Source organism: Aquarana catesbeiana, linkage group LG13 (assembly GCF_042186555.1).
Source record: "Aquarana catesbeiana isolate 2022-GZ linkage group LG13, ASM4218655v1, whole genome shotgun sequence".
NCBI lineage: Eukaryota > Metazoa > Chordata > Amphibia > Anura > Ranidae > Aquarana > Aquarana catesbeiana.
Window position 1 is genome coordinate 184,804,460 of NC_133336.1, and position 72,089 is coordinate 184,876,548.

The 72,089-nt window shown below is 42.0% G+C and overlaps 1 protein-coding gene across 1 annotated transcript; it reads right to left on the bottom strand.

The window, feature by feature from the left end:
- Positions 1-15,836: 15,836 nt before the first annotated feature.
- Positions 15,837-44,102, bottom strand: LOC141117621 (hepatocyte nuclear factor 6-like). Its single transcript, XM_073610559.1, has 3 exons — positions 43,814-44,102; positions 42,518-43,516; positions 15,837-22,347 (listed from the first exon to the last, which is right to left on the bottom strand). Exons 2-3 carry the CDS (start codon positions 43,449-43,451, stop codon positions 22,031-22,033), a joined length of 1,251 nt encoding a protein of 416 aa, XP_073466660.1. The 5' UTR covers positions 43,452-43,516; positions 43,814-44,102; the 3' UTR covers positions 15,837-22,030.
- Between the last annotated feature and the right edge of the window lie 27,987 nt (positions 44,103-72,089).

Consider the following 72,089-nt stretch of genomic DNA (forward strand, 5'->3'; position numbering starts at 1 on the left):
CTTACATCAGAGTTCCCCTTTACACCAGAGGCCACAGTGTTCCCCCTTACATCAGAGTCCTCTCCATACATCAGTGTTCCCCCTTAAATCAGGGTTCCCAGAGCATCCCTTATGTTAGAGTCCCCGGAGTTCCCCCTTACAGAGTATGCAGAGTCCCCCCTTACAGTGAAAGGGAACTGTTCATTTTCAGTTCAGATGAAAATGGGGAACTCTGTGGACTCTGATGTAAAGGGGGACTCTTGTTCTTAACTTCATATGATTAGAAATGTTATTTATTAGCAAAATATATGTATAAAAAAAATTGCTGTGCACCGCAAAAGTGTTCGGGTTTGACTTGAACAAAAGGTGGGCAACCCTAGCCCAGAGATCCTCTCTCTTTTGATTGCCTTTTGGGGACAGTATGTGTTTTTGACAAGGGGAACCGCGTGATCCCTTCTCTGGCTCGTTTTCTGTGATCTATAATTGTTAAATTGTCTGTTATTGCCCTCTATGCTACTTCCTTCAATAAAATGGTGGCCGCCAACTGCTGCTGGTGACGTCAGCGGCGCGCGACGGTGGACGCACAGGAAATGACGTTTGGCCCGCACTTCCGGTTGCTTGGAACGCAAACAACATGGCATGCGTTCCAGACACGAGGAACAGAACACGAGGAGAGCTGCTGAATGGCGACATGGAGGAGAGATCCTCCAGATTCAGGTGGGGTTTGGAGCTGGCAACCAGAATCGTGGTGGGATGGTGTGTCTGGTCCCCCCCTGGTGGTGGTGTGTGGTGGGGACCGGCAATATATAATGACAGGGTGATCCTCATGCAATATGAATCAGGAAACTACTGTGATCATCTGGACCCTTACCTTTCAATAAACCCTTAAACTACATAGAGGGTTCTTTACTGTAAGAGCAGCAAGGATGTGGAATTCCCTTCCACAGGCGGTGGTCTCAGCAGGGAGCATCAATAGTTTAAAAAAACTATTAGATAAGCACCTGAACAACCGCAACATACAGGGATATACAATGTAATACTGACATATCACACACATAGGTTGGACTTGATGGACTTGTGTCTTTTTTCAACCTCACCTACTATGTAACTATGTAACAATATTGCTCCACACTACCGGCATCATTTTGAGCACGTGTGTATTTTATATATGATTGTCATTTCTTATACCATTCTTTGTAATTAACATTTATTAACATTAGTCTATAGACACAGATTGTTGCTAATCTATTACATGATGTCAAACACATTGCCCCCTGTCTATGAATTGAATCAACTGTTTAAATCCATTGTTTACTTATGAAGGTTTTACTACTATTACCATTAATTGGTGGGTGTTACCCTTTGTCCGCGGGCCACTCACTAATATGGGCGGTGTTTCTGGATCCCTTTGGGAGGTGCCTTCTTGGATGCATATTGGAGCATATGTGTATATATATGGTAAGTTGAAGGATGCAACACTGCTGGGTTCTGAGGAAGAAGGTAATCCTTCGAAACGCGTCAGCCGGCAGTAGCCCCTGAAAATCTCCTCTGTTACCATCTGGAGTCTGTTGTCACTTAGACCAATTGCTGTTGTCTGGAGACTATTTGTATCACGGGTTTTTTTCCATACTTTTTTGAGTAGTTTTTTATTTAACTTTTAATAAAATATATATAAGGATAATGCACAAGGTTGGTGCGTCCTTCTTTTCTTTTTTTCTTTCTTTCCTTTTTGATTGCATTTCCTGATCCCGGGGAATAGGTTTCCTGTTGGAGAGGTGTGGCTGTGCTGGTTTATAGACCAGTTTTAGAGATTCATGGACTGTCTGTGTGACTGATGGTAGGTTTCCTTATTGGTTATCTTTGGTTGACTGCCCATACCATAACCAATGGTTTTTGAGTAGGATTTATAATGCAGTGTATGGTTAGCGGTTTTCAAGTGGGTATGATTTTCCTAGCTGATCACTCTTGATTTTTCCTGAAAGAGGCTTGTAAAGCCTTTCTCAACCTTTTCAACACAGAGGAACCCTTGAAATTGCTTTCCCGTCTCAGGGAACCTCTGCTAATAATTACTATATCTACAACTCATGATACATTAGTGTGATGGTCAGTGAGAAGAATGCTCCTTACACTTGTGGTCATTTGGAAAAAATCACTCCCTTACAGATAGCTAAAAAGATCAATGGTGTCAGTGGGAACTTATCGCAGAGGTAGAAATTGCTCATTACTCGAAGGATCCCCTAGAAACCTCTGGAGGAACCTTAGGGGTCCATGAAACCCCGGTTGAGAAACTCTGAGCTAGTATATGTAGAGTACTCTTTCTACTTTACTAATATAGACAGATGGCATTGGGTTACTTATACCACCCGCCCCGGACTGTTTTCAGTTTATGACCCCCCTTCCTCCCAATCTGTTCAATTGGATAAATCATGAGGTTCAATGTACATAGGGATTTGTAGTATGCTATTGACATGGTGTATGAAACATGCCTAAAGGATTTGGAGCATAGTGCTGAATTATGAATCAGATCTTATGAAGTAATGTATGCTTTACAAATGACTCATATGTTGGTGATCGATAATATGGAAAATATGCTCCCAGATACAGTGAGAGTACATACATGTTGTGTCTGATCATTTGATTTTCCTAAAGGCAATGTACACATTCATAATGTTTTTGTTGTTTTAATTAGATATTAGTGTAGTTATTATCCCTGTGTTTATTTGTGTTACCTTGTAATGATGGGCCCACAACAGTGGCTGCTGGTGTTTTTTTTCTTCTTTTTTGGGGGGCGGCAAACAAAAAAAACCCGCAAGATTCACCTGCACCGCCGGTTGGTCAATCAGTCAAAATACCCCACCGTCGCTCGCCCGTCCATCTGTCCATCAGCCCTGCACATACCCCATCCAGGCCGCATCTCCTCCTCGGCGCCTCCCCCCCAGCTCCCGGCGAATACGATCGCTTCTCCTCTTGGCCAATCGGGTCTTAAGACCCGCTTTCTGATTGGCCAGGAGGAAAAGCAGGAAGACAATACCGAATATTAATTTGTTATTGTCACACAACTCGGTGGGCTCAGGGTGCAGTGCTCTGTGCCCTGAGCCCATCCTTTTTTTGAAGCCAATTAGAGCCTCAGGCTAAAAAAAAAACAAAAAAGAAAAACACATTGAAATCCATGCATTCAGCACCCTGCATGGAGATTAGGGGCCGGGTGCATGGATTAGAGGGGCGTCACCCCTGCGCTCCTAATGGAGCAGCCAACATGTTGTGGGCGATGATTGTAGTGCCATTAATTCCATGTCCATGTATTCATTCCCCTAGCTTGTCCCTATTCACCAAAGGGACAAGACAACTTTTTGTCCCAGGCCACATGTCATCCAATGCATGCTTTTCCATTTCCTCTTTGGTAAATCACAAAAGTGCTAATGTGATGGAAGACTGCATGGTGATCTCTCAATGAATTGATAAGACTGTTTGTGTTTGTGTCATATCTAAATACTGGTTAGCTCTCTCCTGCAGAGCACTAGACTGTGAGACCCAGGGACTGTGGGACATGTAGTTTCTTCACAGGAAGTGTCAGGTCTCACACTACAGACCGAGGTCATGCCATAACCCATGCAGTACCATGCCACATGCCTCATGTTTGAACACAAAGAGAAACAGATGACAAGAATGTGAAGATCTTATCTAGATTCTCTACCTCTATAGATTCTCTAGATGCGCTATAGTAGATTCTCTACTATAGATAACATTAAAGCAAACCTTTAATGAGAGAAAGAAAGAGTCTGCCATCGCTGCCCCCCCCCCCCCCCCCCCAAAAAAAAAAAGTCCAAAGCCGAAGCTGACTTTTTATGAAGAGTATGAGGAGCATCCTGAAGGGTCCCTTTGGAGTCTAGGCCCCAGACAGCTGGATTTCTGGCTTTAAAGCTGAACTAGAAGTCCTCCGAAGGGTTTTTTTTTTAATATAAATATAAATTCTGCACATCCTTATCTATTTATTATTATTTTTTCTCTTTTTTTTTTCTTTTTCATTGCTTTACCTCTTTCTGCATTCAGGCAAGTTCTTTGCTATACTCCTCACTCCTTACTTGAATCTGAGTTTCTTCTTTTAGCTATACATATACTGTGTGTATATATATATATATATATATATATATATATATATATATATTGGACACAGGCACAATATTTATACTGTTGGCTCTGTATGCCACCAGAATAAAATTAAAATTAAACAATCAAAATTAATTTGAAGTGCAGACTTTCAGCTTTAATTCAAGGGGTTGAACATAAATATCAAGTAGAACATTTTAGGAACTGCAACCATTTTGGTACACAGTCCCCCCATTTTCAGGGGCTCAAATGTAATTGGACAAATGAATATAATCATAAATGAAATGTTCATTTTTAATATTTTGTTTAGAAACCTTTACTGGCAATGACTGTCTGAAGTCTGGAACCCATGGACATTACCAAAGACTGTGTTTCCTCCTTTCTGATACTTTTCCAGGCTTAAACTGTAGCTTCAGTTGTTCTTTGTTTGTGGGTCTTCCTGCCTTTAGTTTTGCCTTCAGCAAGAATAATGCTCAACTGGGTTGAGATCAGGTGATTGGCTCGGCCATTGCATAATATTCCACTTCTTTTCCTTCAAAAGCTCCTGGGTTGCATTTGCAGTGTGTTTTGGATCATTGTCTATCTGTACTGTGAAGTGCCGTCCAATCAACTTTGCTGCATTTGGCTGAATCTGGGCTGACAGTATATCTCTAAACACTGCAGAATTCATCGAGCTGCTTCTGTCTTCTGTCACATCATCAATAAACACCAATGACCCAGTGCCCCTGGAAGCCATGCATGCCCATGCCATCATACTGCAAGCTCCACCATGTTTTACAGATAACGTTTTGTGCTTTGGATCATGAGCTGTTCCAAGCCCTCTCCACACTTTTTTCTTCCTGTCATTCTGGTACAGAATGTCTTAGTTTAATCAGTCCAAAGAATGCTTTTCCAGAACTGGTCTGGCTTTTTTTTTAATTTTTTGGCAAAGTCTAATATGGCTTTTCAATTCTTCAGGCTTATGAATGGTTTGCACCTTGTGGTGGACCCTCTGTATTTGCTCTTGTGAAGTTGATTGTAGACTTTGACAATGATATGCCCACCTTCCGAAGAGTGTCCTTCACTTGTCTGGATATTGTGAATGGGTTTTTCTTTACCATAGAGAGAATCCTGCAATCATCCACCACTGTTGTCTTCTGTGGATGTCCAGGCCTTTTTATGTTGCTGAGCTCACCAGTGCATTCTTCTTTCCTCAGAATGTACCAAACTGTTGATTTGACCACTCTTAATGTTGCTACCTGCTATCTCTCTGATGAATTTGTTTAATTTTTGAAGCCTTGCAATGGCCTGTTTCATTTGCATGGACAGCTCCGCATGATGTAAGTTCACAGCAATAGATACCAAATGCAAATACCACACTTAGAATCAACTCCAAACCTTTTACCTGCTTAATCAATGAAGGAATAACAAAGGTGTAGCCCACACCTGGCCATGAAACAACTTTTGATTCAATTGTCCAATTACTTTTGGGCCCCTGAAAAAGGGGGATGGCTATTCTTAAGAGCTGTAATTCCTAAACCCTTCCTCCGATTTGGATGTACATACGCTCAAATTAAACCTGAGAGTGTGCACTTTCAGCCCATACCCATTATAACTATAGCTTGAATATGTTTTGGTAAATACATAAAAAAACTAAAATTGTCCCTGTGTCTAAATATGTATGGACCTAACTGTATATATTTTTTGTAGCTTAAACCTTCGATGACCTTTCTGGAAGGAAACTTTTTCACTCTACACATGACACATCCACCCTCCCGTTGGTTCCCCCTGGGTCTTCCTGGTCCCTGGGCCAGACGTTTCTCAGCCGCCACCAGATGGGAATGCCACCTTAGTATTCTATCGCAGCTGATTAGTAAGTACAGGGCTCCACACGGATAGATAGTACTCATTATCACCATGCTATATTCTATAAAACTGTTGTTTGCCTTTATAGACATGTTTTTATGTGCATCCACTCCTGAGGAAGTGAACGGTAGCTCACGAAACACGTTGAGCATTTTAGATGCCCTTTTTTCAAACATGTATTTACATATATAACCTTCTAACTATGTATTATATATATTGGAACCATTATTAATCGGCTTGATATCATTGTGCTTGAATTTGACCTAATATAATAACAATTGTATTGATTCTTAATAAACGTACGCATTATGTTTACCTTGTATGCAGTGGCGTTGTGTGTTACACCTCATTTAAAGTCCCAGGGTGCAATTCTTGTTGTTTTTCATGCACTGCAAGGGTTAAAGTGGTTGTAACCGTAAAAAAAAGGGACCCTGTTCCTTTAAAGCAGAGTTCCAGGCCAACATTGTAGCAGAATCTCTGACCTCTTCCAGTCTAATGGGAAACGTAAGGCCAAAGATAGCTGACATCCTTCAATAAGTGGTGGGTTGTGAGGCATAGTGGGTGCAAAGGTGGTAAAAGTCACTGGACGCCAGACACTTCTTGGATGTAAAAGAGGTTTTATTTCTTTGACAGTTCTTTCTATATTCTGTATGGGAAAGAGGGTTAGGTCCAGGACACCCTTAAGTAGTTGCAATTTCAAATGGCAGACTCTGAGACTTCAATAGGAGAATAGCCGTACAGAGAAAGGCCCCAGCAAGGTGCCACTTCTGCACGTGCAGGATTGCTGTCTCCTATGGCAACAATACTTAAACAGTTCCTAACTCAAAGTAACAGTTCCCTCAGCTATACTACAACTTCTTTTTTGTAGTTCTTCAGCCCCTTGAGCTACTGGTCTCTCACTGGACCCTCTGATTCACTAACTCTGAATCCCGTGAGCTCTTCAAGGCTTTTGCGGTGGTATCTCCCTCAAGCGTCACCCACGCTTCCCTGCTGGGTCCCTAGCTTGGCACTTCAGATACCTTCAAGCTTCACCCCTGCTGACTGTCTCGGTCCCTGGCTTGACACACAAGGCTGCACTGCAAGCGTCACCTCTGCTGGTTGGGTCCCTGACTTGATCACCGCCTGAAGTTTCCCAATTCTCCACCGTGCCCATTTGGTGAGAATACTGCTCCGGTACTTGCTTCAGTTACACACTGTGGTCCCTGGTAAAGGTGATTGGTCCCTTCGTGGTGACAGCTTCCCTTCTACCTCCGACCACAGACAGGTTCTCCGGACGGCAGAACCGTCACTTTTGGTTGGACCGCAACCCGCAGTCCAAACCCTGCGCTGCCCTCTTACTTCTGGATAGTGATTACTAACTGTGGGGGGATGTGCACAGAATCAGTACATTCCCCTCTCACAAAACAGCGGTCTGCTTTGTTTACAAAGGCAGACAGCCTTTCTGCCTTTCTCCCAAACGATCAGCGGGTCCTGGCAGACATCGCTCACAACCACCGGACCCGCTGATTGGCTCCCGCTGTGTCCAATAACAGCGGGAGCGGGCCGCCGGCAGCACACGTGCGCGTCCCAGACCCAGAAGTGTCAGATCATGTACTAGGCATGTGATCTGGCACAGAGCGGCCACCCTGTCACAGTATATATGCATGGGGCGGTCGCTAAGTGGTTAAGTTTGCCATACACAGATTTTGACTGGGTCCTGCTGAATTGGCTCAAATTCAAGCCATGTTTGGCCCTCCCTGCTCCAGGAGCCAGGTGGAAAATTGTCTGATGAACAGTGATTGTGTACTGCCAGATGCAATCACTGTTCAGGTATTCAGACAGCCATGGGTGTCCACCCTACTGCTAAACATATGCATGGGGTAGCTGGCAAGTGCATAGCTCCCAACTGTCCCTGATTTTGAGGGACTGTCCCTGATTTGGAGCAAAGTCCCTCTGTCCCTCATTCCTCCTCATCTGTCCCTCATTTTGGTCTGTTCTATATAATTGTATACAAAATGAACTTTTTATCTTTCAAAAAGTGTTTCCCAGTGCTAAACCTTTCATCTAAATTCTAAATTATTGAATTTTTTCATTTTAAGAGTCAGTATAAAGGAATAATAGTGGTAAAAAAAAGCACTTGTGGATTTACTTAACCTTTTTTTTGGTTAATTCTCCTTTAAGGGGGTGCGGCAGGGGGTGTGTCCTATACCCACATACATTTGCTAGTAGGTGTTCCTCATTCCTATCTCCAAAATGTTGGGAGGTATGCAAGTGGTTAATAAAAACAGGAGTGATTCCTTTTAGTAACTGATCTTTGACAACCCAAGCTCACTCATAGGAATTGTTCAGTCTGAAAAGCACCGTGCTGACCAGGCATTTGGCAGGCTTCAGCAGGCGTACAGAAAGCATTTGTAAGCATCTGAATAAGTTCTGTCAATAGTCTTCCTGAATTTGCTCAAAGCTGAACTCCAGGCAAATATAAAAGGCGAGTGCGAATGCCGATCTGTAATCATTAATTCATCGCTAAATGTACTTTCAAATGCAAGCAGTATAAGATCCAGAATGTGCCCTGGTATCAGCCTCTTGCAGTCCCTGTACAGCAGAAGAGGCAGCACTAGGAGCCAATCAGCTAATGCACTGATGAGAAGCATGCTGATAGAAGGAGAGAGAAAAGTGTCAGGGAGGTGAGCTCATCACTGTGCTGCTTTACCTTTTGACTTTTTGGGTTGGGTCCAGAATAACCTGGGTTGAATGATGCTGGCCCTCAGATTTAGGACATCTAGTGACAGAAACAAAGTACTGCGGGGAAATATGCATTGAAGTTGAATATTAAAGCAAAAGCTGGCTTTGTTATTGAACCTCTTTCCATCTGCGCTATAGCCAAAAGATGGCTACATTGCAGGCTTACATTGCCGGGAGGGCGTCCATGGATGTTCTCCTGTGATCACGCTGCACGCTCAGTGATTACTGTGTCCTAGGACGCAGCTGATCACAGATCAGGGTAAAGGGACGATCACAGTGGCCCTTTACCACGTGATCAACTATGTCCAATGACATCTGATCAAGATGTAAGCACAAGCCAGTTATTGGCATTTCTTTCCTCATGCTGATAGTGTGAGGAGGGGAGAAGAGAGCCAATAAATGGCTTGTGGGAAAGGGACATCTACACTACGTCTTGTCAGTGTCCTGATTATCAGTGCCCACCAGCGCTGCCAATCAGTGCTCATCGGTGCTGTCAATCGGTGCCCATCAGTTCCTCCTCATCAGTGTCACCCATCAGTGCCGCCTACCAGTGCCCATCAGTGCTGCCTGTAAGTGCTGCCTATCCATGCATATCCATGCCACCCATCAGTGCTCATTAGTGCCACCTATCATTGCAGCCTCATCAGTGCCCACCAGTGTCGCCTCATCAGTGCCGATTAGTGCAGCCTATCAGTGACCATTAGTGCCACCTCATTAATGCCACCTCATCAGTGCAGCCTAACATTGACCATCAGTGCTACCTCATCAGTGCACATCAGTGAAGGAGAAAAATTACCTGTTTGCAAAACTTGATAAAAAACTATGTTGGCCCTTTGCTTGATAAAACAAATTGTTTTTTATCGACCTAATACTCATACAATCGCTTGTGTAGCCGGGTGCACTGCCGGCTATGTGCAAAACCTGTTTGCAAAACTTGATAAACTATGAAAAACGTTTTTTTTTCTTTTAATAATTTTCAGTCTTTTTACGTTTATTTAGCAAAGAATAAAAAATCAGTGGTGATTAACCACTTGCCGACCAGCGCGCGACGACGTACGTTGGCACAATGGCACGGCTGGGCAAATGGGTGTACAGGTACGTCCCCTTTAAATTGCGACATTGTGGGCACACGCGCGCCGCGTACTCCGAGACCATGCCCGCGGGTCCCGCGGCCTCGTGTCATGGAGCAGAAGAACGGGGAGATGCCTATGTAAACACTACTTTTGCAAACTAGTTCTGCCTAGCGACATGACAGGGATCTACTGCTCCCTGTCATCGGGAGCAGTGATCACTGTCATGTCAGTGGTAGCCCATCCCCCTACAGTTAGAACACCTCCCTAGGACACACTTAACCCCTTGATCGCCCCCTAGTGTTTAACCCCTTCCCTGCCAGTGTCATTTACACAGTAATCAGTGCATTTTTATAGCACTGATCGCTGTATAAATGACAATGGTCCCAAAACGGTGTCAAAAGTGTCCATAATGTTGCACTAGTTGCAGTCATGATAAAAATCGCAGATCGCCGCCATTACTAATAAAAAAAAAAATTATAATAATAAAAATGTTATAAATCTATTCCCTATTTTGTAGACGCTATAACTTTTGCGCAAACCAATCAATATACGCTTATTGTGATTTTGTTTTTACCAAAAGTATGTAGAAGAATACATATCGGCCTAAACTGAGAAATTTTTTTTTTTATATATATTTTTTTGAGGATATTTATTATAGCAAAAAGTAAAAAATATTGCTTTTTTTTCAAAATTGTCACTCTTTTTTTGTTTATAGCGCAAAAAATAAAAACCGCAGAGGTGATCAAATACCACCAAAAGAAAGCTCTATTTGTGGGAAAAAAAGGACGTCAATTTTGTTTGGGCGCAACGTCGCACAACCGCACAATTGTCAGTTAAAGAGGCGCAGTGCCGTATTGCAAAAAGTGCTCTGGTCAGGAAGGGGGTAAATCCTTCCGGGGCTGAAGTGCTTAAATACCACCAAAAGAAAGCTCTATTTGTGTGAAAAAAATGATATAATATTCATATGGGTACAGTGTAGCATGACCGCGCAATTGTCATTCAAAGTGTAGCAGTGCTGAAAGCTGAAAATTGGCCCGGGCAGGAAGAGAGTAAAAGTGCCCAGTAGGCAAGTGGTTAATATTTAAATGACTTTTCATTTTTATCTAATTACTTTTAGCTGGAGTTCTGCTTTAAAGTGAATCCCGAAACATGCACAGTTGTGGTAGCAGTTGATCGGAATGGTATTGGTGGATCAGCATGGTAAAGCGTGGGAAAAATATACTCAGTTAATGCTTATTTTTTCCAGGCTGCTTCTGCCTGTTAAATTGTTGACCTGTTCCTTGTTTAGTTGGCTGATCAGGCACCCAGTGCTGTCAGATATGGTGGGGAGCAAGCCTTCTGCCTAGGGTAAGCTCAAAGATGCCATTCAAGATCTCAGGGTTTTGTAACGTATGAGGAGTTTGAGATGATGAGGGTGGCCTCTTGCACAATTCCCATCTGAGCACCTCTAAGCACAGGTGCCAGGCAACTGCAACCACAGACTTGAACTTGGGAGCACTGGTGTTAGGGGCGGGAGCACAGCAATGAGGGCACCCAGACTTCACACAGACCAGTAGAGAGCAGAGTCGAGTCATTGGCCAAGTTTGGTTACAGTCAAGCAAAAAGACACCAAATCAAAAACAGGATCAAGATCAGAGATCAAGATCAGAGATGAGCAGTGGTTGGCAACGTGCAGGCAACTTCATCTAGTGGCCAAAATGTGGTATTTGCTTCATATGCAATTAATCCAAATATATCCTGAATATGTGAGGAATAGGCGAATACATAGACCGTTTTAGGTACCTCCTACTGTCAATTTTTATTCTGACCAGAGTTCACCTTTAAGGAATAGGTGATTTTAATATGTAAAGAGATATGGAGTTGGATGGACTAGCATTTTTTTGCCTGCTGCAGGGAATGATCTTGGCAGGGGGTTCAGTATAACAAATTTGTATAAGCCAATTGTCACCTCTAGCGGCACTTCTGGCTCACAGGGCCCATAACCTGTATCATGCCCAGGGATTAATATCTTGCTGGCGAGTCATTACCAATTCCAAACAGTTATTAAAGTATTCAATCAGCAATCACATGGACCCATTGAAAATGGTTATGTTCTGGTGTTAGGTCTCTAAAGCTAATTGTGTCTGGTTTATTCTACTCTAATTGGTGCCCGAGGCTAGATGAGCAGTATTGTTATTATGGAAGGTATAGGACATCTCAATATTACTCCTTGTATTCAGTCACCAGTGATATGAGTATTGTCTGTGTGTGTATTAAGCTGGCTGTAGACAGTAGAGAAAAGCCAGACATGCAAGGTTGCATAAATACATTTCTGACATGTTACAATAAACAGCAGCAAGATAATTTTTCAAGAAAGCTGTGCCTTTTATTAATACAAAGCAGTCGGTGAGCTCTAGTCTAGTGATTTTGCCTAGGCCAAGATGATGTCATCAGTCTGCTGCAAGAAAGAGAAAGCATTGCCCTTGTCTCCTCTCCCTCAGGCTTGGTTTACACCCAAAGGGGGTCAAAAAGGGCAGTCGATCCTCGTTTTTGCCGACCACCTACCTAAAACTTCATTGGGGTTCAGAGTTGGCACATAGCTTTAGTGATGTTCGCTGAACCTGCCCCAAACCAAACCCAGGTGCATTCGGTTCATCACCTTTTAACACTTCCAATAATGTTTGATGCCTGGGTCCCATGACACAAACACAGTGATTCCATTTGTGCGACCGTGTGTATGCAAGACAAGTTTGAGCCAACATCCGTCGGAAATAAATCCAGGATTTTGTTGTCAGAATGTCAGATCGTCTGTACGCGGCATAAGGATGGCTATCTGGTTGCTTTTTCTCTACCACAAGAGAAGTTTAGAATTCTCCATACAGCTTACTTTGATTATCTCCAATTATCACTTGCAGTAAGAGTTCAGTTTAAGTCCTCCAGGATAACCCTAATCAGCCAACCCAGGAAGAGCTTTTCCAACAGGAGAGCTCGACCAAACATATCTCCACATATTATACTACTCTTATAACCACCAAAATCTCTAATTTTACAAAGTCAAAGATAAATGGCAACTACTGATACCTCCAATTATCAGAGGATGGCAGGATGGAGTTTGAGGATAACTATATGAGCTCCCTACTTTCTTCTACAAGCAAAATTATTCAAGAGAACGGCACATTCCAGAGATAAAATGATTATCCTGCCACTTTATAAATCTCTGGTCTGGCCACATCTGGAGTATTCTGTCCAGTTCTGATCACCAATCCTCTGGAGGGACGTGGTGGAGCTGGAGGGAGTCCAGAGAAGGCAACTAAATTGGTAGGTGGATTGGAGGACCTCAATTACGAGGAACGACTGCAAGCACTGAATTTGTTCTCCCTGGAGAAGAGACGCTTGAGGGGCAATATGATAGCAGTATACAAATACCTTGATGATGCCAGGAAACTTTTCAGTCTCAGGGAGTGTAAGAAAACATGGGGCCAAACAATTAGATTGGAGGAGAAGCAGTTTAACCTTAAGGTGCTTAGGGAATTCCTTGCTGTCAGGGCGATAAGGATATGGAACGCTCTTCCACAATTGGTGGTGTCAGCGTGGAGTACTGATATTTTTAAAGACTCTTGCATCTTAGTAAACACAATATACAGGGATATGGGAAATGATTATCAACAGTGACACATGTACACCTACACAGGTTGAACTGGATGGACTATTGTCTTTATTCAACCTTACCTACTATAAGAATTTTTTACACCCCATTTATTACACACCTGCAGTACTCCATATACTGGGGTTTAGACCTTTACCACTCAGCTGTAAGAACTATTGTATGAGGGCTGGTTTCTTCTACTCCTTCTAGGCCTGTATATGGGGATTTCAGTCTGATATAACCAGATTTTTGGAGACAGCTGTGAGCTTTCCAAACATATATATATATATAAATAACTCTACGTGGGGCTTACAAGCTTACTAATCAACTATTGCAAATTCTCCTCTTTTATGTCAAGAAGGCTATTCTCCTAGCCTGGAGGAACCCCAACCATGAGTACATGGAATACTTTGACCAAATTCTACCCCTGTATAGCATTACTTGTGAAAATAGAGATTTTCCACAGCTCTTTGATTGTATTTGGGGAACTTGGTTAGCATCTACCACCACGATTCTTCATGTAACTTAAAATACTTATAATCCCTGGTATAAGTCTGTCTTATAGTTTTCCACTAATAGGTCATAAAAGACTTATTAGAGGACACAGACCCTACCCACCCTCCCATTGTAGTCATTGTTCTGCACAGGCACAAAGCCTACCCATCCTCCTATTGCAGTACCTGATCGGCAGAGGCACAGACCTTCCCCATCCACCCAATTTCAGATCCAACAAATCTGAATATATACTTCAGATCAAATAAATGGCACACCGACATTTAATCTTTCAACAAAGGACATTTAATTTCTGCGTAACATCACCAAGGACAAATCACACGATGAGGTATCAGAGAGAAAACTTTGGTATAAAATGTACGTGTTTTAAAATGTGTACAGGCAAAAAGACTTTGGTTAATTAGCACAAATAACAAAGTTTAAACATTCAAGTTTCTTTTTCTTCTCTATATATGTCATATATATATATTTATATATTAAAATGCACGGCTGATTTTTTTTTAACACTGTGTGTATGAACACAAAATAAATTAATAAATTAAAATTGAAATACATTGATTTTTTTACACAATTTTCTGACATTACCAGTGATGTAAGTTCGCAGTGCGGTCTTGATAAGATTAGACAGGAAAGGATTTTACAGGGTAACAGAATTTTATACCATTTTATGGCAATTAAACACAATGATGGGCTCTATTATTTGATTTAGGAAAAAATGGGGGTGTAATAGGGTCGATTTACTAAAGGAAGACAAGCTGTTCAGCTAGCAACATGTATGTTCACTATGCAAAGTGAATGTTAGTGGAAAACGTGAAGCTGCGTTCACTTCAATCACACAATCATGCAAGGGAAATTTATTAAAAAAATGTTTTTTTTTCTAGTACATAACTGTATATTCAGAGTAATCACAGCTTCACCCTATTTACTTTACTTCCATTAGTAAAATAACCCCATAACATCATAACCTATAGCAAACCAATTAGGAATAAAAAATGAAACCTAATCGGCTGCTATAGGTTACTTTGCGTTACTGCTCTTTGAGTTGTCTTTTTTAGGAGATTACTTAGTTACGTTCCCTATACCACTAATAAACAACAAGGGGTTGTATCCTTTCAGTACCAAGGACAGATAAGGCAGCTGTATTGCAATTCAGATCAGTTTTTCTATTACTCAAGTTGCTTTCTTAATGGGACATGGCAAATAATACATTTTGTAGAGTTCTTGTATAAAATGAAATTAATTCCAATACTGTCATATGTCATATTTCAAAATGTTGGCCATTTTTATTGTATATTGAACTTTATTCTTTCATTTAGGCCTATAAACCTCTCTAAAGGTGAAGGTAGCAACAGTGACACCTAAAAGTAGGATGAGCCTGGTCATGAATTTCTCTCAATGATTGACAGATTGAGAGGCATCCACTCATCCTTCAACATAATGTATGGCCAAACCAATAGAACATTTACAGCCTTCTGTTCTCATACAGATGATGGGTAAGTAGAAGTATAGAAAATAATACATTCCTTTTTTTCTCCATAGAGAAGGGAGCAATTATCACCTTGCTGCACTGAGATTTTCTAAAAAAAAAATGGTTAAAGATCAGTGTGCAAAAATGAGTGCTTCTGCTGGACAGAACTGCTCAATTCCGTCCCCTAGGACCCTATACAGGCCTTTCTCAACCTCCTTACCCCAGAGGAACCCTTACATAATTTTCAGGTATCTTCTAAAATCAAGAGAGTGTGAAAAAAAAGATTAAAGATCAGTGTGCAAAAATTAGTACTTCTGCTGGACAGAACTGCTCACTTCCCTCCCCTAGGACCCTATACAGGCCTTTCTCAACCTTTTTACCCCAGAGGAACCCTTACATAATTTTCAGGTATCTGCTAAAATCAAGGGAGTGTGAAAAATGCCCCTTACATCAGCGATCAGTTGGAAGAATGCCCCCCCCCCCCCCCACGGCCTGATTACCCCCCTTACAGTGGCAGTCTGTTGTCATGTCACTGGCTCTACCAAGTGGCATAGGTACTATTACATGGAAGGCCAATCAGCCACAACTCAAGGAACCCCTAATAGCCCCTGGAGGAACCCTAGGATTCCATGTAACCCTAGTTGAAAATGGCTTCCCTACATAGTCCAGTCTTTTTTTTAACAAGTAATAGCTTGCAAAGTCCAGACTATGTATGCTGCCCCCCAAGAAATACATGACCCTTTTCCTTCACCTTGGGATGAGTTGGGACCTGTTTTTTTCCCACAACAGCCAACATTCCAAGTATTTATGTAAAGGTATTAGATAAAAGAAGAACTGAAGGCAGTTGCAATCTGAGGAAGAGGCCTTTTCCCACATGCACCCGACATTGTGTCCAGTTATTCCACTGTAGTAGAAATCCATCTAAGCTTTTTTTCCAATAGTGAACAGAGCAGGAAAGGCTTTTTTTTTTTTTTTTGCTGACTGTCACGTTTGAGAGATTTTCTCACTTCCATTCCCAGGATACAAGAGAAGATGAGAGAAAATCTCCCCAAATTGAGGAAATATCCCACCTTTTACAGCTCTTACAGGAACAGGTGATCCTATTGGGATATAGCCCTCCTATTCCTGTTCTGGTAACAAATGTAAATTTTTGTCTCTGAAACAATGGACACCATGGCAGAACGGGAGGGTAAATCTCCCTAGTGGGGGCACAGACCGCATTAAAAAATTTACCAAGTTTATAACCCTTCCCTACACTTTACAAAACTTGAAAAAAAAAGATTTGGGGAGTTTTCTTAAAAGGACTTTTTGTAGGCTTGTTGTAAACCTCCTGTAGCCTAAAATTACCCATTACATAGAGAAACAAGCTCTGCTGATAGAGTGTCCATTATCTCAACATCTGAAAATAAACTGGACTTTTTACTTATTTTGCAGAATGGAATTATGGACTTTTTTTTCTTGTCTTGTTTTGTCTTCTTGTCTTTGGATCTGAAAGGCAATTTGATGAATTTTACATATCCAATGGTGGGTTATACTGTAACTCAAGAGTAAGAGGAAGCCATAAAATGGAATTCTGCTTAATTGCATGTCAACCATGACGTGTTACATGTAACCAACCCCAATAAGTTACCATCTAAATCGTTAAGTGGCTGAAGTGGATCATTTAAAACATATAAAGATGTAGTAGCAGGAAATGGTTTAGATTACATATCTAGCTTGAAGCTAATTTTAGAAAGGATTGCACATTGTGAATTAACACTGGTAATATACAAAACACCTCAAACATTGAATTGTCATCCAGCAATCCTGATTGTTCCATTTTTAGTTTACCTTCATTGTCATTCACACCTTAATTCTTTAAAAATTCACCAATTAATTCTTAGCTTATTTTAAATGCGTTGGGTTTCGGCAAGTCTATGACAATATTTTCTGTTAACCCCCAATAAGGAAGATTTTTTTGGCATCGCTTATCCTTAACCCTGTTGATTTTGTGTTTGGACAAAAAAAAAAGCTGAACAAATTCACAAAAGCAATTTTGTGGCGTAGAAAACAATTGTCACACGCAAATTCTTCTTTGGTATACTTTATACAAATGGTGGATTGTTTATTCTTCAATAAAGACATAATATCTAACCATTTTAAATTTGCAGAACAGCCATTTTGAATCTCAACATTTTTTTTTTTTTTTTTTTAGTGCGACAGCCATTTTAAGTGACATGAACTTAGAAAAAAATGGTTCTTCATCAAAGTAAGCACATTACAATGAATTTGTCAAACCCCAAGCAACATCAATTACACTATCCTAACACCTTAGGAAGAACCAAAATAAGCATTGCCTACCGGTAACATGCTAGATCCAAGATGGCTGCCAAGGAAATGACATTTTATGAAATGTTTGAATACATAACTAACAATATTTCAGAGACAGTAGCCTTCAGCTTGTACCTCAAAGTAGGTCCACAGCTGTATTATTAATACCCGTCAAGACTATTTTGTTCTAACCCCCAAGAATGAGGTAGAGTTATACTGATATGCCAGTTTAGCCGTGCCGATGGATAATGGAGTAGGGCTTGATGAAGTCTATTATAAAACGATAGAATATCAGGTTATAATGGTAGTGCAAAATTTGATGTCTCCTTAATATCCATGCATGCTTGGGTGGGTAACAATCTATCAAAGTCACTATGACTGACTGAGGTGGTGCTAAGGCCTAGTATTGTGACAGAGTTGTGTATATTGATCGGCTGAATTTAAGAAAGCTATCTAGTCAACATCTAAACACTGATGAGTGAAGGTCACAGGCAGGCAAATTGTCCAGAGTTCACCAACACAACGTTGTGCTCTCCACATAAAAATAAAATGGAAATTCCAGGAACTCAACAATTTTATGCAGTTATCTATATTATTAGTAGACTTATGCCCCGTACACACGGCCGGACTTTGTTTGGACATTCCGACAACAAAATCCTAGGATTTTTTCCGACGGATGTTGGCTCAAACTTGTCTTGCATACACACGGTCACACAAAGTTGCCGGAAAATCCGATCATTCTAAACGCGGTGACGTAAAATACGTACGTCGGGACTATAAACGGGGCAGTGGCCAATAGCTTTCATCCCTTTATTTATTCTGAGCATGCGTGGCACTTTGTCCGTCGGATTTGTGTACACACGATCGGAATTTCCGACAATGGATTTTGTTGTCGGGAAATTTTATATCATGCTCTCAAACTTTGTGGGTCGGAAAATCCGATGGAAAATGTGTGATGGAGCCTACACACGGTCGGAATTTCCGACAACAAGGTCCTATCACACATTTTCCGTTGGAAAATCCAACCGTGTGTACGGGGTATAAGGCTTTGAATTCACAATTATTTTTGGACTACTGCTCTTTGGTAGCCCCAAAATGTTGGGTGATCTGGGCTATGGCACATTGTTCCGTGGGTTAGTCATCCAAGAAGAGTTGGACCCCTGGCTTTTTGCTCATTAAGCTAGCTATTGGTTCTCATGGTGATCCTTTACATATTCAGGATTGAATGTGTTTAATGTCAATCCCCTTTTTCAGTCTGCCTGTGCATTTGGACTTTGTAGAGGCTTCTGCAGATACTTACTTATTGGACAAGTCCATCCAAAACTGATATTATGATTAAAGGTGCGGACTGGTAAGTTGAATCAGCCCCTGGCTTTTTATATGCATTAGACACTCCAACTGTGAGATCTCGCCATATTTCCTGGAATGTCTGGATTTGCTGCCCACCTTTGTATGTTCCAGCTATGATATACAATTAATAAAATCCAACAGGGACAATGAGAAACCACAGCAGGTGTGCAACCCAGAGTTCTCACTAACAGAGATTCCAAGAGATATAGCTAGTATCCAGTGGTTTAACTCTCTTTGGGTGTACTGACCCTCTAAGGTACTGATAAACATAAGACTTTGTAAACTGAAAATTGAAATTATCATTAAATAAATAATGAACAGGGTTAAAATAACTCATCCACCCATCCATCTCTTTGTGAATTGAGCCCAGGTCAGGACAATGTATTGGAGATGTCTCCGGAGTAAGAAGGGTTAGTTACCCCCACAGAGGATGTGATCAGTGGACTCTGGAGAATGGATACTGCCTTGACCTTCCAACCTCCGCCTCCTCTCATCTCCTACTGTTCCATTGAACTCACTAATTCCCCGTCAGCTGGTCAGGAATGAAATGAAAAGAGCCCGGGGTGGGTCCGGCTGTACATCCAGACTGCAGTCCACAGCTTCTGAAGGCGAAAAGGTCACCGTCTCTTCAAAGTTGCGCAGCGAGGCTTTGAATTTTCACCAGTGGGGTTGGGGTCAGCTCTCCTCAAGCGGGTGGCCAGGGATCTGTTACTGTTAGGGCTAGGAATTATTAATCATTACATCTTCTGTTTCTTTGCAAAGGCCACTGCGGGTGGTGAAGTACTCTTAGAACAAATTAAGAGTTAATTATTTGGGCCTTGTACATCAATATGTTAGGCTGCAGTGTCCAAAAAATGTGGCTTGGCATCTAATGCTGATTGTAATTTTCACAAGTGATGCAAAAGACTTGGGTATCGATTGATAAGAAGCATTTAATGTGTCGAAGCTGTTGCAGAAACCTCCCAACACGCTGGATAATTTCTGCCATGGGATGTTTGATCTAGCAGAAAAGACCTAGCTTTAACTTTGTTCCTAGGATATTATAGGTGTTTAGTCATTAGAAGACCTGCCTTTGTATAATCAGTTTACAGTGAACCTATACTCTACCCAGCTCTGCTTTATAGTGAGCACCATAGAAAAGCTATGCTTACATTCCCCACTGCCTGATATACTAATAGAGCACTCAAGAGTCCCTGTTTAAGGATGGCCATGCAACAGTAGATTTTCATTCGTACGGGAGTGAATAAAGGCATTCAGAGCATTTGATCTTGCAATCAATGAGTCAACTAATTTGATTCAAAAGACCTTAGATCTGCTACTTGAATGGAATCCCAGGTATATTGAACAGGTTTCTATTGTGTCTATTACATTTGTAAATTTTTCCCGAACAAAAACTACATTCACAGTTAGAATTTTGTTTGAGATATATTATCCATCCTGCTCCTAAGATTTTTCTCATTACTATTGTTGAAAACAATCATCTATTTGACCCCATTAACCATGGGAAAATTGAACAAACATTGAGAAAGCAAAATTCTAGTGATATATGGCCAGCTTAAGTCAAATCGTACCTGCGGCTTATTCTTCCCCCATGTGGACACAGCAAAAAAAAAATGTTTTTAGTTCAGAGGTTTCAACACCCCTTTGGTAGACAACCTTTGTAGAATGATCCCACCTGAAAGTGGCTCAAAGTGGACCTTGCCTAAAAATGAAGTGTTTAGGTTGTAGCCACACAAATAAAAAACTCTCAGAGAACGCTCTAAAAAATAAACATTCAATGAAAAAAAAAAAAATACTTATCTGACAATCAACTTTCTGTAGGTGCAGGTGATATTACTGGACCTCACCATGGGATTCTGGGAGAGCTTGTGAATCTCTCAGTTGCTCCACCACTGCACAGGAGGTCATACTCAACGGTGAGAAGTTGAAGTGCAAGATAATTTTTTTTTTTTACATTTTTCTTCAAATATTTTATTTTCTATAGCTTTCACTGAGCATTTTTTTTTAAAATCTGGGGCTCGGGAGCTACAACATAGGTGAGCCTAGAATTTTCATGCAAGGTCTGATTTAAAAGGGCTGCATAAGTATGTGAAGAAATATTTGTTCCCTGCACAATCAACCAGATTGGTCTATTTCTTCTTAAAAGCTTAAGCTTGCCTAACACATATAAATGTAAAAAAAAAAAAAAAAAAAAAGAATTTTATGCCCCCCTTTTTTAACAGGAAAAAAAAATGGTAAGCATTTGGACTCCAAGGGGAATATAAAGCTCTTCAACAACCCACCTTTGCCAAGTAAAAAAGAGAGGTAGAGGATATATTGTGTTTCTTGTCTTCTTATTTTTTGTAGTGTCATAGAGAAATTGCTAGCCGAGATGCATGATAGGAGTGTGACATCAAACAGAAATGGACGTGTGTGAAACTAACCCCATTGTAGGCCATCCTGTCAATCAGAATTGCCAGTGTGCATGACTGACAGGAGGCATCCTTATGTCTTCTTACAGCTCCACCCAACATCTATCAAGGATGCACGGCCTGAAAAGGTCTAGGTAAGTCATGAGTCAGGCTGTTGTGTCCTAAAAAACCTGTTATTGGCCATAAAGAACAACCTATATAGCGTTCCTTAGCCTAGTGACTCAAGCAAAGGAACTACTACAAAAATCCTTGGATGGCGGCCAACCAATCCCCTTGTCTTATGTCTTCCAAGTCGTTGCTGAAAGCATTTTAAAACATGATACCTGTATTTTCTGTAGTGCGCGCTGTGTGCTGACAGTGCCATAGAAAATAAATACATAAATAAATAACGTGTACAAACCATTCTGTACCCACATATCTCCATGGAAAAGGAGGTTTCAGCCGCAAAGACTGAAATGAACGACTTTCGAGTACAGAACGGACAGTCAGTCACTCGTAACCTTTACAAGTCCTCTTAAGACACCTCAAGGTCAATGTTTTTGGAGACGGTGTCCCGAAGAATGGAGAAGGGATGACTATGGAGGCTGAGCGGGTACTATCTTTGGTTGATAGCGTAGTAGGCATCTTTTCATGCTTTGGTGCAAGCAATGGCTGAGCCGCCTTTGGAGGTTAAGGAGTTGGAGGAGGAAGGTGGGCGCCCATGACCTTCATCCATCCACTTGTCTAAGCTCCTTCTTCGTGCGTTCATGAAGAAGTTGCTCACAGTGGAGAGTTCTAGACCCAGCTGCTGTGCAATGGTGATCTGCAGCTCCTTGGAGGGCCGCTGGTTCTCGTGAAAAATGGCATGCAGTGTGCGTCGTTGAATGTCGGTAAAGACCAGGCGGTGCCGCTTAGGCACGTGGTTTCTTTCGGCTTTGCTTTGCTCTTGCTCTTTCCTTTTGCATGCTGCAGACAGAAGTACAATAGAAAATAGAGTGAATTTAAAAGTAATTTCAAATGTAAGATCACATCTTTTTTTTTAGCAAGCATGTATAAGGGTAAAGCTAATCTGAGAGCAATATTTGATGTGAATTTTACAACTTTCCATGCTTTCCATGCCAGTAATAAATAACCCTCTTTCATATACTGTACAGAGTTTCAGGGGCTTCCTCTACTGGCTGTATACATGTCAGCCACTGCAGCCAGCATCTGTGCTGACTGCTGCAAGGAAATCAATTTCAGGAGAAGCCACTTAGGCAGTGAATTGATTTCAGGGAATGTCTGTTGACAGTTCTCTGCCCATGGATGTGCACTGAGAAAAAAAGGAGCAACACATATGTAATGAGCTAATGTGGCTGCTCTAAATACATATCCCATTATAAATATAAGCAAGGTTATCTTTCATCTGCAAAAATACGGTCTTATGGAGCTTTGGTTCTTGGCCTTGTGACCTTGTGTTAGGTCATGTGACCCACAGCGGCTCTGCATTTTGGACACTGATATCAATAGAGTCTACATTTACTTTTCCTGAAGCCTCTGTAGGCACCCCAGTGCACTGACCTGGAGGACTATGGGACTGACTTTAGAAATAAGGCTATACTCACCTTATGGCACCTAGATTGGTTTCTTGACACCTGCTTTAATGGGTGAGGTTGACCTAAGTTTAGAGTGTAGGTACTATTTACCGATTCTTATTTTAGGATACACGTACGCTTTAAGAACCCATTGACACATAAGGCCCTCAGTATGCATGTATTCTCTAAACTGTACCACACAGCTGGGATCTGATTGGTTGCTACCCATACAGACACATCGGCTTTGGTACATACAGTATAACGCTTAATGTAAATAATAGGCATAAAAGTTAAACGGGTGGCTGGAGGGGGTTGTACAAATGCCGTGGCAATACCGCTGCCAAACGCTACCCATTCAAGGGGTCACACCGCAAACCGCATGTACCGCGCATGGTTGCGGCGCAAGTGCTGCGGCCTATAAAGAGCTAACACAGGATCCAGGAGGTGACATGTTGCCTCTCAGCCACCTGCCAACTGCCCGCTAAAAAGCATTTCACGGTGGTTCACTTTTTCAGTGGCAATGCAAGAATAAATGAGCCCTAAGGGCGATATTAAATCGCGGATTTACAATGGATTCAAGGTAGATCAACTGACTACTTAATGCCATAGCTTGCAAACACCTAAAGGCCTCATTCACATGGGGCAACTTCATCTATGCCCCTTGCAGGGTTGTGTTTTACCAGCAAGGGGATGCACAGATGTTGCATGCATCCCAAGCTGCACACCTGCACCCTCACAGATGTCACATTGGGAGCAGTGGCTGTGTCCATGCAGTTGCTAATCCCAATAGACAGTAATAGGATTGCTGGCACAGGGATGCATGCAACACCAGTGTATCCCCATGCCGGCAAAACACAGCCCTGCATGGGCACAGATTAAATTGCCTCAATGTGAACGAGGCTTAATACTAGGGATGCACCGATATATCGGGTGTTATCAGCCGAAAACAGGGTTATCAGTATTTCGATGATAGAAAAAAAGGTACTGATAATGGGCACTGAAAAACGTGCATGATTTTGCTGCGATTTTACAGCATTTACGGTGTGTTTTTCATAGGTCATGTGACTCAATAAACAAGTTTTTGCTGCTTTTTTAATGTATTTCAATGGGGAGGTGTGTTTTTTTTAACTAACCAAATATGAACTAAAAATGGGGCAAGCAGGATTTTTAACACCACAACTGAAGCGAAAAGGATCAGTGTGAAGACTTGTGTAATAGAATTTAAAGGGATGAATGAAGGGAAAGCACATCAAAAATTGCTCAGTGTGAAAGCAGCCTATCAGCCGAAAAAAAGGTGCCAATAATGGGCAAAAATAATTTTATATTAATTTAAATTCATAATATTAAATAAAAAGTCGAATGTAATTATAATTATTATTATTATTATTATTATACAGGATTTATATAGCGCCAACAGTTTGCACAGCGCTTTACAACACGGGGGAAGACAGTACAGTCATACAATTCGATACAGGAGGGATATATAAAAAAGATATATATATATATATATATATATATATATATATATATATATATATATATATATATTTTTTTTTTTTTTTTTTTAAACTGTGCTTTTCGGTTTTGGTTTTTGGCCAAATGCATCCTGAGTTTTTCCAGAATTTTAATTTTCGGTGCACCACTACCAAAAACATTCCAACAAAGGTATGGGGCTTTGTAGGGGTAAATGGGGCTTGTTTATTGTGTCTATGTTGCAAACCATCCAGCCTTGGTTTTTAGTGGCGGCTGGTGTTTTTTTTTGTTGGGGGGGGGGGGGGGGGGCAAATATGCATGAATCTATCCATTAACCATATAGGGGGGTGGCGTGGATAGAAGGGGCTTCGCCCTTGCGCCCTTAGTGGATGGGCCGCCCCTGCCATGTTTGACTTTTAACCCAATCCTAAAATAAGACAGGAAAAAAATATTAGGAAACACACACCATGTAGATGTAAAAGACACAAATCAATCCAGGGTTGTATTCGTAAAAAAGTCCTTAATTTTTTTTTTTTATAGGCAAACATTGTAAGTACCTGAATTTGACTTGGTGTCAGTCCTGCAGTCTTTGTACAACAGAGCCCAGACTGGGGAAGAAGGAGAAGCAGCATAAGGAGTTCAGAACACGCATGGCATGCTGATGGAAGGAGAGAGCAGAGAAATTAGCTACTTCTCCTTTCACTGTACAGTCACAAGGAAAGGAGAATGTACATAGCTGGACGTGTTAACCACTTGCCGACCGCCGCACGCCGATATACGTTGGCACAATGGCAACAGTGGGCAAATGGGCGTACCTGTACGCCCCCTTTAATTTGCGGGGCTTGATGTCCGCCGGGGGGCCCGCGATTGTGTCACGGAGCGGAAGAACGGGGAAATCCCTTTGGAAACAAGGCATTTCCCCGTTCTGCCAAGTGACATGACAGGGATCTACTGCTCCCTGTCATCGGGAGAAGTGATCGCTGTCATGTCAGTGACAGTTAGAATCACTCCCTAGGACACACTTAACCCCTTGATCGCCTCCTAGTGTTTAACCCCTTCCCTGCCAGTGTCATTTATACAGTAATCAGTGCATTTTTATCGCACTGATTGCTGTATAAATGACAATGGTCCCAAAATGGTGTCAAAAATGTCCGATGTGTCCGCCATAATGTCGCAGTCACGATAAAAATTGCAGATCACCGCCATTACTACTAAAAAAAAAAAAATTAATAATAAAAATCCCATAAATCTATCCCCTATTTTGTACACGCTATAACTTTTGCTCAAACCAATCAATATACGCTTATTGCGATTTTTTTTTTTTTTTTACCAAAAATATGTAGAAGAATACATATCAGCCTGAACTGATGAAAAAAATATTTTTGGGGGATATTTATTATAGCAAAAAGTTAAAAATATTGCTTTTTTTTCAAAATTGTCGCTCTTTTTTCGTTTATAGTGCAAAAAATAAAAACCGCAGAGGTAATCAAATACCACCAAAAGAAAGCTTTATTTGTTTTGGGTTTAACGTCACACGATCGCGCAATTGTCAGTTAAAGCGACGCAGTGCCGAATCGCAAAAAGTGCTCTGGTCAGGAAGGGGGTAAATCCTGAAATTTTTAAACTGCAGCAAAGAAGACTCGGGTTTCCTGCTCAGCTAGACACAGCTGTATGGCGTGGCAGGACTAGTGGTCATCACATCAATACAGCTGCATTTAAATAATGCAACTGTACCGGATTTCATGCCAATGTCCATTACGACATTCGATATAAAAATGATGGCGTTCGATCTCTGCTATAACGAACGTAAGCCTTGCTAGATATTTTTTTATTTAGTGATTCACTTGTAGCATAAGGATGATGTTACATTATTAATGCCTAATCCCAGGTAATGTTATATTAATGTGTGTATCTTGTTGTGCGGCTAATTATCAATAAAGCTGTATTGCCGCGGTTGATTGTGTTATAGATTTCACAAGGTACAGCGGCTGATATCCCCCCATTGCTTGTTTTCCCGTCTACTGTCCCCATCTGGTCAGTCCACCATCCGTGCCCTTCCCCCCGCTCCTGTCTGGGACATTGCACACTGATAGAAAAATATTGATCACAGCCCAGCTGTGCGGCCTGCACAGCTCACTGTATACGCGCCGGTTAACCCCAAAGGGGCCGTCGCCACGTAAGCCATCAAATTCCAAATCTGGACAAGGGGGGGAGCGGCTTTCGCTTCTTCGTTAGCTGTTAACGAAGGAAAACGCCGGCGGTTTTGGCGAGGGATGTGTTAAAAGAAAGACCTTGGAGATAAAAAAAAAAAAAAATCCATACCGCAACGTTCAACTAGACCTGCTTTCATGAAGTCGTGCCTCGGCAAAACACGTCTCCCTCTGGGGAAAGGGTTAAACTAACCTTCCGCCGTAATGATTCGGTTAAAAAAACGAAATGCAACGGGCCGTAATGTAATAACGCCGGTAATTGAATACGAAATGACAATAATGAGTTGATTTGTTTGGCGGAATGAGAGGACGGGGCTGGTTATGAAGCACCTTCTTGATGAAAGGTTGAATAAAAGATTTCCTGCGCGAGGGAAACGAGGGCAGTTAGGGACAATTGATAGGGTAAACCTTCTGTTATAAGGCCATCAGGCCTTGAGTGATACCTGCCTACAGGAGGACGAGGAGGTGTCACCGCACCAGCGGCAAGCACTGAATAAGCATTGCAGGGAGCGAAGCCCGTGACAATTTTATTGGAATAGTGATTTGTAAGTAGTGGAGAAGCAATTAATGGACAGAGGCTGAGAGCTCGGCACACGTTAGAACTATATAAAGGTTAATGTGATCGCAATCAGCTCAGCTTAACGACACTGCGACGCATGCAAAATCCGGCCCCCGCCGCCGTTTTATATATGACGCCAGGAAGTCGCTGACATTTGCATCCCTGACATGCGTATAACGTGCAATGGACTTGCACGGGGCTTCATAAATCATTCGCCATAGAATGTCCTCAACCCATAATGTTTTAGAAATGGCAGAGGAAGGCCGTTAAAAGACGTCTATAATGAAACCTGGAAGTTGCCATTGCTGACTTCCCTTCTGAAAATGCTAGTTGCTTGGCTGTTATGCTGATTTAAAGAGACACTGGGGTTGATTTACTAAAACTGGAGAGTACAATATCTGGTGCAGCTGTGAATGGTAGCCAATCAGCTTCTAGCTTTAGCTTGTTCAAGCTGAAAGTTGATTGGTCACTATATAGAGCTGCAACAGATGTTGCACTCTCCAGTTTTAGTAAATCAATCCCTCTGACACCTTACCCATTCAGGGCTCCTGCAAAGGTTGCCCCAACCCCAGAAATACAAACCTTGTTACTCTTGGCACTAATATTCGGGCCGTCTTTAACACAGGGCAAAAGGGGCAGCTGCCCTGGGCCCAGTCATTGTTGTGGGGCCCAATGCAGTTACCCCTTGAGCTCACACTACCCAGGAATAGTTGATAAGTGGATTCGGGAGAACCCAAGAAAATGGTTGCTCGGGTCCAATTATTGTTAAAGAGGGCCCTACTAACATTCCCAGTGTTGGCTGGTGTTAGACGCTAAAGGTGAGTGACCCCAATCCCTTGATCATGTAACCAGCATTTGCATTCTAGACAGAAGAAATAGTATGTGAAAGGAGGTCACATGCTCCCCCATACCTAGAAACACCATGTGGGAGAGGCTGTTAGCACATTCTAATGGTGGATTTAATGAAAGGTACAGCTGCCCTTTAACATCTTCAGTTCTTTCTGAGTCACAGACCTGGAACAGGCATGTGGATCAGGAGTTGTGGACACACTTGGTATTTAATGCTGCAAGCATGTTACAGGTCAGTGGTTCAAAATGCTCGGCATCCAGAGAATAAGTGTCCAGCAGCTGATATTTCAAACAGAGGACAAAAAATGTCAGCTTTCAGGGTTATCTCAGCATGCTTCCTTCAAGAAATTGGCAGGCTTTAGCATCAGTGTATACTTGATCTGGTTTTCATGGATGGGCAACTTTTGAGGTACCTGTAGAGAATGCTCCTTGGCTGTCTCCATTCAAACACAATCATAGTACCCAAGCATTGGCCTGTGGGCTTCTGCTTCTCCTCAAATATCAGAACCTTGTTTTCTTCCAAGGGACTATATGTGGAAGACTGCATGAAAAATTATCCAGATACCAAAATGGGGCTTGTAGCCAATAAGATACCTCCCAACTTTCAGAGATAAGAAAGCAGGACACCTTTTAGGATACAGTAGACAAAAGACACCCCACGTCATGCCCCCTAAGTACGAAGACCACAAGGAATTAATATATTAAAGCCTCACATTTTTTTCCTCAAGATCAGATCTATTAAGGCCAGTTCAGCAGAGTATGTTTACTCTGAGAAATCACTTTGAAAACACCCCCTAGCATTTCTAGCCATGGCCATTTTGAGTCAGGGCAGATGATTCATGTAGCATTTACTTCCTGAAATCCATCTGCCCTTAGTTTGGGCATTCAGCCAGGAGGGTGTGCTTAGCTAAGAAAGCCCCTCCTCTCCTCCAGAAGAAGAAAGAAAAAAAAAATGCCCATGAAGACTCCTGGGATATGTAACATCCTTTTGGCCTCAGCCAGAAACCAGGAAGTAACTGAAGAAATGTAAAAAAAAAATTAAAACAAGTAAATATAATTTAACTTCCAACCTATAGACTAAGGCTAGCAGCATATGGATTAAAAATATTTAATGTTGATTGAGAGAGTTTAGTTCCGCTTTAAAGATGTGCAGAAAGACTTACAATTAGCTGTGTTTACTAGAGCAGCCCCCAGCATCCTCTGCATCACTTCTCCAAACTTCCTATCTAGAAGTGGCCAATGATAACAGCATAAAACATCAGCTGATCCGCCTCCTCAGGACTGCATGCCCCATGATTCCAAGCACTACTGCACATGCGTGTGTGGTCTGTTCCTGTGCATGTTGGTACAGGCAGCACCCTACTGTCATCTTGTAGTGTTTCTTTGCATGTAAGTTTGACTCCATAGGACCCCAAGAGGGAATGAAGCCACTTGAGAAGTGGAAACCTAGGGCAGCAATCTATGGACCAGCTCAATGAAGAAAGGCAGGTTTTTGCAGAAGAAGCAGCACATAAGTGAAGTGCCAAGATAAGCTGCTATAACTGCTATTAAAATGTTAGGCTTTAATAGTGCTTTTGAATGCAAAAAGTTACTAGTCACCCCACAAGTGCTTTTTGTCACCACTGTCTTTCAATTAAACTGGATTTTCCAAATAACAAATGCTATATCATGGTGGTTGGATGAACAATTTAGTATGTATAACACTTTTGGTGGCTAAATTGTAAATTTTATTTAGCAAAATTCATGCATATGACTGAAAAGATGGACTGGAAGAAAGAGGGGACAGAAGGATTTTGTAGAAAAAGATGGACTGTCCCTGCAAAGGATGGGTATGGGTTATCATCTGGACAGAGATCATAGGAATGGGGTTTTTCCAAGAAAAGTTGGCCACCTTATGAGGACAAAAGGGTGACCTGCTCAACTAGAAGTGAAGGTAAATGAGGAGGTGTAGGTATTGCATCTTTCAAACTTGGACTCCATAAAACAGCAATGGCTCCTATTGGTTACAGTAGATTGACATACGCTGTACTATATAACTGTGTCTACTTATTGCTGCTAGATTGTTGGCAGAGAGGAGAGTATCTTTCTACATTAGTTCTGGACCTGTATCACCAACAAAAGCCCATTTTGTAAGGCCCTGTCCACACCTGAGTGATCTGAAGCTGCACAAGAAGCGATTCAATTGACAATAGAATTTCCAATGCATAGTGTTGCTTGAAGATCATTGCTGGAAAAAGAATAAAAGCTTCCTTTGGGGCAAAGTTGCATGTTTTGGCCACCGAAAGACTTCGCTTTAAGCACTTGAAAACATGTTTCATGTGTTTTCTTGCCTAGTAACTAATTTTCCATTGGCTAAAAAATCATTTTAAAAAAGTCACTCAAGCCTGAAACATGAAAAATGCTGTACAAACGCTAAACAAAAGCCTTAAAAATGACCAAAGATGTTCAGTTCAAGTAGGGATAGGGCCTAAGTCCATCACACCTCTAGTTTATTAATGTAGACAGATAACTGTGGTTTTTATCGTGAACTGAGATGACCTATAAATATGTTCATAAACATCTTATACAAATTTTAGGCTAGGTTCACAATTATGCAGGTGCGTAAATCACACATGTTCCTGAACCAGAAGGCAGAACATGCTGCTCTTATTTGCACCCTCATGCATCTGAAAAGGCAGCACGCTTTCGGGTGCATAAAACTGCAAGATGCAAAAGCACCATGTGGCTTCCTGTGGTTCCAATCACTATATAATATATGCTGTATATACCTTTACATATTTATACAGTATATTTTACTGTAATTTCAAAATTAATTTTAAATATTTTTAAATCTGCATCTTTCATTAAAATAAACAGGTTGTCTTGCCATGAAGGTCTTTGGCCCTGTAAAAGGGTTATGAGGTGACAATGTTCTGTGCACCAGCCATCACCCTGTAGCTCAGGCTTCCAATGGAGACTACAAATGGCTCTTTCACACATTATACAAGTATGGTCTACTGCTATCACCATGTGTCTAAATTTACTGAAACCTCTTTAGTGATAAATGTAGGGCTTTGTCTATATAAATTTGTCTATATAAAGCTTTGTCTATATAAATTATAACACTTAGCAGCCTTTCTCAACCTTTTCAACATAGAGGAACCCTTGAAATAACTTCCCGGTTTCAGGGAACCCCTGCTAAGAATTTCTATTTTTAACTCGTGATACATTAGTGTGATGGTCAGTGGGAAGAATGATCCTTACACTTGTCATCATTGGGAAGAGTTACCCGCTTAAAAGGTACCTCTACAGATTAATGGTGTCGATATCAGTGGGAAGTTATCTAAGAGGCAGAAATTGCTCAAGGAACCCCTAGCAACCACTGGAGGAACCCAAGTTGAGATGTTGTAGTCAGAGAGTTACAACATTAAAGTAAACCTGTCCTGTTAAAAGTGGTTTGTATTTCTGAGCTTCTTCTGAAAATGCTAGTGGCCTGGCTACTGGTTGAATAACTGTTCTGGGACAAGCCTGCAGTTCGGAAAAATCGGAGAAAAGTTGGTAATCCTTATCTACATACAGTACTTACCTTGTGACAGGTTTCCTTTAGACTGCTTTCTCTGGAATTAGCTAAGGCTATGTTAGAAGCATAAAAGGAGATACTTGTCTATTTAGGACAGCAGAGAGCTGAGATAAGAAGTACAGTATTTTATCAGACCTAATTACTAACAAGTCTGTCGAATCACTCTCTTCCCTTGTAGATATAAGGCTTTGGCTACTTCCCCACTTTATTAAAAAAAAACATAAAAACCTTCACAGGCGCCTAACCTGTCCTAAAATATCATCCTGGTCTGCTTTCCAATTTCAGTGGAACTGGTCTGCTTCCTGACTACAACAGAACTGGCCTGCTCTCTTACTGTAATAGAGATTAGTGGTTTTCATACTACAATTAAACTGGCTTGTTCTTGATTATAATAGAAATGGCCTGCTTCCCATCAACATAAACAGTGGCCTAAGCCCTGGCTACAAAAAAAACTAGCCTGCTCCCCGACTACAACAGAACTAGCCTGCTCCTCGACTACAACAGAACTAGCCTGCTCCTCGACTACAACAGACTGGCCTGCTCCCTGACTACAACAGAACTAGCCTGCTCCCCCACTACAACAGAACTAGCCTGCTCCCTGACTACAACAGAACTAGCCTGCTCCCCCACTACAACAGAACTAGCCTGCTCCTCGACTACAACAGAACTGGCCTGCTCCCTGACTACAACAGAACTAGCCTGCTCCCTGACTACAACAGAACTAGCCTGCTCCCTGACTATAACAGAACTAGCCTGCTCCCCGACTACAACAGAACTAGCCTGCTCCCCGACTACAACAGAACTAGCCTGCTCCCCGACTACAACAGAACTAGCCTGCTCCTCGACTACAACAGAACTAGCCTGCTCCTCGACTACAACAGAATTAGCCTGCTCCCCGACTACAACAGAACTAGCCTGCTCCTCGACTACAACAGAACTGGCCTGCTCCCCGACTACAACAGAACTAGCCTGCTCCCCGACTACAACAGAACTAGCCTGCTCCCCGACTACAACAGAACTAGCCTGCTCCCCGACTACAACAGAACTAGCCTGCTCCCTGACTACAACAGAACTAATCTGCTCCCTGACTACAACAGAACTAGCCTGCTCCTCGACTACAACAGAACTAGCCTGCTCCCTGACTACAACAGAACTAGCCTGCTCCTCGACTACAACAGAACTAGCCTGCTCCTTACTACAACAGAACTGGCCTTCTCCCTGACTACAAAAGAATTGGCCTGCTCTCCAACTACAACAGAACTGGCCTGCTCCCTAACTGCAACAAAACTGGCTTGCTGTCCAACTTCAACAGAACTGGCCTGCTCCCTAACTACAACAGAACTGGCCTGCTCCCTAACCACAACAGAACTGGCCTGCTCCCCAACTACAACAGAACTGGTGTACTTCCCAACTACAACAGAACTGGCCTGTTCCCCATCTACAGCAGAACTGGCCTGCTTTCCAACTATAACAGAACTGGCCTTTTTCTCAACTTCAGCAGAACTGGCCTGCTCCCGGACTACAACAGAACTGGCCTGCTCCTTGACTACAACAAAACTGGCCTGCTCCCCAAGAATAACAGAACTGGCCTGCTCCCCGAGTACAACAGAACTAGCCTGCTCCCCAACTACAACAGAACTGGCCTGTTCCTCAACTACAATGCAACTGGCCTGCTCCTCAACTACAGCAGAACTGGCCTGCTCTCCAACTACAACAGAACTGGCCTGCTCCCCAACTACAACAGAACTAGCCTGCTCCCCAACTACAGCAGAACTGGCCTGCTCTCCAACTACAGCAGAACTGGCCTGCTCCCCAGCTACAACAGAACTGGCCTGCTCCCCAACTACAACAGAACTAACCTGCTCCCCGGCTACAACAGAACTGGCCTACTCCACAACAACTGGCCTGCTCTGCGCCTAAACCAGAACTGGTCTGCTCCCCAACTACAAGAGAACCAGTTTGCTTCCCAACTACAACAGAACCGGCCTATCCCCCAACTACAACAGAACTGGTCTGCTCCCTGGCTACAACAGAACTGGCCTGCTTTCCAACTGCAGTTCTGCAAAACAAAATATAAAATATATTTTCAGCTTTATTCAATGTAATAATGCAAATAAATATATTCAAAAATATAATGGCTTGACAATGTTATCCAGTCCTACCATCAAGATAATGGCCTCATAAGAGCCAACTGACGTCACCCATGGCAACCAAGCATATTTACTAGGAACTACTATAATATTCACTTTGCACTAAGCCCCATTAAATACAGCCCTGTGTATTTATGTATCCCACGCGGGTTTGCTTTTTGTACAGTGTTACTACATGACTACTCAACTCAGATGTACCTTTCCTACGGAAGAACAAAGATTTCCTTGTAATCCGTGCAGCTTTCTATGATATTGTGACTTGCACACACAGCAGCAGAACAGAGGGCACATATAGATCCCTGCCTGTCCAACAGCGATATCTAATCAATGGGACTGATTTATGAACCGAAGAGCAGAGTATGCGCCTGCAACAGCAACCAATCATGTCGCTTTTGCTTCATACACCTTCCCAGTGAACTCATTTATGAAGATGCCTGGAGGAACTGTCTGTGCTGCCCATAGCAACCAAGCCAGTATGTATTCTCATCCCCAACAATTAGATGAAAAATACAATGTGCTGCTGAAGGCAACAGATGGAAGAAAGAGAGGAGAGGAGAAAGGGAGGAAAGTGTCTTTTAATTTTAATCATCAGCCCTATTAGTGAAAATTCACCCCAGGAAAAGATCCTAGCCGGTTCCCATGTGACTAATCACTTCATAGATAGGTATACTTTACTAGAAGTCAGATATAATCATTTTAACTCTCTATGTGAATCAGCATCTATATTTTTCTCTGTTTTGGCTTTAACTCAGGTGGACTACACAGAGCCATCCGATTTTGCTGCATGCACATTCTGTCCTGAGGCTGCTGGAAGCCGGACCATGTACACCCTATTAAGCCCCGTACACATGGGGGGAATGTCAGGCGGCATTGGCCAGCTTCTGTCAAAGGGGCATGGCCAAAAAAGGTCTGCCAACCGGCACCTGGTCTGCTCTCTTACCCATTGGCTGAGAGCACTGACTAGAATTTTCTGGCAGGGGGCCATCCCCCTATCATAACACAATGGTGCAGCAGGGGAGAGCGCTGTACTAACATTGGATAGTTAGTACAGTGGCTCTGACCTAAGCTGTCAGGTTTTTTTTGTTTGTCCCGCTGGGCTGAATAAAAAAGAACTAGCAGTGTGTACTAGGCTTTAGTCTCAGCCACTAAGAGAGTGCTTTGATTTCAGTCATCAACAAAGAAAGACTATCCTTGTCCAAGCGCCTCCATGGGGCTGTCTCTTTTACTTTTTTGTGTGTAAAATTTGTAGGGTGTGGGTCTGTGGCCGACCCTGAAGTCTAAGGGGAGGATGTATGTACATCAGGTTCTTTCCTCTCCTATCTTGGGGTCAGGGTCTCTTCGGGAGAGCCCCCCACCAAGCACTTGTTGGTTGACTTCCACTGATCGTGACGAGAGGTGTCCACCAGGCCTTTTGGCCAGGTGGACCTGAGTGTTCCTTACCCCCAACATGAGTCTGGCACCCCAAGAGGCCAGGGGGATCCTTCCTCTTGGGTAAAGACCATCTGACACACCCTAGTGCATTTTTATTGTGTGGTAACATGCACTTTTTTGTTTCACTTTGGTGTTCTGTTTTTGCACACCACACCGCAGGCTCAAAAAAATTAAATAAAAAGCACCTGCATGATCTGTATATGCTTACTTGGGTTACAACTTACAGTCCAAGATGGTATCTCTCATCCTATATTTATTACTCTACAAGTCATGATGAAGGTGAGGGGGGTTGTTCAGCCCCCGAAATGTGTTGTTGCAGAATAAAACCTGGACAAACTAGTGTGGAGCTTCCATCTCCAATTCTGAGGCATACAAGAGACACTGGGACTTTAACAAAAGGTAGCGAGAGGGAATAAAAACTCGCAGAGAGTTGAGTGTCCCAGGTTAGGCTTCTCACAACAAACTGGCCTGCCATCCAGTGGCTACCCAGCAGCAGCTTAACAAAAAAAGCAGATCCCAATAGAAAGAGCTCCAGACCAAATGATAGAAGAGTCAAAATTAACTTAATGGGTTGCACTAAAAACATCAAACGCATTTTGGAGACCAGAAAACACCCCTACCCCTTTCATCAGGGCTTCAGTTAAAGCCAGAAACTTACGTGGACTCAAAATAGGGTTTGTCTTTGGCTAAGTGTGCAGAGCATCAGATGGGGTAGAGAGGGAGATTGTAGCTTGACCCGATTTCCACAGGAAAGCCCTATTTCCATTAAGTCCATTAAAGTTTCTGACTGAAGCCCTGATGATGTTTTTGGCCCTCAAAATACGTTAGCTGTATTTTAGTGCAAACCAATAAATCAATTTGGACTCGTCTATCATTTGGTCTGGAGTTCTTTCTATTGGTGTTGGTCTCATCCACTAAGAGAGTGCATTGATTTTAGTCACCAACAAAGAAACGCTGTCCTTGTCCAAGCACCTGTAGATTCTGTACATGCTTACTTGGGTTCCAACTTACAGTCCAGGACAGTATCCGTCATCTTCCTATGGTTTTTACTCTACAAGACTTTAGGTGAAACACTAAAAAATGCTGGCCCCTCAAAATCTGTTGACTGTATTTTAGTGCAAACCGATAAATCAATTTGGACTCTTCTATGATTCGGGCTGGCACTCATTCTATTGGTACATGTTTTTTTCATCGATTTCAGCCATTGGACTGGTAGACTTAAATTCTGAGAAGGTAACAACAAGGCACAAGAAAAGGGCAGCACTGAAATAATCAATGTAATGAGCAGATATGGATGCCCTCATGATATACAAAAAAAATATGTCTGTCTATTTATCTATACTGTAAAAATCCCAAAATGGTTTAGAGGCACTCAAGGGTCTTGCAGAGGAAGAAGATCAAAACAGCAGTGTTTTTATTGTCAATCAACGTTTCCATGAAGCTCAGTCCATCTTTCTCAAGAAAGATGGACTGAGCTTCACTGAAACGTTGACAATAAGGACCTGTGAGTGCCTCTAAACCAGTTTGGGAGTTATATGGATTTCTTTGTTGGCGAGCACCTGGGCATATATATATATATATATATATATATATATATATATATATATATATATATATATATATATATATAAATATTTTTTTTCCTTTTTTTTTTCTTTTTATTAATTATATGTATAGTGGAAAATAATGGAAACAATGTTCTTATTACATTTACATATGTCAGTAAGATTATTTTCAAAATTGTTTTTTTTTTTTTTGTGCCTAAAAACATTAACACATTAACACAGCATAAACATAATCAGTCATAGAGGTATACTTGGGCTTGAATGATTAAAATTTTAAGGTTGCACAATCTAACTCGATCCTGAGTGGCTATGTGTTTTATTTTATTGATCAATTTACAAAAACTGCAGGAAAGATATCAGTCTGTGCTGCCCATCACCCAATCAGAGTGATTCTTTAATTTCCTAAATCTTATAGAATTGTATTTTAATCGAGCTTGTTATGGCCAATGCTGTCCCTTTAGTTTAACACGCCAGTCTTTATGCAAACAATTTAGAAGCAAAAAAGCAACAGTTGTTTCCCCGTAACCAATCAAATGGCTAGCTTCCTTTCCTTGGAGAGTAAAGGATAAAATGTTATTGGCTGCTTTGAGCAATAGCTCCACTTTTGCCCAAGTCTTAATACGCCAGCTCTAGAACTGAAAAATTGAACTGAGCCCAATAAAATCTCTTTAAAACTGTTTATTTATTTATACATCATCTCAGTATCAATCTGGTCTACCTTCAAAGAGGGACATGTATTAGACTAGTTTACATGCTGACGGCATTTTTCTTCAAAATAAATAAATTTAAGTCAATCGGCTTCTCAACATTTGTAATCTTGCCTTTGCGTTTGCACTATTTATTTTATTTTTTTTTTCTGCCTTCTATGCAGCCTCGTAAAGATAGATTTTAAGAGTCATGAAAATATATCAGTTAGAAAACCAAAAATGAAAATAAAAAGATTGGGGGGAAAAGGGGGCTAATTTCTGCAAAATCAAAAATCAATGGGAAGCTCACAGCAAGCTCCCCCTGGGAACAGAATGCAAAGGCTTCTGGGTAGTTTATGAGTGGATTGTGTGTGTGTGAGTGGCGCTGACTGAGTCTGCTGTAGAGATCGATGATTCTCCATGTAACCCTCGCGTTGCTGGGTCAAAGTGAAAAAAATCCATTGCTGTTTTTGTATTTAAGAAAACAATAAGAAGCGTCCACCTTAATTATTAATAGACGAGAGAGAGAGAAGTATAATTAAAGGGTGATTTTCCAAAGCCTAGCCAGAACTGTGTTCACTATGGAGAGCCAATCAGATTTAGAGGAATTTAAAGAAACAAAAAAAAAAAAAAAGGAAAGAATTAAGCTGATTGGATGTTTGCCACAAAAACGTGTTTGTTATAAGGCCAATCCTTTAGGTAACCATCCCGAAAATGTAACTATTGTGATATTTATATCTATACACCCCCATCAATGTCTGTTAATGTAGAAAGCTTAGCATAATTAAAACCCCATGCTTCAACATGTAATGTGGACAAACAAGCATGGCTTAAAGTACCGCACAGGGGTATGATAAAAAAACATCAATCAATTATTCGCTGCGCATTACAATGATCTAACCGCACTTAAGATAGCTGTCCATCTAAATTGTTTTTCTTTTTTTTTTTCTTTTTTTTTTTTACAAGTCTATGGCCGATTTCCAAATTTTAATTATTTTATTAAAGTACATATCTTTGACATCTGAACAATATTTCGTGGATCTTCAGTAATCTTTCAAATCCCTACATTATATTTAAGAGAATGCACATTTTAAAACTTTTTTTTTAATTTTTTTTTTTTTTTTTTAGTTTAATAGATTTCAATAACCAATTAAAAGCAAAAACTTAAAAAGACACATTTGTGTTAAAAAAAAAAAAAAAAAACATTTTCTGTTTATACACATGTTGCTTAACACTACAGGAAGATTAAATCGTTGTTCATAACATCTACTAGCATTCATACGTTTTACATTGCTGTAGTGAGTAAAGTTCAGCTGGAGATTTGGCACTGACTCCTTTGCCTTCATCCTCATAAATATTCATTAGGTGGGAACTGTGAATGTGAAGTGGATGTGCAAGTAAATTCTTACAAAAAAAAAAAAAGAAAAAAAAAAGGCTGGCACATTATTTTTAAATAATTTTCAGCGGGTTGATTACTCTTTTTGTTGGGGCAATATTTTACATCTACCATGACTGTGTTCATTTTCTGAGCTGTTTCATCGACCAGTGTGTCACAGTCACTCCTCTTGCAAGGGGGCTGCAGCAATTCACACTTTAATGCACTGACAATAAAAAGGTTAAAAACCACTGTGGGCTTTTGTTCATGAGCAAGCTTTGTAGACATAAATGGCAGGAAGGAACCACCTGGCCCACCCAGATCCTTTATTTATTTTTTAATTTTTGGGAAATGTTTTTGGTTGATTCGTAATCTTTTTTTATCAACTTATTTGTTTTTGGTTGATTCATAATCTTTTTTTATCAACTTATTTTTTTAATTTTATTTTTTGTTCAGATGTTACCATTTGAGATATGGGGCAATCAGTGTTCTTTTGACCTTTATTTTATCCTCTCTTAAATCTCTGCATAACAGTTTTATCTAACAGGTATAAATGTGAAATCCAAGCTTTAAAAAAAATAGAAATAAAATTATAATAATGAAACTACTGTATTATATAAATAGATAGCTTTTAAATATAATAGTGTAAACAAATTAATATTACAGTACTTTTGATGGCCCTATTTTTTCTAGGTCTTGTTAAGTCTAAAGTTTGTAAATTGAACCCTGTAATATTTAATGTACATTGTTGTGTAATATGTTTGCCCTTTATAGGATAATAGCAGTAAAAATGTACGTTTGTGTGTGTGTTTTGATTTTTGATTTTTTTTTTTTTCATAATCCTCAACTGAATTTACTAAAATGTATTAAGTTTATAAAAACAGGTGTCTCTGTGGCTCATGAAATGAGTTATTTAGGAGGATGATCACACTTGTGAGGATGATCACAAACAAATCCTAAGAAAGCAATAAACAAAAATTATTAATTTTACTTTTGGATTAGAAGTTTTAAAAAAAAAATGAAAATAAACATGGACTTTGTGGCATTCCAAATCTTAAGTAAATAATCCCATTAGCATTAAATAAGTGAAATGGAGGGCCTGTTTGACTTTCAATTTTCTGTCAATAATCTATCCCTATGTAACTCTAGCTTATCATTTTTTCTTTGGTCAATGTTTACTGCCAAAATTGCTGTCAAGAATTTCTAGATAAGAAATTGCAATAGAATCAATCGACACTGTATACAAAAATTGCTTTCTTCCCTAAAATTATTTAGAAATTTCTTAAATCCATATAGGGCATATAAAGTTAAACAAAAAAACCCCCACAATGTTCCAACCACAATCATGTGATTATCCAATCCCCATTTTAGCCAACAAATAATCGGCCTGCAACTCTTACGATTTTTGCAAATGAACTCACACGCCCACTTGGCATATAGGCACATACTACTCTTATTTTACAAAAACATCAACTGTTAAAAAGGCCTTTCCTTCCATCAGATGATGATAGTTTTAACCTTTAGAAAATATAAAGCAAACATTTGGGTGTAAGGGGACAATTACAGTATAAGTTCCTCATAACTTTTGCGCTTCAGGTTGAACTTAAAACATAGTTTTTATTCTTGTTAAATAAATAGTACCAAATATTTAAACATATGGAATTTATTTAAGGGGCCAACAATAAGAATAAAGGCCTACATACTGTACCTACCTAAAATTAAAAAAAAATCTGCAACAAAAATCTAGTGCATAATTCAGTAAAAGCTACTCTCTTCATTTTGATAGTGGGTAAAAAAAATATGGCATGAAATAAAAAAAATAAAAAAACATACTGCCTCTGTTGTTTGCTTCAATATTGATAAAATATATCAACTGAAAAAAAAAAATTGGTTAAAATAGCAAACTAGCATTAATTGCCAGTGCATTGTCCTTCTTGCCGCCATTTTGCACGTGCAGGTTTATGAAGCGCTGCTGTTTGGTCGAAAGACAAAGACATTTACTTTTCATCATAATTAATTTTCAATGACATGCTCACATAGGTATCCATGTTCATTAGGGATCAGCAAACTATAGAGCCACAGGCCATTATGATAAAATAGCGATATAAATCACAAACATAAAGAGGTATTTTCTGGATTCTTTTACCAAACAGAAAAGCCCAAATTTGTAAAACGTCGCTTTATTTTAAAGAGGTTTTTTTTTTTTTTTTTTTTTTTTTACTGATGATGGAATAACTTAAAAAATGCATTTAAATATTCAATGAAATAGAAGTAGTAGACTTATAAAGATATTATAACCACTGCGGTTCAAGAGCACAAGATGGCTGACTGACTACTGACTAGGCCAAATGCTCCTCACCAGTCGTCATCAAGTTTGATGGTAAATTAAGCAAATATTGGATCTCAATTAATTTGATTTTTCTTTGTTGGCTGAAAATTAGCATGCATTTTCCAATATGCAAACCAGAGAGCACAGAGGTGACTCATTGCTTTCCCTTAGGGTCTACAATATATAGGCTAAAAATGCTGATAGAAAAAAAAAACGGATATTAGTAAATGTCTTTTTTTTAACAGGTTAGTAAATCATCAATTATGCAATTTAAAAATTATTTTTTTTTAGCACAAATTAGAGTCAATGATATTGGGTAGTTGCAGGCATCATGAATGCAAAAAAAATCTATAGGTGTCTGTAATTTAATATATTTTTTTACTAAAAAGAAATAAGTGTGGGTGTTTATATATATATAGATATATATAGATACACTATATCTATATAGGTATCTATATCTATATATATATATATATATATATATATATATATATATATATAGAGAGAGAGAGAGAGAGAGAGAGAGAGAGAGAGAAAGAGAAAGAGATGTTACATAATGAGAAATATACATGTATAGGCGTTTTTTTTAACAGAAAAGAAAATTATAGAGTAAAAAAATGAAAAAAAAAAAAAAAAAAATATATATATATATATATATATATATATATATATATATATATATATGATATTAAAGATAGATAGACAGACAGATAGTCAATTGAAATCTAGCTAAGTAGTGGAAAATAATTCTGCAGTTTATCTCTTTATGACAGACCAGAGACAACGCAAGGAATTTCACACAAGCCATTGTCACTAGATCAGTGTGTATAGGTATACAATTATACAATTAGACACACTAAAATGCATTTAATTTGCATGGAAAAAGTGCTCCGGCCTTATGAGCCACTTGTAGGCCATCTGCTGTGTCACACTAATGTCATTCCACTCACAAGGGCCCACCTGGGGGCAGCTTTGGGAGTTTAAAAATGTGTTCTTTTTCAGTTTTGATGGAATACCCTCTTAATGACACAACACTTTTAATTGCCATGTTTGTTTGTGCACAAGGGTGCGAAAATACAAAATATTCTGACAGCCCCCTGGGCCTTCAACATAACTGCACATTTTTTTTGCAGTATTTTCAGGAGGTGTATGATATTTTTTTAAAAACATTATTGGTGTTGACTATAGAAGCTAAAACAAACCCACTCAAATTTGAAATAAAAATGAACTACCACTATTAGCAGCAACTTCAATTTAAATTTGAAATGATTAAGACATTTTATAGGTGTTCTTGCACTCATTATGCAATGAGTGAGTCTTCTCCTTGCATTGCCCGAGGTTCCAGTCACCAGCATGCTCATAATAAACTATCTTACCTTCTAACCTTAAAGCTGCCATTCTCTGGAATTCAGGCTCCTGAAGCCACCGCCACATCCTCTTGAAGGTCTCTCTTCCCGATTTTAGCTTGCTCCAGGGTTTAGGGTTTCTTAGAAGGTCAGAGAGAGTCCCTTGTGACCTACACAGAACCCTCTCTGCAAAAATAGCTTGTGGGATGCTGTATCTTTTCAGTTCTGCAATAATTCTTTGGGCAACATCTTTGGTATTAATCTCTTCCAGCTGGCTTGAGAGAGTAGTGTTTTGTGTTGGCATGGGGGGGTTTTGTCTACAGTTAATATCTGCCCTGTGGTGAACATAGTGATGTTGGTGCATGTTGTTGGGTGACCCTACTCCAGAGGAAGGAGGAGGGGACAATTCTCTTGAAAAGTGCTGGTCTATCCTGCTAAACATACTGTGGTGGGCATCAAAACCATTGCCAGATACCATCTTCTCATTAGACAAGTGTCCTGAAGTGTGACCATAACCGTGCATGGAGGTCAGGTTAGGGCTTGGCAAAGACGAAAGGCTTTGCCCCATGCTTATATCTTTAGGATAGTGACTATAAAAGTTACTAGGGGGCCCAAGTCCCCTGTCTTCTCTCATTAAAGTAAAACTTCCAATGACATTTCCAACGGGGACACATTGATGATGCTGGTGGTGATGGAACTTTTCGTGAAGGGGCTGCAATGGGGTCAAGGTTGTGTAACTGTTTGCGGATCCTGGAGGAGAATCACCCCCAAATCCCAACCCTGGGTGCAACGATGCGGCCAGATGATGATCTGAGCGGTGGTAGTCGCTTCCATCCAACACAGAGGTCATACTGGACACCAACGATGATCTTGGTACAGGTGGATGCAAAGTCCTACCTTGATTGTGCATCAGCTCTTGGCCTGAGATGTCTTCACCGGTCTCCAAACCCAACTGGACGTTCATGTCTTCAGGCTACAACATCCTTCTCTTTATCTAGTTGTGTCCCATTAATCTTTACTCTAAATTGACTGGAAAGAATCACAGCTTTAGACCTAAGTCGGCCAACCTGTCTAATTTTCTTTTCTCTCACAAACACATCTACATTCTGATCAGGTTAGGCATTTATTGGTATCAAAATTCCGATAACCAACGAGAAAATATTTTATAGGCGCAGCGAAAAAAAAAAAATAATCAACCCCGTGACATGCAATCACTACAAATACTATGAATGCACCAGTTATTAACCCCTACATGCCCACAGTACAGCAATGTACAGAAGCACACAGAAGAACATATAGGCACTTACGGTTGAGATGGATCCTTACCTATTGAAATGCGGTTTAAATCAGATACACATCAGTCTGTTGTGGTCTACAGATCTTCATCAGGTTCCTCTTTTTATGGGTAAATGAGCTCTTCAGTTTGTTAAGGGATAATTATCAGATGCAGGCTTGTCTTGGCTCTCTCTCGTTGCACAGAGAGAGTTTGAAGATCCTAGCTGTGCAGACAGGCAGAGAGAGAGCTTTCTCTTCTAGCCTAGGTCCTATTGTGATATTGTCTCCCTCACAGAGATCAGTGCCCCTGCTTGCTTCTGCTTCCAGCCCACAGCTAAGTCTCATCGATTTTAGTCCCAAACACTCCAGTTTCCTGCTACCACACGTCACTAGCCTAAAATCTGACAGATGTGCAATCAAACACTGGCCAGGAGTAACTCTTTAAGCGCTGGACCCCTCCTTCTGCCTCCTGACAATTAAGACGACAGCCCACCCAAAGAAATCTGAAGCCTTCAGCCTTTAGGTGGAGAGAAACTAATGCATAACAATAGAGAGATTTATATATACATACAAAGACTTTTGTCTTGTGTAGCAACAACATAGATAGGTCACAATAGGCACATCTTTAAATTAGGTGCCCAATGTAAAAAAAAATAAAAATAAAATATATATATATATATATATATATATATATATATATATATATATATATATATATATATATATATTATTATTATATATATATATATATATATATATATATATATATATATATATATATATATATATACACACACACAAATATAAAAATATAATTATAATACAGTAGCTAGATCGATTGATAATTATATACAGTATTTACATTTATATATAGGATAGATATATGAAATATATGTATTTAATTCCCGCTAAGTGTTTTTTTGCTATAGTCAATTTTAACACCAGTGTAGCTTATTTTATGGCTTTGTTCACACAATCCATTGTTCAAAATAAATATTTTATTAAAATAAAACAATTCCTAGAAATTTTACACATTATTACATAATATATAGATGATCAATAATATATATTTTTTTAATTCTGGACACAGAAATCTACAAGACAAAGACATATTTAAATCATTGTTCTTAATGCTCATATCTCTATAGTGCCAACATATTCTATAGCGTGTTATATACTATAATCACAGCATTTGCATTTGTCTACTGCAATGAACTTTATGTGTTCACACCTTTACGTATTACAATATAGATAGTAATGAATTCTTCTACTCATGTTTCCTGGATGGTAGGAGGAAGGAGAGCACGCAGAGGCAGCCCACGTGAATATGGGGATTACATACTAACTCCATGCAGATAGTATGGCAGCACCCCAAGAACCCAGCACACTATAAGATAGCTATAGGCGCAATAAAGTTCTTAGACTAACATCTATGGTGTGATATATTTTTTGCATTAACCTAACTGGCTGTTAGAAGCAACAAATACTGATGATAGAATAAATTATTACTCTAACTAGGTAAGGTTCAGGTTAGTCTATTGCACCCCTACTATTAGAGTGTTTATTTTGTTATTAAAATGAATTATTACTAAATATAATCATCATCATAATAATAATAATAATAATAATTATAATTATTATTATTAGTAGTAGTAGTAGTAGTAGTAGTAGTAGTATATAAGTATTATTATTATTATTAATTTTTAACACAAAAGAAACAGCAATATAACTATTTTTTTAATACTGTGCATGTGCAATGCAAAGGTACAGAAATTAAATTTTAGCGACACTTGTTAATATAATAAATAGATTTATTAAATAGGATAACACACAGAAACACAGATGCTCTATACATCTTAGATGTGATTGAATAGTATAACACACTGGCTCCTTTAGATAGAGTGTGTATTAGCTTTTAAATAGAGTGCATGAATGATTAACTGAATGGTACACTGGTTCAGTACACAGGCCCATGGGTATGGTTTGCATGACTGCACCTCCCATGAGGTCTTTGGTAATTTCATTGGCATCAGGAGGGGATGTGCTAACGCCTGAAGGCCCACTCCACTCAAAACTGCCTTTTTAGTTGTGTATGATTCTTGCCATGTTGAATCACAGTTTTGTAGACACCATTTAAAATGTAACTCAAACAGAATAACTAAGGACACGCAAATGCCAAACTTTGGTGTCAGCTCTTGTGGGATGTTTTGGGCCTGGTAGGTCAAGACCCACCAAAAGTGGTCTGAGGAAAGAAAACGTATATATATATATATATATATATATATATATATATATATATATATATATATATAATGCCCCTGGTGGAAACAGGATCTAGCTCTGCACAACACAAGTCCTTTATCTACTGATAATGTAAAAAAAAAAAAAAAAAAATAATTAAAAAGTCCAGATGCTAACGAGTGATAACCAACCTAAGGCTATTCAGAAGGGGTGAATCACAAACTATCATGGGGAGATCTGTCCCCAGAAGATTCAAAGAAATGCAATCAGTTGCCAGGTGATGTAATCCACTGGTGTCCATCTAAAACGGAAGTATCTGTGTTAGGTGCATTGGGCCTTTCACTGTTCTAATCTGTGGCACTCCAGACACAGGATATTTTGGGAGCATCAGTCCACCCCTGCAATCATTATGACATGTGCCTCTTTTCAAATGCTGTGGGGACCCCTAGACAGTCAAAACCTTGGGGCCCCTCTTGTAGGTTCCTGGAGGTTCATGGTGTGAACTAGCCCGTAAAATGGAATGCATGATTGTTTCAAGTTCTTTTTTTTATTATTTACAAATAAATGTACTAAAATGCCATAAAGTTTCAAATTAAGAAAATACAAGGTGGCATGACACTCAGATTGCCAACTATGCTGGGCTTTCTAATGCGAAAACCTAGCACTGCTTCTGCACACCCATCAGCTGGTTGGGATCTCCATAGATGGGAAGATATCTCCATTAGAATGACAGACAGGGAGATCTCCAGAACTTCAAGTATATGTCATAAGGCCCCTTTCATACGGTGTGTCCAATCAGGTCCGCATGTTAGTTTTTCAGGTGGACCTGATTGGATGGTCAATTCACCTCTATGGACAGGCGGGTGTAAACAGACTTGTGTCTGTTTACACCCGGCTTTGTTCGGGCCTGAAAAAAACAGAAGTGGATCCATCCTCTTAAAGCGGAAGTAAACCCATCGATTTAACAGTTTCAAAAAACAGTTACATTCCCAGCACGTGCCAGGAATGTAACTGTCACATTGATTGGTTGTGCTCTCAACCAAACTATCACACCATCCAATGGCTGGTGTCATAACTGATCACATGTGCAGCATCATGGCAGTTATAGATTTAACAGAGGCCAAGATGACATCTTCCTTGGCTGAAACCGAGAAGAGGATTTGCTTCCACTTTAACCACTTCCCACCCGGACTATAGCAAAATAACGGCCGGGAAGTGGTTTAATTATCCTGACTGGGCGTCATATGATTTTACCGCAAACCTCCATCGGTACTTTGACTTAGAATACTGGGGTTATGACAGCAGATAGCTGCCATAACCCCCGTTATTTTCTGAAACGGTGGGCGTTCCTCTTTGAGGTAAAAGTGGTCTCCGCGGCGGAAATCACTTTTATCGAGGGCGGGACAGGTGCCCACCCCCTCCTGCCACGTTTCGGTCGTCTCCGCCGCTTACTGGAGCCGCCAGTAGCGTCGGAGACGATCCGATCCTTCCCCTCAGTGGCTGTGAGTCGAGTGAGGGAATGATGGCTCCCACTCGACTCAATGACGTTAGATGATGGAAGCAACGTCAAACGTCACTTCCGCCCATATCTTAAAGGGGAAATTATTGAAAAAAAAAAAGTCTTTTTTTAAATTGCATTTAAGTAGGGCTGTTACTGATTAAAATTTTCGTGTTCGATTAATCAATTTTTTTTTAATCGATTAATTGACTAATTTTGAATAATTATAACGCACATATAGATCCAACTACTTTTAGCTGATTTAGCACCGTTGTTATGGCAATGGCCGAAACCGGACATAGCGGGCATGGCTAGGACGTCATACGTCATAAACTCAGCCTCACCGTGCCCATAATCTCAGCCTTACCGTGCCCATAATCGTAGCCTCACCGTTCCCATAATGCAGTCTCACCGTGCCCATAATCGTAGCCTCACTGTGCCCATAATCGCAGCCTCACCGTGCCCATAATGCTGTCTCACCATGCTCATAATCGCAGCCTCGCCGAGCCTATAATCGCAGCCTCACTGTGCCCATAATGCTGTCTCACCGTGCCCATAATGCTGTCTCACCGTGCCCATAATCTCAGACTTACCGTGCCCATAATCGCAGCCTCACCGTTCCCATAATGCAGTCTCACCGTGCCCATAATTGCAGCCTCACCGTACCCATAATCGCAGCCTCACAGTGCCTGTAATGCTGTCTCACCGTGCCCAAAATCGCAGCCTCGCCATGCCTATAATCGCAGCCTCACCGTGCCATAATGCTGCCTCACCGTGCCCATAATCTCAGCCTTACCGTGCCCATAATCGCAGCCTCAACGTGCCCATAATCGCAACCTTACCGTTCCCATAATGCAGTCTCACCATGCCCATAATCGCAGCCTCACCATTCCCATAATGCAGTCTCACCATGCCCATAATCGCAGCCTCACTGTTCCCACAATGCAGTCTCACCATGCCCATAATCGCAGCCTCGCCGTGCCTATAATCGCAGCTTTCACCGTGCCCATAATGCTATCTCACCGTGCCCATAATCGCAGCCTTGCCGTGCCTATAATGGCAGCCTCACCGTGCCCATAATGCAGTCTCACTGTGCCCATAATGCAGTCCCACCGTGCCCATAATTGCAGCCTCACTGTAGTCAGTGCTTGTGTCTGGATTACACAGTCTGCAGGCATCTCCTGCTGTGTGCTTCAGAGCTGAGTGTGAAAACTTTGGCCGTGCTGTGAGAAAAGTCCCGCCCTCCTCCTAGATCAGCTCGTGTGATGGACAGAACACTGCGTCTATCACATGAGCTAATCTAGGAGGAGGGCGGGACTTTTCTCACAGCGCGGCCAAAGTTTTCACACCCAGCTCGGAGACAACCAGCGGGAGATGCCCGCAGACTGTGTATGACATATAGTGGAGGAGGAGGAGGAGGGAGCGGAGCGCTGCGCTGCAGCCACAACTTGGCCCAAAGTGGCCCCAGGGCAGGCAGCCTACCGATCAAAAAAATTTTGATCGGTCAAAAAAATTAACGATTAATCGAGGAATTAATCGTTAATTTCTGCAGCCCTACAATTAAGTGTAAATGTGAGATCTGGGGTCAAAAAGACACATTAACAGCTTCCCGACCGCCTCACGCAGATATACTGCAGCAAAAGGGCATGTACGGGCAGAATCACGTACCTGTACGTTGCCCTTTAAGAGGCGGCTCGCGCGCGCGCCCAGGGGAAGCTCCGTGACTGCAATCGTGGGTCCCGCGGACTCGATGTCCACGGGGATACCCACGATTGTCTCATGGTGAGGAAGAACGGGGAGATGCTAATGTAAACGAGCATCTCCCCGTCCTGCCTAGTGACACTGTCACAGCTCCCTGTGATCGGGAGCAGTGAACAGTGACATGTCACTCGTAGCCACGCCCCCTAACAGTTAGAATCACTCCCTAGGACACACTTAACCCCTCCCTAGCCCCCTAGTGGTTAACCCCTTTCACTGCCAGTGTCATTTTTACAGTAATCAGTGCAATTTTATAGTCCCAGAAATGTTTTATGGTCCCAAAAATGTGTCAAAATTGTCCGATGTGTCCGCCATAATGTCGCAGTCATGATAAAAATCGCAGATAGCCGCCATTACTAGTAAAAAAAAAATATATTAATAAAAATGCCATAAAACTATCCCCTATTTTGTAGACGCAATATATCTTTTGCGCAAACCAATCAGTAAACGCTTATTGCTTTTTTTTTTACCAAAAGTATGTAGAAGAATACGTATCGGCCTGAACTGAGGAAAAAAAATTTTTTTTAATATATTTTTTGGGGATATTTACTATAGCAAAAAGTAAAAAATAATGCATTTTTTTCAAAGTTGTCGCTATTTTTTTGTTTATAGCGCAAAAAAAAAAAACCACAGAGATGATCAAATGCCACCAAAAGAAAGCTCTATTTGTGGGAAAAAAAGGACGTCAAATTTGTTTGGGTGCAACGTCGCACGACCGCGCAATTGTCAGTTAAAGCGACGCAGTGCCGAATCGCAAAAAGTGCTCTGGTCAGGAAGGGGGTAAATTCTTCTGGGGCTGTAGTGCTTAAAGAGGTCCTGTCATGCTTTTTTCAATCACAAGGGATGTTTACATTCCTTGTAATAGGAATAAAAGTGATCCAAACATTTTTTTAAAAAAAGGGACGGTGTCAAAAAAAAAAAGTAAAATAAATAAGAAAAAAAAAATTTAAAGTGCCTCGTCTCGCCGTGCTCGAAGCGAACACATACGTAAGTCGCGCCCGCATATGTAAACGTTGTTCAAACCACACATGTTAGGTATCGCCACGATCGTAAGAGCGAGAGCAATAGCTAGCATAATACCTCCTTTGTAACTCAAAAGTGGTAACCTGTAGACATTTTTAAAGTCGCCTATGGAGACTTTTAAGGGTCAAACTTTGTCACCATTCCACGACCGGGCGCAATTTTGAAGCATGACATGTTGGGTATCAATTTACTCTGTGTAACATTATCTTTCACATAATAAAAAAAATTGGGGTAACTTTACTGTTTTGCAATTTTTTAATAAAAAAAAAGTGTACTTTTTCCAAAAAAAATTGCGTTTGTAAGACCGCTGCGCAAATACGGTTTGACATAAAGTATTGCAACGACCAACATTTTATTCGCTAAGGTGTCTGAAAAAAATATATATAATGTTTGGGGGTTCAAAGTAATTTTCTAGCAAAAAAAAAAAATTTTTTTAACTTGTAAACAACAAGTTTGAGAAATAGGCCCGGTCCTTAAGTGGTTAATTAGTCTATGTGATTCAGCAATGCTTGCAGAAGGAAGTACTAGTGAAATGGCTTTACTGTATAAAAGTGATTGAAGTAGCATAGAACGATAAGAAAAGAGGCTGAGGATGGAATGACTCTACAAATGCAGAATCCAGTTATTATTAATTAATAGAACACACAATCTATGTACAAATGTCACACAACAAATGTGTGATTCATTGCTCTAATACATGATTCAGCATGAATGGAAAACATTCTGGTACAAAACAAAGGTGAGACTGATTGCTATAATACACTAATGAAAAATAAATAAGTAACGGTGGCCATACACAGGCTTCCCCAGGGAGTGATAACAAGCTGCTTTATTGTATATAGAGACGTCCCATGCTTTACAGATGCCAATCATTCTCCTTTCCATGAACGAAAGGCAAGGGGCATTTCACCATACAAGCATCAATATCAGTCATTAAAGTATATTTAAACCCAAGAATTAAAGTCAAATATATCAGCTTACCAGTCCATACGTGTGGTGGCTGCATTTGTTTTATTTTTCCAGGCTAGGTACGCGTCTGAAAGTACAGAATAATCTCTATTGATATTGCCAGAATGACAGTTTCCTCATCATGTCCTGTGTGTAGCACCCTGGAGTTTAGGCAGGGTTGCTCCTAAATTTACCTGCCAGGAGTGACTACCTTGGCTGACTGAGAGGAAGGTTGGGACTTTGAATGAGGTGTGTGTGCGGTGGAGCCATACAAATCCACAAACAAAGTCCCAACCTTCCCCCCCTTTTTCTGAATATAGATAGAGATGGAGGTGCAAACCTTCCCTTGCGTTTCATTTAAAGTCCCAATTCCCTCCCCCCCTTTTTTCATTGGCTGATTGTTAGGGATCAATTGATTTCTCCCTAAGTCTGGTATTGCTGCACTTTTTTCTTTTGCCGCTAGGTGGTCGGTACCTGGTGACATTAGATACGAGAAGGGCAATGCAAGGTCAGATTATGGGTATGTGGGGTGTCTCAGCCAATGGGTAGCGGTTTTCTTGGATCCCTTGGCCTGCTGGGACAGCCTATATATTTGGGTGGAGTCAGGTAATCAGTGTTCTGGGCCACCTGGACGGCTGTCTGGGTGCATGTGTGTCGTATTGCCTGGAATGCTAGGCTGGAGATGGGGCCTATCCCGGGCACATATGGCTGCTAGGCCGGAGATTGGGCCTATCCCAGGCACATTTGGCTGCTAGGCCGGAGATTGGGCCTATCCCGGGCACATCTGACTGTTAAGCCGGAGATTGGGCCTATCCCGGGCACATCTGGCTGCTAGGCCGGAGCTTGGGCCTATCCCAGGCACATTTGGCTGTTAGGCCGGAGCTTGGGCCTATCCCGGGCACATCTGGCTGCTAGGCCGGAGCTTGGGCCTATCCCGGGCACATCTGGCTGCTAGGCCGGAGCTTGGGCCTATCCCGGGCACATCTGGCTGTTAGGCCGGAGCTTAGGCCTATCCCGGGCACATCTGGCTGCTAGGCCAGAGCTTGGGCCTATCCCGGGCACATCTGGCTGTTAGGCCGGAGATTGGGCCTATCCCGGGCACATCTGGCTGTTAGGCCGGAGATTGGGCCTATCCCGGGCACATCTGGCTGTTAGGCTGTCTGAGGGCCTATCCAGAAGCAAGAGAGAGCAGTGTAGGGTTGGGATTACGGCTTGCAGTCCAACCAGAAGTGACAGGTTTGCCAGCCGGAAAAACCTGTCATGGTCGGAGGAAGAGGGGAAGCTGTAGCCACTAAGGGACCATCCACCTTATTACCAGGGACCACAGTGAGTAACTGTAGCAAGTACCGGAGCAGAATTCTCACCAACCGGGGACGGTGAAGAATTGGAAACTTTAGCGGGTATCAAGCCAGAGACCCAGCCAGCGGAGGCGATGCTTGCAGAGCAGCCTTGTGTGTAGGGTTGCCACCCTTCTTCAAGCCAAACCCGAACACTTTTGTGGCACAGGGCAATTTTTTTTATTCTTTTGCAGTAAACACTATAGGATTATAAAAGACCTGGGACACATTTGGGTCCCCCAAGGGGAGTAGTAATGTAGCGCACAGAGCACGCCAGTGGGTGTGGCCAAATTGCTCTTGCTAACATCATCACCCCACCCTTCAGTGATGCCAAACCTGCCCCCAAACAGCCGCCCGCAGCGGGAATAGATTTGTGTATGACTATCTCGGTTACTTGGGGAGCCACAGCCTGGTCTGAATAATGTGTCCAGGTTTCGGGTGGACTGAAACCCAGACACATGATTTAAAACCCGAACTGTCCGGGTAAATCCTGGACAGGTGGCAACCCTTCTTGTGTGTCAAGCCAGGGACTGAGCAGGCCAGTGGGGTGAAGCTTGAGAAGTATCGGGAGTGCCAAGCTAGGGGCCCAGCAGAGAACGTTCGAGGAAGATACTACAGTGAAGATTGGAGGAGCTCAAGGGATTCAATGGCAGTGAATCATCTAGTCTAGTGTGAGAGAGACTGGAAACTCGGTGGGTTGAAGAACTACAAGAAGTGATTGTAGTGAAAGTGAAGGAACTGTTACACTTTGTGTTAGAAACTGTTAAAGACTGTTGCCATAGGAGACAGCGTTCCTACACATGCAGATGTGGCATCTTGCTGGATGAGTCCCCTGCATGGCTGTCCTCCTGTTGAAGTCTCGATGTCTGCCAATTAACTTTGCAACTACCTAAGGGTGTCCTGGCCCTAACCCTCTCCCAAAGTTCTGTTAAGAGAAATAAAATCTCTTTTGCATTCAAGAAGTGTCTGGCACCCAACTAATATACCTTGTATTACACTCACTATGCCTTGCAACCCACCATATACAGAAAGATGTCAGCTATCTCTGGCCCTGAAGGTTCTCATCAGACCAAAGGAGGCCTGGGACCTTGCTACATGTGAATTGAACCAAAAGCTCAAACAATGTTGTCAGCCTTCCCAATTTTCCTCCATGAACAAAAAAAAAACAACTCCCCCCTATGTAATGGAGATGACAAGAGGGGAGGAGTTTGTAGTACACATCAAGAGGGCAGCCTTGAGTGACGCTGCTTTCTATAGATACAGTGTGGTAAGTGTCTCATCCATGTCTTTATGGAGCTTGCTTTGTGCACTGGTCCATATCATTTGGTGGAGGGGGGATTATGGTGTGGGGTTGTTTTTCAGGGGTTGCCCTTGGCCCCTTAGTTCCAGTGAAGGGAACTCTTAAGGCGTCAACATACCAAGACATTTTGGTCAATTTCATGCTGCCAACTTTGTGGGAACAGTTTTGGAATGGCCCCTTCCTGTTCCAACATGACTGCACAAACAAGGTCCATAAAGACATGGATGAGCGAGTTTGGGGTGGAGGAACTTGACTGGCCTGCACAGAGTCCTGACCTCAACCTGATAGAACACCTTTGGGATACATTTGTGGAGACTGCGAGCTAGGCCTTCTCATCCAACATCAGTGCCTGACCTCATAAATGCGCTTCTTAAGGAATGGTCAAAGATTCCCATAGACACACTCCTAAACCTTGTGGACGGCCTTCCCAGAAGAGTTGAAGCTGTTATAGCTGCAAAGGGTGGGCCAACTCAATATTGAACCCTACGGACTAAGACTGGGATGCCATTAAGGTTCATGTGCGTGTAAAGGCAGGCGTCCCAATACTTTTGACAATATAGTGTATATGTATAATTTTTTTTTTTTAATTAAAGGACTATTTTACTGTAAATGCATAGTGTTTAGATGTAAAGAGAAATTCAAAAAACAGGATACCAAACAAAAACGAAACAGTACTCCCCAATCCTTAAAATAAAAAGGAGCTCAGGCTGCAATACTCACCTACAATCCAACACTGCCCCCTTTTCACCACAAGATGTCCTCTGTCTTCTGAGTTAAATGTAGACCCTATCCTATCATTCAATCCTGAAGTCCTGTGACCGCAGGGGGTCATAGACCTGCCCACTTCAAGGATATCTCTATGCCCCCCTTAACTCATATTATAGTTATGTAGAAAGCATTGCCCAGTACTGCAAAAGACATCTGGTAAAGGTAAGTGTCAAATAAGATAAAACATAGTGTCAGGGGGAACTCTTCAGTAAGGAACAGGATTCAATTAAGAAGCTGAGACTGGGGTTGGACTTTAATCTTGGCTGTGTGTAATCCATTGCAACCAGAATTCATACAGCTCCTCACAGGTTGGGTGGGGGTCTGCTTCCTGTAGCCTGCACTTGTGAAACCTCCTTTCTCCCTGCTTCCTGTGCAGCCAATCAGATTCAAACTTCCAAAGCAGGTGGCTATGGGGAACTTTAATATATCAGGCATTACTAAAGACAGGGAGGGCACTTCAGTGGGTGTGTTTGGGAATCCGTCTCCTGAATTACAAAGAAGGGTTCCCTGATCATCAGGTAGGGGGCGGATGGGGCAACTACAGCCATAGCTAAATCAAAGCCCCAAGCCCCGAGCAGGCTGTATATTTCCCCCTATGCAGCTCAGGGCTTCTGTTTTTTTTTGAATGGATTGTACCTTTAAACCAAGGTATGATTAATTCACAAAAACAATTGATTTCCTATACAGAGTTCTGGAGGAAAAGTGTAAGTCAGTTATGTAATGTGTTAGTTCAATATTTGTTACATTTAGGCGTGAACAAAGAGTACTATTCATTAACATTGCCAACCGAATCTGATCGTACAGAGTTCAGGTTTAGAGCAGAAAAAGATGTCCAGATACTCTATGCAGGTCCACCTTGGAAATCATCCAGGGAACCTCATTGTTTTCTTCTTTAAAGTGATATTAAAGGCAGAATCTCACCCAAAAAACAAAAAAACATGGTACACACAAATGTACCAAACCCCAAATGTTAAACTCGTTTTAACCTAAACTGTTAGGATAATTTGTTTTTTTTTTGCTGGCTGGTTGGTAAATTGAGCTAGGAATTTCCTTTGGTTTTGTTTGGCACTATTCCTCCTACTTACACCAATGATGGGGCACTATTCCTCTCACTGATGCCAATGATGGGGCACTATTCCTCCCACTGACACCAATGATGGGGCACTATTCCTCCCACTGATACCAATGATGGGGCACTATTCCTCCTACTGACACCAATGTTGCGGCACTATTCCTCCCACTGATACCAGTGATGGGGCACTATTCCTCCCACTGACACCAATGATGGGGAACTATTCCTCCCACTGATACCAATGATGGGGCACTATTCCTCCCACTGATACCAATGATGGGGCACTATTGCTCCTACTGACACCATTGATGGCGCACTATTTCTTCCACTGATACCAATGATGGGGCACTATTCCACCCACTGATACCAATGATGGGGCACTATTCCACCCATTGATACCAATGATGGGGCACTATCCCTCCCACTGACACCAATTATGGGGCACAATTCCTCCCACTAATACCAATGATGGGGCACTATTCCTCCTACTGACACCAATGATGGGGAACTATTCCTCCCACTGATACCAATAATGGGGCACTATTCCTCCCACTGATACCAATGATGGGACACTATTGCTCTTACTGACACCAATGATGGGGCACTATTCCTCCCACTAAAAACAATGATGGGGCACTATTCCACCCACTGATACCAATGATGGGGCACTATTCCACCCACTGATACCAATGATGGGGCACTATTCCACCCATTGATACCAGTAATGGGGTACTATTCAGCCTACTGATACCAATGATGGGAAACTATTCCTCCCACTGACACCTATGATGGGGCACTATTCCTAATCATACTGACACCAACGATGGGGCACTATTCCTCCCACTGACACCAATATTGGGGCACTATCCCTCCTCCTACTGACACCAATGATGGGGCACTATTCTTCCCACTGACACCAATAATGGGGCACTATTCCTCCCACTGACACCAATGATGGGGCACTATTCCTCCCACTGATACCAATGATGGGGCACTATTCCTCCCACTGACACCAATGATGGGGCACTATCCCTCCTCCTATCGACCACAGGTGCTATGCATTTTTTTTTTACTCCCAATGATCACCAAGCTTGGGGCAGTGTTTACCACAGTCTGGCCCCTAAAATCTGAAGGACAGTAAACTGGACCTTTGTTTAGAAAGTTTGGAAACCCCTGCTCTGAGGAAGTAGCTGTTTGTTTCACCATGTCCTTTGCAGACTGATTCTGAATGGGATATACTGTAGTTCATCATAATCATCAGATGCACTCTTAGGCCCCGTTCACACCTTAGTGATTTTCTGCATCTCAACAAGCCAAATCCCATTCATTTCAATGGCCCCTGTTCACATCTGAGAGTTCTGTCGCCTGTAGCAAAATGCCTGTCACTCAAAAAAGTACATGAGCTTCTTTTTGGCAGATTACAAGTGTTTTTGGCCCCATAGACTTCAATAGAAACGTATGACTTGAAACGCATGAGCGTTTTTATGAGCGTTTTGTCGCTTGTCTTCTGCTCAAGAAGCAGCTCTCCACCCCCAATTGTCTCTCTCCTCCCTCTTATGCTTTCTATTGGCTAAACAAAAATGCTTGAAGCTGTAAAACACAAAAATGTTTTAAAAACGCTTATAAAAAGCTGCAAAAATATGTTAAAAAACGCCTGAAAAATGTGAATGGAGCCTAAAGCCGCGTACACACGGGCAAACTTTTCGACCGGACTGGTCCGACGGACAATCCGATCATGTGTGGGCTTCATCGGACCTTCAGTGGACTTTAGATTTGGAACATGCTTCAAATCTTTACGTCGTAACTCAGAAATCCGCGCGTCTGTATGCTAGTCCAACGGACAAAAACCGACGCTAGGACAGCTATTGGCTACTGGCTATCAACTTCCTTATTTTAGTCCGGTGTACGTCATCACGTATGAATCCGTCAGACTTTGGTGTGATCGTGTGTAGGCAAGTCCGTTCGTTAAAAAGTCCGTCGGAAGTCCGTTGAAAGTCCGTCGAAAGTCCGTTGGACCAGTCCGGTCGAAAAGTCCGACCGTGTGTATGCTGCATAAGTGTTCTGATGAGAAAAGCTGCAGTGTCTACATCCCTTTAGAAGTATTTAACCCATGGGGAGTACCTCACCAAAACTGAAAATCCTATTGCGGGGATGCCGAAAAATTTGATCCGCATCTTAAAGCAGACTTTTGGGAAAAACAGTAAGTCAATCACACAAGCAGGAAATTACATTTCCACGGGCGTTCAGTACACCAGCTGCATACAGAACACCTCCAGGCTGCCATATTGAATTACAGTTTGACTTATGTAGTAGTTTTATATACAGTGGAACCTTGGATTACGAGCATAATTAGTTCCAGGAGAATGCTTGTAATCTAAAGCACTTGCATATCAAAGCGAGTTTCCCCATAGAAGTCAACGGAAATGAAGATAATTTGTTCCGCATTGACCTCTATTGCATGCAATACCGCATGTGGCCAGTCGTGGGGGGGCGCCGGACAGCCTCGGAAATACTCAGGGACAGCTCGGCTGAACTCGGAAAGCCTCAGAAACACTCGGGAAGGGAGTATTTCCGAGTATTTCCGAGTGATTCCTGAGCGGCTCGGAATGGCTCCGAACCGTTCCGGGTGTCCCCGGTGCCACCACACCTCTGGCCAAATGCGGTACTGCACCGCCCATTAGCTTGAATTCTGCTAGTTTTGCGAGCCAACACTCGCAAACCGAGTCAGACTTTAAAAAAAAAAAAGTTGCTGGTCTTTCAAAACGCTCATTAACCGCGTTGCTCGTTAACCAAGGTTCCACTGTACTATATATTTTTTTCTATTTCCTTTTTTTTTTCTAACGAAAGTGCTCCAGCCAGCCTTGCTTTCAGTCTTGCCTTTTTTTAAATTGTTTTTCCAAAATTTGTTTAGTGGCCTCCAGCCCAACATCCCTCGATTCAAAAAATCAGAGGAGCCTGGCAGAACAGGCCCACAGAGGGAGATTCCTTCATCCACTAAACTCTTCATTTATTCATTTCATTTCAGCAGACATTTGTTGCTTTCATATGGAGATTGATGGGTTGTATTGAGGCTCAATTACACAATGCCTGTTGAGTTGCCCTGATCTGTATAGATGAATGCGGCCTGAAAGCAAAGGGGAAACATTGGGTGTGGGTCCAGATTCAATTTTAATCCAGATTCAGTACCTCACTCTGAGGGTGCTGGCTTGGGAATGGTCTGATGGGACCAAGATAAACTTATTTGGTTCAGATGGTGTCAAGAGTATGTGACGGCAACCAGGTGAGGAGTACAAAGACAAGTGTGTTTTGCCTACAGTCAAGCATGGTGGTGGGAGTGTCATGGTCTGGGGCTGCATGAGTGCTGCCGGCACTGGAGAGCTACAGTTCATTGAGGGAACCATGAATGCCAACATGTACTGTGACATACTGAAGTAGAGCATGATCCCCTCCCCTCGGAGACTGGGCCGCAGGGCAGTATTCCAACATGATAACGACCCCAAACACACCTCCAAGATGACCACTGCCTTGCTAAGGAAGCTGGGGGGAAAGGTGATGGACTGGCCAAGCATGTCTCCAGACCTAAACCCTATTGAGCATCTGTGGAACATCCTCAAACGGAATTTGGAGGAGTGCAAGGTCTCTAACATCCACCAGCTCCGTGATGTCCTCATGGAGGAGGGGAAGAGGACTTTAGTGGCAACCTGTGAAGCTCTGGTGAACTGCATGTCCAAGAGGGTTAAGACAGTGATGGAAAATAATGGTGGCCACACAAAATATTGACACTTTGGGCCCAATTTGGACATTTTCACTTAGGGGTGTACTCACTTTTGTTGCCAGCGGTTTAGACATTAATGGCTGTGTGTTGAGTTATTTTGAGGGGACAGCAAATTTACACTGTTATACAAGTTGTACACTCACTACTTTACATTGTAGCAAAGTGTCATTTCTTCAGTGTTGTCACATGAAAAGATAGAATAAAATATTTACAAAAATGTGAGGGGTGTACTCGCTTTTGTGAGATACTGTATGTGGCTCAGCAAAACAATAGAAAGGTGTCTACAGTGTTGCACAGGTGTTGTACAGTGATATAATAGACAGGTATAATACACAGGTGTTGTACAGTGATATAATACACAGGTGTTGTACAGTGATATAATACACAGGTGTTGTACAGTGATATAATACACAGGTGTTGTACAGTGATATAATACACAGGTGTTGTACAGTGATATAATACACAGGAGCAGTATTAGCTCGGTGTGATAATACTGGGCACAGGTGCATTACAGATGGGTGTCTCCATGTACAATGTAACACAGGGCTTTTGTGTGACACAGTGGTAGTGACATTTTATATATTTGAGAAGATTGTATGTATTTTCTCTGCTATTTTACTGTACATTTGAATCACTTCAGTCTGGCCCTTCATTCTGGTTGCTGCCTTTAATTAAACTGTAATATGTTTGTGCCTTTTCATATGTATACTTTGTCTTCTAGGAGAGTTAATTAAAAAAGAACTCACATGAAAAAAAAGGGAATAAGAAAAATGTATATTCATATTGCAGGGTAATTAAAAAATCATGAAATTGACTTGTACGCCATTGGACAAAATAGTATTTATTATAGGAGAAAAACTAACTCTATCTATCCTTCTATCTATCTATCTATCTATCTATCTATCTATCTATCTATCTATCTATCTATCTATCTATCTATCTATCTATCTATCTATCTATCTATCTATCTATCTATCTATCTATCTATCTATCTACCGAATGCATTAAAGGGGTTGTAAACCTTCGTATTTTTTCACCTTAATGCATTAAGGTGAAAAAAAACCTGGCAGTGACCGGCCCCCCAGCCCCCCCATTTTACTTACCCGAGCCCTGGAACTTGGCTGTTTCTCTGCCCGGGGTTCTCGGCTCTTGATTGTATAGATTGATAGCAGCGCAGCCATTGGCTCCCGCTGCTGTCAATCAAATCCAATGACGTGGGCGCTGGGGGGGGGGCAGGGCCAAGTCATACATTCGGCGGCTATGGACGCCGAATGCTGGACACGGGAGCGCACCCGCAAGGTAACCTCCTCGGGAGAGCACTTCTCATAGGGGGTTATCTGATGCGGTGAGGAGCCGCGAGAGCCGCCTGAGGACCTCAGAAGACGAGGTTCGGGGCCACTCTGTGCAAAATGAGTTGAACAGTAGAGGAAAGTATCATATGTTTGTTATTTAAAAAAAAAAAAAAGAACCCTTACAATCACTTTAACTTAAAAAATGTTTAAGCTTTAGAACCACTTTAAGATAGCCTTACAGTAGTGGAAAACTGGCCCTAGTATGTGATATAAGGCTGGCCATACACTAGAGGAAATTTTGCCCTGGCCTTAACCTAGTAAAAAAATTGTCTCTAGTATGTGATGTAGGGCCCTTAAGCTAGCCATACACTAGAGGAAAATTGGCCCTAGTATGTGATACAAGACCCAGTGGTGGTGCGTCCATTAAGGGTGCACGGGCCCGTCCCCTCTGTCACACCACCCCCCTCTATGAATAATGGATAGATTCATGCATTGCATGAATCTATCCATGGCTGCTCCTGCCACCCCCCTATTCAGGCGTCTGGCCCCTTTTCGGACGCCGGGCACCTGAATTCCAGCGGTGGGAAGGCTCTAATAGGCTTCAAAAAAGGTGGACTCGGAGCATTGCGCTCGCAGTCTACCCAGATGTGTTAGAAAAGCAAATGAATATTTGCTTTTCTAACACAGAACCGCCTCTCCGCCAATCAGGGAGTGCGGGTCTAATACCCATCACCTGATTGACTGAAGGCACAGGTGCCCCTATTGGAGGCCTAGCAGTACGTAAAGAGACACATAGAGGACAGCATGGAGGACACAGGAGCTGTCCCACACCTACTGCCTGACCCGCCACTAAGATGGGGTAAGTGCCGAGCAGACAGCTGGCAAGGGGCACAGTGGCAGTATTTGTTGGGAACAAGTGGCTGCATATGATAGGCACAAGTGGTGGCATTTGATGGGCACAAGTAGTGTAATTTTATTGGCACAAGTGGCAGGATTTGATGGGCACAGGTGATACATATGATGGGTACAAGTGGCTGCATATGATGGGAACAAATGGTGGCATTTGATGGGCACAAGTGGCTGCATATGATGGGCACAAGTAACTGCATTTGATGGGTACAAGTGGCTGCATTTGATGGGCACAATTGGCTGCATTTGATGGGCACAAGTGGCTGCATATGATGGGGCACAAGCGGCTGCATTCGATGGGGCACAAGTGGCTGCATTTGATGGGGCACAAGCGGCTGCATTTGATGGGCACAGTGGCTGCTTTTAATGGGCACACGTGGCTGCATTTGATGGGCACAGTGGCTGCATTTGATGGGGCACAGTGGCTGCATTTGATGGGCACAGTGGCTGCTTTTAATGGGCACAAGTGGCTGCATTTGATGGGCACAGTGGCTGCATTTGATGGGCACAAGTGGCTGCATTTGATGGGCACAGTGGCTGCATTTAATGGGCACAATGGCTGCAATTGATGGCACAGTGGCTGCATCTGATGGGCACAAGTGGCTGCATTTGATGGCACAAGTTTCAGTATTTTTCAGTTTATTTGTGCCTCCCCAAAACTTTTGAGCATTAGCTGCCAATAACAAGACCCTTAAGCTGGCCATACCATAGTAGAAAATTGGCTCTAGTATGTGATACAGGACACTTAAGATAACCTTACACCAGTGGAAAATTGACCTTAGTATGTGATATATTATAATTTTCTTATATTTTTTTCAATCATCCTCTTGTAATTTTCAATACCATGTGTTTCATTTGCCATGGATATTAATCTTAGCAATACTCCCTTTTTGCTTTCAGCAGCACTTATATGGACGGTATATATTATATACTATGGTCCCTGCCTGTGCATCTATATATATATATATACCTTCTCTTTGTGTATATGTTATAAAATACATAAACATTCTTTGGTATATCTTGCTATATGCACTCCTCTATACATTTATTCTTTCTTATTTCCAAATAGAGCATGAGGATTTCCTCAGTGTTATAAGAAGCCCTCCAAAGTACCTGTGTGCCCCTTGTGGCTGTGCTTTACCCTATGCTGGTCTCGCTGGTTGCTCACTGCTGTTTCCATCTTGAGGTTTTTGGCTGCACCGCTCGAATTGTTGTTGGGACATGGCTGCCTGGTTTTTACAAAATCACTCTGTGGCTGTGACATGTACCTGCATTTACATTGGCAACATGTAAGTGTTCTTTTTCCATACACCTGTACTCAGATATGTTTTCTTTATTGAATAACAAATGGCTGTATATTCTGTACACATGTATATACACATGTTTTCCTGTACATGCTATTTATTATCATTTTTTTAAAGATAGAAACAAAATTGCTCTACACACCTGAAGAAGGAGTTTCTGAAACGCGTCGGGTATGGCCCAAGTGACCTGCCATGGTGACCTTATCACGGTGGTCCTTGGACCTCTCTAGAGTTTTCTTTTTCTGCTTTTTTCCCATGTCTATGCAATTAAAATGTCAATAGCCACCTATTGATTTAAATTTTAATGTTTATATTTCAATAAACTTTGTATATTCTTTTTCATACCTTTTGTGTTCTACTACTTGGGCCATTAAAGTCCCGTAACGGGGACCTCCTTCTCCACTTAGTATGTGATATAGGGCCCTTAAGCTGGCCATACGTTAAAGAAAAATTTGGCTCTAGTATGTGATATAGGACCCTTAACTTGGCCATACCCTAATTGAAAATTGGCCCTAATATGTGATATGGGGCCCTTAAGCTGGCCATACATTAAAGGAAAATTGGCTCTAGTATGCGATATAGAGCCCATAGGTTGGCCCTCATCCTGTACAATACATTTTCTATTAGCTCTAGTATGTGATAGGGTATCTATTAGCTCTAGTATGTGATATAGGGCCCTTATGTTGGCCATATACTAATAGAAAATTGGCCCTAATATGTGATATGGGGCCCTTAAGCTGGCCATACATCAGAGGAAAATTGGCTCTAGTATGTGATATAGGGCCCCTAGGTTGGCCATACCCTATTAGCTCTAGTATGTGATATAGGACCCTTACATTGGCCATACACTAATAGAAAAATGGCCCTAATATGTGATATGGGGCCCTTAAGCTGGCCATACATTAGAGGAAAATTGGCTCTAGTATGTGATATAGGGCCCGTAGGTTGGCCATACCCTATTAGCTCTAGTATGTGATATAGGACCCTTACATTGGCCATACACTAATGGAAAAATGGCTCTAATATGTGATATGGGGCCCTTAAGCTGGCCATATACTAGTAGAAAAGTTACCCTATTATGTGATATGGGGCCCTTAAGTTGGCCATATCCTAGTAGAAAATTTGCCCTAGTATGTGATACGAGGCTTTTAAGCTGGCCATGCACTTGTAGAACTTAATTTATAACATTTTGCCAGTATTCATTTTTGACTGCAATACCAAGAAAAGCAGGATGGAAATTTTGTCTTAAATCTTTGTATGAACATTTGTTCAAAAGTCTACTGGTGTATGGCCTACACTATCTTTAGATTGTAAGCTTCTTGAGATCAGGAACTGATGTGAATATATGATATGTAAGGCAGTGTATTGTTGGAGCTATATAAATACCTGTAATAAAATAAATAATAATAATAAAACTTGTGAACTTTAGATATGTGGTGTCCTTCTGCTGGTCTAAAGCATTACCGTCACTTCACCACGACATCTTTCCTATCTGAAGATCCAATCTGACCATCCAACAATTAGCCTAAGAAGCCAAGTGTAAACAATGAGCCTCATGCATCATAATGTAACCAGTAATGAGATTCTTCTTCACAAAAGACCAAAGTCTACAGTACGTAAGGCCCCGACTACATTTAGCACACGGTCCGTAATCCCAATAATATTAGCTGAACATTGTCATGTAAACTACCCCCGGGTCTGTTAACCCTTTTACTGCCAGAATAATTATCACTCCGACAGCTGGAAACAAATGGAATTATCTACAGCATTGCCTAAATTGCATGTGTGTGTTACATCCATATACAGTGGCGAAAATAATAATTGGATCCCCTGCAGATTTTGTAAGTTTGCCTACTTGCAAAAAAATGAAGGGTCTACAATTTTTATCATAGGTGTATTTTAAATGATAAAGACAGAAATGCAAAAATCCAGAAAAAACACATGATACAAATGTTATAAATTAAGTTTCAGTTCAGTGAGTAAAATAAGTATTTGATCCCCTACAACCAACAATAATTCTGGCCAGGGGCGGATCCAGAGTCTAGTCTCGGGAGGGGCACTGCCAGAAAATATATTTTTTTGGGGTACATCTATCGGGGAAATGGCTGGTGTTGGCGCTTCAATCATCACAGCACCATGGTTGTTATGGTGTCAGGATGATTGAAGCGCATTATTACTATTATTACATTGTTATAAAAAATTAAATAGTTTAACTCACCATAATGCAGAATCAGTGGGAGCCCCGAGTGTGTCACTTGCCACGTCACCTGTCACCAGATGCATATTGTCACTTGCCACGTCGCCTGCCACATGTTGCGGATTGTCACTTGCCACGTCGCCTGTCACCAGATGCAGATTGTCACTTGCCACGTTGCGGATTGTCACTTGCCATGTCACTTGCCACGTCGCCTGCCACATGTTGCGGATTGTCACTTGCCACGTCACCTGTCACCAGATGCAGATTGTCACTTGCCACGTCGCCTGACACATGTTGCGGATTGTCACTTGCCACGTCACCTGTCACCAGATGCAGATTGTCACTAGCCACGTCGCCTGCCACATGTTGCGGATTGTCACTTGCCACGTTGCCTGTCACCAGATGCAGATTGTCTCTTGCCACGTCGCCTGCCACATGTTGCGGATTGTCACTTGCCACATCGCCTGTCACCAGATGCAGATTGTCACTTGCCACGTCGCCTGCCACATGTTGCGGATTGTCACTTGCCACGTCGCCTGTCACCAGATGCAGATTGTCACTTGCCACGTCGCCTGCCACATATTGCGGACTGTCACTTTCCACGTCGCCTGTCACCAGATGCAGATTGTCACTTGCCACCTGCTAAGGTGGTCTCTTGTGTCCCAGAGACAGGCAGCAGAGAGATGATGTAATCTCTCTGCTGCTGCAGCTGCCTGCATGGTGGGGGGGAACTGCAGGGATGCAGGGCGGGCGGTGAGAGATGATGTCATCTCTCTGCTCCCCCGCCCGCCTGCTCCCTGATTGGCCACACATGTCAGCCGTGCTCTGTCACCTATGGAGCCGCCCGGCGGCTTTTACTCACAGAGCCGCCCAGCGGCTCTTTTACTCACAGAGCCGCCCAGCGGCTCTCCCCCTCACGGAGCCGCCCGGCGGCTCTTTTACTCACGGAGCCGCCCAGCGGCTCTCTCCCTCACGGAGCCGCCCGGCGGCTCTTTTACTCACGGAGCCGCCCAGCGGCTCCCTCTCTCACAGAGCCGCCCGGCGGCTCTTTTACTCACGGAGCCGCCCAGCGGCTCTCTCTCACGGAGCCGCCCGGCGGCTCTTTTACTCACAGAGCCGCCCGGCGGCTCTCTCACAGTGACACTCACCTGCATTTCTCGGAGGGGGCAATTGCCCTGTTGCCCCCCCCCTGGATCCGCCCCTGATTCTGGCTCCCACAGACTGGCTACAGTAGGTGCTCATGTGGTACACAGATTAGTCCTGTCAATTTAAGAAGGTACTCTTAATGACAACTCATTATTTGTATAAGACCCCTTTCACACTGCCAGTGTTTTTCAGGCGCTACAGCGCTAAAAATAGCGCCTAAAAAAAACGTCTCCTTTCACTCCAGTGTGAAAACCTGAGGGCTTTCAAACTGGAGGGGTGCGCTGGCAAGGGCGTCACAAAAAGTCCTTCTTTGGAGCAGTAAAGGAACGGTAAACTCAGCGCTCCTCCACCGCTGCTCCCCATTGAAATCAATGGGGCAGCGCTGCGATACCGCCGACACAACTCCGCTCCGGCAGCGTTTTGGGGACGGATTTAACCCCTTTTCGGTCGGTAATGGGGGGTTAAAACTGCCCCGCTAGCGGCCGAATAGAGCCGCTAAAACGACGGTAAAGCAATGCTAAAAATAGTGCCGCCTTACTGCCGACGCCCCCCGCGGCTTGGTGTGAAAGGGCTCTAAAAGACACCTGCCCACAGAATCTCTTTCTTCCATTTAAACCACACCATCATGGGCAAGACCAAAGAGCTGTCAAAGGACGTCGGGGACAAGATTGCAGACCTGCACAAGGCTGAAATGGCCTACAAGACCATCAGCAAGAAGCTTGGTGAGAAGAAGACAACTGTTGGAGCGATTATTCACAAATCAAAGAAATACAAAACAACCATCAATCGCTCTCTATCTGGAGCTCCATGCAAGATTTCGCCTCATGGGGTAAGGTTGATCATGAGAAAAGTGAGGGATCAGCCCAGAACTACACTTGAGGAGATTGTGAATGATCTCAAGGCAGTTGAGACCACAGTCACCAAACAACCATTGTTAACCAAATACGCCGCCATGGATTGAAATGAAAGGTCCCCCTCCAAGGAGGCACATGTACAGGCAAGTTTTCCAATGAATATCTAAATAATTAAATTTGCCCCTGAAGTTGATGCATTGAAAGCAGAAAAAATAGAAAAGCGTAAGAATTTCAGCAACTTTGACAAGGAAAAAATGTTTGGCCAGTAATAATGAACAAAGGGTTAGTGCCACATCCAATATTAAAGAAGAGAAAGAGAAATCCCCTTTGTGGTGGACTTTTAAGAAACGATACATTTTCTAAAGAGGTTTTAGTAGAGGGTTTTAATAGTTTCAAACAGTATTTATTAGGAAAATATATTTCAGCAACTTTGACAAGGACCAAACTGTAATGGCTAGAAGACTGCGTCAGAACAGCTCCAAAACTGCAGCTCTTGTGGAATGTTCTCAATCTGCAATGGTCAGAACCGACCAAAACTTGTCCAAGGAAGGAAAAATGCCAAATGCCACAGGGTCATTGCAGACAAAGGCTCATTGATGCATGTGGGAAGTAAAGGCTGGCCCGTGTAGTCCAATCCAATAGAAGAGCTACTGGAGCTCATATTGTTGAAAAAGTGAATGCTGGTTCTGATAGAAAGGTGTCAGAACATACAGTAAATTGCAGTTTATTGTGTATGGGGCAGCGTAACCGCAGAGCAGTCCGGGTGTCCATGCTGACCCGTGTCCATAGCCAAAATGCCTACAAGGGGCACATGAGCATCAGAACTGGAGCAATGAAGTAGATGGCCTTGTCTGATGAATTCAAGAATGGTTTAACCACTTGACCACTGGGCACTTAAAACCCCCTTAATAACCAGACCAATTTTCAGCTTTTGGTGCTCTCACATTTTGAATGACAATTACTCAGTCATGCAACACTGTATCTATATGAAATTTTTGTCCTTTTTTTCACACAAGTAGAGCTTTCTTTTGGTGGTATTTAATCACTGCTGGGTTCTTTATTTTTTGCGCTATAACAGAAAAAGACCGAAAAATCTGTTTCTGTTATAAAATTTTGCAAAGTAGTAATTTTTCTTCATATATTTTGGCCAAAATTTATAACGCTACATATCTTTGGTAAAAATAACCCAAATCGGTGGATATTATTTGGTCTTTGTGAAAGTTATAGAGTCCAAAAGCTATGGTGCCAATATCTGAAAATTAATCACACCTGAAGTACTGCTGGCCTATCTAATTTCTTGAGACCCTAACACGCCAGAAAAGTACAAATACCCCCCAAATGACCCCTTTTTGGAAAGAAGACATTCCAAGGTATTTAGAAAGATGCATGGTGAGTTTTTTGAAGTTGTAATTTTTTCCCACAATTCTTTGCAAAATCGAGTTTTTTTTTCACAAAATTGTCATATTAGCAGGTTATTTCTCACACACAGCATATGCATACCACAAATTACACCCCAAAACACATTCTGCTATTACTCCTAAATATGGTGATATCACATGTGTGAGACTTTTACACAGCGTGGCCACATACAGAGGCCCAACATGCAGGGAGCACCTTCAGGCGTTCTGGAGCACCCAGGCCAATTCTGACATTTCTCTCCTACATGTAAAAATCATCATTTATTTGCTAGAAAATTACATAGAACCCCAAAACATTATATATGTTTTTTTAGGAAAGACCCTAGAGAATACAATGACAGTCATTGCAACTTTTTATCTCGTACGGTATTTGCACAGCAATTTTTCGAACTTGTTGTTTTGTGCTTAAAAAAAAACAAAACAGTAAAGTTAGCCCAATGTTTTTGCATAATGTGAAAGATGAAGTTACGCCGAGTAAATAGATACCCAAAATGTCACCTTTCAAAATTGCACACGCTTGTGGAATGGCGCCAAACTTCGCTACTTAAAAATCGCCATAGGTGAAGCCTTAACAATTTTTACTGGTTACATGTTTTGAGTTACAGAGGAGGTCTAGGGCCAAAATTATTGCTCTCGCTCTACCGATTGCAGCGATACCTCACATGTGTGGTTTGAACACCGTTTTCATATGTGGGCGGGACTTACGTATGCGTCCGCTTCTGCATGCAAGCACACGGGGACAGGGGCGCTTTAAAAAAAAAAAAAATTTATTGTTCATTTTACTTTAATTATTTTAGTTTGACGCTTTTTTCCCCCCAAAATTTTTTTTGATCACTTTTATTCCTATTTATTACAAAGAATGTAAACATCCCTTGTAATAGGAATATGGCATGACAGGTCCTCTTTACAGTGAGATATGGGGTCAATAACACCCCACATCTCACCTCTAGGCTGGGAAGCCTGAAATAAAAAAAAAAAAAGATCCTGGCTTCGATCGTAGTGGTGAGTCGGTAGAAGCACCGGAGGGCGGTGGGAGGGGGGGACGTCCCCTCTCGCCTCCCGTAAGAACGATCAAGCAGTGGAACAGCCGCAATGATCATTCTTATGGTGTAGGGAATCGTTGGCTGAAAAAGCTGATATCTGAATGATGCCTGTAGCTGCACCCATCATTCAGATATCCCCGCACAAAGTCAAGGATGTCATATGACGGCTGGTGGGCAGGAAGTGGTTAAAACGCATTTTTTTTTTAACATAAAGTTGGCCATTTATACAATATTTCTAACACATAGCATGTACATACCAAAAATGACACCCCAAAATAGATTCTCCTACTCCTCCTGAGTACGGCGATACCACATGTATGAGACTTCCACAGCCTGGCCATATACAGAGGCCGAGTACATTGCGGGGTATGGCAGAGTATTGCGGTGTATGGCAGAGTATTGCAGGGTATTGCGGGGTATTGCAGAGTATTGCGGGGTATTGCAGGGTATTGCAGAGTATTGCAGGGTATTGCAGAGTATTGCGGGGTATTGCAGAGTTTTGCAGAGTATTGTGGGGTATTGCAGAGTATTGCAGAGTATTGTGGGGTATTGCAGAGTATTTCGGGGTATTGCAGAGTATTTCGGGGTATTGCAGAGTATTGCACAGTATTGTGGGGTATTGCAGAGTATTGCACAGTATTGGACAGTATTGCAGGGCATTGCAGAGAAGTGCAGGGTATTGCAGAGCATTGAAGGATGGATGAGCATGGATGGATGGATGGCAGTTGTCACAGAGCAGCGCTGTGGGCACTACAGATCCAGCCCACAGCGCTGCTGCCATCCGATCCCTCCCCCTCTCCGCTCACAGTGTACCGATCAGAACAGAGAGGGGAGGAGAGGAACCAGCGTCATGAGATGACACCGGTTTGTTTTGACGGAGCGATCACATGGTAAACGGCCGCATTGAGTGGTCACGGATGTTCTCGGGTGCGTGCCCCAGGGGGCGCGCGAGAGCGGAATTCTGGGAGGATGTCACTGTACGCCCTCCCAGAGTTAAGCTACCGCCCTGTAGCCTTTATTCGGCTATGGGCCGGTTGTTAAATGGTTAAGGAACACAACGAGTTTGAGGTGTTCACCTGACCTCCAAATTCTCCAGATCTCAATCCGAACTAACATCTGTGGGATGTGCTGGAAAAACAAGTCTGATCCATGGAGGCCCCACCTCACAACTTACAGGACTTAAAGGATCTGCTACTGATGGTTTGGTGCCACATATCACAGCATACCTTCAGAGGTCTCCTCGAGTCCATTCCCCAACACGTTATGTTGGGTGGTCATAATGCTATGGCTGATCAGTGTACTGCATTTTCTGCATGTGTATTATCTAACGTACTCTCCTTCTTTTATATTATATCTTTGTATAACATTATAGGGGGCCATGTTATAATATTTATCACGGAATGCCTTAAAACCCTACTCCCCCCAGGCTGAAAGAAAATACAGTGAATATTTTTGAGAAGTGATGGTCAGCTTTCTTGAAATAGGGGGACTCAAGTGTGGCCCCTGACAACCCTAAAGGGCCTTACATATTATTCAATGAATGTCATGCTTTAGAAAGACTATAGGCTTAGGGAGTTAGATGATTCTGGATGTCCTCCAGCCAGGAAATGAGGTGGGCTTCGGAAGCTTACAATGTGCAGTGAAATTCGAGTAAGCAATTTCAGTACAAGAGAGGAGCCTGTACAAGGGAAGACCAGAGCTCAGGTTTAACAGGATCAGTTTGAAGACTCCTCAAGTAATAATGTTCCCTTAAATTTCCAAAAATTATAAAAGAGGTTAACTTTTATCTAATAAAGTTAACAAGACTAAAAGCAAACAAAGACATATAAAAATTGGCTTAAATTTCCATCTTTTTAGGTTTTTAAAAATGCATCCCAGGGATGGAAGGATCCAATTAATTTACTAAGCTTTATTACACCTGCAGGCCTATGCGCTGCATCAATTTAGGGTGTATCCTAGTGCAGTATATTAGAGTGCATGAAGGTAAAAAACCTTTAGCATCAGCTCCTTCTATTGGCCTTGAATCCGGTCTAGAGGCCAATAGATGCTCTGAGCGCGTAGCCTGCTAGCCCATCCTCTCTCCTTGTAACAGCTCCCCGAATGTGATCCCGCGGTCTGTGATGTCACTTCCGTGCTTTTCATGCTGTTCCGGTCTCTTTCCTGGTGGCAGCGGCACATGCTGCAGACAAACCATCCGCACAGCCACGCGCTGGAACCTTTTCCAGATACAAGGAGCCCTTGTGATCACCGATATAGATGAGCTAATGTCCTTCTTGTTTCTTGTGAGTGTGTATTTGTACCTTGCCATTAAAGCCCTGATTTTAATACTGCACTTAGGTGCTTTTTATCTTTCTGTGTACAGAGTCAGCTCTCTGAGGACAGCAGCTGCCCGTACCACCCCATATTGTATTTTTAATTTTTGGACTGATGATCCACTTATGAAC

Excerpts from the sequence above, each read along its gene's own strand:
- LOC141117621 (XM_073610559.1), bottom strand. The coding sequence starts at position 43,451 with ATGAACGTCCAGTTGGGTTTGGAGACCGGTGAAGACATCTCAGGCCAA. Across the intron at positions 22,348-42,517 it reads GGCAGCTTTAAGGTTAGAAG|CATGCAAAAGGAAAGAGCAA; the intron begins GTAAGATAGTTT and ends TTCTGTCTGCAG.